A 52,500-nucleotide genomic window follows, 5' to 3' on the forward strand; every position below is an offset into this window, starting at 1 on the left:
AGCAGCAGCAGCAGCAGCAGCAGCAGCAGCAGCAGCAGCAGTAGTAGTAGTAGTAGTAGTAGTAGTAGTAGTAGTAGTAGTAGTAGTAGTAGTAGTAGTAGTAGTAGTAGTAGTAGTAGTAGCAGTGTGTTCCATTAGTAGCAGCAGCAGCAGCAGTACTGACTCAGCACCAAATACTTTTCATGCCATGGTTTACAAGTCAGTGGACATTCTGAGTGTCGGCTTGATAAGAATGTTACAGTACTTCATTTTACAAGTCACAGGACACTCTGACATGGAAGCACTAACAACTGGTGAGGGACAGGGAGAGAGAGAGGCAACAGTGGTGGGCATTAGCTTAATGTCACAGTACTTCACTACACATCAAGCTTTTCATAGAGACAAGTGAATTCAAGAGCGCAGTGCATCTTTGTAGCAGATCACAACTAAAAAATAAAAAACACGAAAATGTTCTGTAATTTGTACACCACAACACTGGCAGCTTGTCACCACAGAATGTTTCACTTTTTTTTTTTTTTTTAAGTAGGAGGGGCACCAGCCAAGGGCAACAAAATTATAATGAAAAAAAAAAAGGCCACTGAGATGCCAGTCCACAAACAGAGTCAAAAGCATTAGTCAAAATTGAAGGATATGTGTCTTGAAGCCTCCCTCTTGAAAGGGTTCAAGTCACAGGAAGATGGAAATACAGAAGTAGGCAGGGAGTTCTAAAGTTTAGCAGGGAAAGGGATGAATGTTTGTGAATACTGGTTAACTCTTGCATTAGAGAGGTGGACAGAATAGGAGTGAGAGAAAGAAGAAAGTCTTGTGCAGCGAGGCTGCGGGAGGAGGGGAGGCATGCAGTTAGCAATATCAGAAGAGCAGTTGGCATGAAAATAGTGGTAGAAGACAGCTAGAGATGCAACATTGCGGTGATGAGAGAGGCTGAAGACAGTCAGTTAGAGAAGAGGAGTTGAGATGAAAATCTTTTGATTCCATCCTGTCTAAACTTAGAATGATTTGACTTTTCATTTTTGAGAATGTGACTCTCCTCCTGGGACACCCTGTAGGATATATTGCTGCTGTTTCCTGTGACCTCACCATCAACTGACATCCTCACTACATGCCCTGCAGTGTGCACCAGGGGCTACTGACTCAAGATCCAGATGTAACAGTCAGGTTTTGTTGACATCACCTTAGCCAACTCATATCAAGACAGTATTTATTTCCGAGCAAAATATCATGTTTTTCTTTTATCATGATTTACACGATGAGATCATTAGAGAAATTAATGAACTGAATTAATGTAAGCCTAACGTAATTTAACCAAACTTAACCAAATCTAACCCAACTTAACCCTCAGATGGAAGCACTAAAGTTATTTAAAAACTATTCCAACATTCTTAGATTAAAATTCGCAAACATCTTTCTTCTTGAGGAGTCAACCAGAGACAGAGCTCACACACCCAGGACAGTACTGAGGCAGCCGGTCTCCCTTACCCAGGTCCTGATTACATTGTTTCTAGGCTGACTGACTAACTGGCTGACTGACTGACTGACTGACTGACTGACTGGCTGACTAACTGACTGACTGGCTGACTGACTGGCTGACTGGCTTATTGACTGGCTGACTGACTAACTGACTGGCTGGGTGAGTGTATTCCCTCTGTGACATCTTTGAACAATCCATCCACACTCTGTATATGTAGCTGTTTTTCATCTGATATTCTCCAGTCAATTTCTTTGGTGGAATATACACTTAAGCAGTCAGTGTGTTGTAGTAGTGCGTTTGCTTGACTGGTGTAACTGTCTGGGATTTCTGGGCTACACCCACTCACACACACACACAACAGTCAACACTAAAGTACGCAGCAATAAATTGTATAAAAAAAAAAAAAAAGGAGCGAAGAAAGATGCGAGGAAGTGCAGTTTTCCAGACAGAGCGATTAACCAATGGAATGCTGTGGCTGGCCAAGCTGTGTGCGCAGGGAACACTGGTGGCTTAAAAGATAAAGACGGAATTAACAAGGAAAAGCAAGAGAAAGAGAATGAGGCAAAGAAAAAGAATGTAGGACAAATTAACGTTAAAAGACTAGCCATTACGAACATGACTTAATAATATGAAAATACAATTAGGTAGGAACACGTGACACTTACGAGTATAGCAGCCACAGAGCGTGCACAGTTTGGTTTGTTTACTTTTCTCCTCCTCCCTCAGCTGATCCAAGTCGCCACTTCGGTTCTTTTTTCACTTCGGCATGAATTTATTATTATTACTTTTTTTTTTTTTTGTAGCTGCTATTGTTATAGTTAGTTATAGTAGTTTTACTTTACTACTACTACTACTACTACTACTACTACTACTACTACTATTACTACTACTACTACTAGACACACACAGGTTAATAATCTCTGCGTATGTGTTTTTTTTTTTTTTCTATGTAGGAAGGACACTGGCCAAGGGCAACAAAAATCCAATAAAAAAATATGCCCACTGAAATGCCAGTCCCATAAAAGGGTCAAAGCAGTGGTCAAAAATTGATGAATAAGTGTCTTGAAACCTCCCTCTTGAAGGAATTCAAGTCATGGGAAGTTGGAAATACAGAAGCAGGCAGGGAGTTCCAGAGTTTACCAGAGAAAGGGATGAATGATTGGGAATACTGGTTAACTCTTGCGTTAGAGAGGTGGACAGAATAGGGGTGAGAGAAAGAAGAAAGTCTTGTGCAGCGAGGCCGCGGGAGGAGGGGAGGCATGCAGTTAGCAAGATCAGAAGAGCAGTTAGCATGAAAATAGCGGTAAAAGACAGCTAGATATGCAACATTGCGGCGGTGAGAGAGAGGCTGAAGACAGTCAGTTAGAGGAGAGGAGTCGATGAGACGAAAAGCTTTTGATTCCACCCTGTCTAGAAGAGCAGTATGAGTGGAAACCCCCCAGACATGTGAAGCATACTCCATACATGGACGGATAAGGCCCTTGTACAGAGTTAGCAGCTGGGGGGGGGGGGGTGAGAAAAACTGGCGGAGACGTCTCAAAACACCTAACTTGATAGAAGCTGTTTTAGCTAGAGATGAGATGTGAAGTTTCCAGTTCAGATTATAAGTAAAGGACAGACCAAGGATGTTCAGTGTAGAAGAGGGGGACAGTTGAGTGTCATTGAAGAAGAGGGAATAGTTGTCTGGAAGGCTGTGTCGAGTTGATAGATGGAGGAATTGATTTTTTGAGGCATTGAACAATACCAAGTTTGCTCTGTCCCAATCAGAAATTTTAGAAAGATCAGAAGTCAAGCGTTCTGTGGCTTCCGTGCGTGATATGTTTACCTCCTGAAGGGTTGGACGTCTATGAAAAGACGTGGAAAAGTGCAGGGTGGTATCATCAGCATAGGAGTGGATAGGACAAGAAGTTTGGTTTAGAAGATCATTAATGAATAATAAGAAGAGAGTGGGTGACAGGACAGAACCCTGAGGAACACCACTGTTAATAGATTTAGGAGAAGAACAGTGACCGTCTACCACAGCAGCAATAGAACGGTCAGAAAGGAAATCAAAGCTTTGTGCCAGACTCTATCAAAAGCTTTTGATATGTCCAAGGCAACAGCAAAAGTTTCACCAAAATCTCTAAAAGAGGATGACCAAGACTCAATAAGGAAAGCCAGATCACCAGTAGAGCGGCCTTGACGGAACCCGTACTGGCGATCAGATAGAAGGTTGTGAAGTGATAGATGTTTAAGAATCTTCCTGTTGAGGATAGATTCTAAAACTTTAGATAGGCAGGAAATTAAAGCAATAGGACGGTAGTTTGAGGGATTAGAACGGTCACCCTTTTTAGGAACAGGTTGAATGTAGGCAAACTTCCAGCAAGAAGGAAAGGTAGATGTTGACAGACAGAGCTGAAAGAGTTTGACTAGGCAAGGTGCAAGCACGGAGGCACAGTTTCGGAGAACAATAGGAGGGACCCTATCAGGTCCTTAAGCCTTCCGAGGGTTTAGGCCAGCGAGGGCATGGAAAACATCATTGCGAAGAATTTTAATATGTGGCATGAAGTAGTCAGAGGGTGGAGGAGAGGGAGGAACAAGCCCAGAATCGTCCAAGGTAGATTTTAGCAAAGGTTTGAGCGAAGAGTTCAGCTTTAGAAATAAATGTGATAGCAGTGGTGCCATCTGGTTGAAATAGAGGAGGGAAAGAAGAAGAAGCAAAGTTATTGGAGATATTTTTGGCTAGATGCCAGAAATCACGAGGGGAGTTAGATCTTGAAAGGTTTTGACACTTTTTATTAATGAAGGAGTTTTTGGCTAGTTGGAGAACAGACTTGGCATGGTTCCGGGCAGAAATATAAAGTGCATGAGATTCTGGTGATGGAAGGCTTAAGTACCTTTTGTGGGCCACCTCTCTATCATGTATAGCACGAGAACAAGCTGTGTTAAACCAAGGTTTAGAAGGTTTAGGACGAGAAAAAGAGTGAGGAATGTACGCCTCCATGCCAGACACTATCACCTCTGTTATGCGCTCAGCACACAAAGACGGGTCTCTGACACGGAAGCAGTAGTCATTCCAAGGAAAATCAGCAAAATACCTCCTCAGGTCCCCCCAACTAGCAGAGGCAAAACGCCAGAGGCACCTTTGCTTAGGGGGATCCTGAGGAGGGATTGGAGCAATAGGACAAGATAAAGATATGAGATTGTGATCGGGGGAGCCCAACGGAGAAGAAAGGGTGACAGCATAAGCAGAAGGATTAGAGGTCAGGAAAAGGTCAAGAATGTTGGGCGTATCTCCAAGACGGTCAGGAATACGAGTAGGATGTTGCACCAGTTGCTCTAAGTCATGGAGGATTGCAAAGTTGTAGGCTAGTTCACCAGGATGGTCAGTGAAGGGAGAGGAAAGCCAAAGCTGGTGGTGAACATTGAAGTCTCCAAGAATGGAGATCTCTGCGAAAGGGAAGAGGCTCAGAATGTGCTCCACTTTGGAAGTTAAGTAGTCAAAGAATTTCTTATAGTCAGAGGAGTTAGGTAAGAGGTATACAGCACAGATAAATTTAGTATGAGAGTGACTCTGTAGTCGTAGCCAGATGGTGGAAAACTCGGAAGATTCAAGAGCGTGGGCACGAGAGCAGGTTGTCACTGCGCACATAAACGCAGCATCCAGCTTTGGATCGAAAATGAGGATAGAGAAAGTAGGAGGGAACAGAAAATGGGCTACTGTCAGTTGCCTCAGACACCAGAGTTTCAGTGAGGAAAAGAAGATGAGGTTTAGAAGAGGAGAGGTGGTGTTCTACAGATTGAAAATTAGATCTTAGACCGCGAATGTTGCAGAAGTTAATGAAGAAAAAGTTGAGGGGGGTGTCAAGACACTTAGGGTCGTCGACAGAAAGGCAGTCCGACCTGGGGACATTTATGGTCCCCTCCCCAGATGGGGACTCGAGGCTGGTGTAGGAGTCGCCATGATGATTTTAAAATTTTTGAGTGAAGGGTGTGTGTGTTATTAGGTGCTTGTAGTTTTGTGTGGAGGAAGAGAGTTGTCTTTAGAGGGCAGGCTGTGACTACCCCCTTGTGTTGTGAGACACAAAGGGAAACGTTCAGTGAGGTCACAGCTGGGTTTAATGAGAAGTTCACAGCACCCCCTGAACAGTGCTTTAGACCTCACTGGGAATGTGTGCGTGTGTGTGTGTGTAGTTATTTGATAAATAAGAAAGTGGACAGGGTGACCGTGAGTCCTTTACTAGCAAATAGTAATAGGGTTCATGATTGTACCTATGTGGCTAATCATCTTGTTGATTATTTCTCCCTTTTTACTGCTGATGATCTTACTGATCCTTATCCTTGATCCTTATCCTCTCAACACTCTTGTTCTATTTTCGCATTTCATCTTATATCAGTTGATATTTCGAAGGCTCTTCGTCAGTTGAAACTAACTTCAAGCTGCGGTACGTATGGTCTTCCTTTGCTTATTTTTATGAAATGTGCATCTGTTTTGAGTTGTCCCTTAATTTTTTTTATTTTCAGTAAGAGCATTTCTTCAGTGAAGGTTCCTTGTGTTGAAGATCACACATGTGCTCCTTTTGTTTAAAAAGTATTTCACTCTATTCCTGGTAATTATAGACCCATCACCTTGATTTCAGTCTGTTCTAAAACCCTTGAAAGAATAACTGTCTCTAGAATTTATGAATATCTAGATGGTCATGTGTTGCTCTCTCATTTCCAATTTGGCTTTGGTTCAGGCCTCTCTGTCTGATCAGTTCTTGATATCTTATGATTTTGTTAGTAAAAACTTGATGTGGGTGCTGCAGGAGATGTCCTTTATTGTGATTATAGTAAGGCCTTTGATATGGATAATCTTAAGCTGCTGCTTACTGGTATAACACGTGACACCCGCCTGTGCCGTTGTGTTACATCGCTCCAGGGCAACTTCTCCTGGGAACAATTTGGATCAGACTGATGTGACACGCCAGGAATAAAATCGCTCCCACCGTCCTGAGAACAATTTGGACGCATGTCAACTACTGTATGAAATTTCATTGACTGTATGGAGTTTTATTGACAAATTAGTTTTGCTCCACCGGGTTATCTGGAATTTGTTAAAATATTAATGAAGCAAGTATACAAGCGTTCGCTCCCTGTGCACGTGCAAAGTCCTGCCACCATGCTTTACATTAATGTATTTTATGCATCATCAATATCGTTATGGGGTTTTATTGACAGAGTACTATAAAACCTCCACTGTCTAAGGAATGTCTCATGATAGGAATGGAATGAGTAAACAAGAGTATAGTGAGTGATAACAGACCACCAAGACTTACTTCATGAGTGAACATAACATCCTGCATCACTGTATGTGTTGCTTATTTGTAAATAAAATTAATGTGATGGTGTTCAGCATCTACTCTTGGGGCAGCCATCATCCCAGTGCCCCGCCCACACCCGCACCACACAAGGCCAGCACGTCTGCCACAATGAAAGCCTCTACAAACCATCTCACACATATACAGTCACGCAAAGGATATTATAATACAGTAAATCAGTATATTAAAAAAAGTGAAGAATGAAGGCTGACTGACTGGCAGGCTGACTAGCTGGCTGACTGAATGACTAACTGACTGGCTGAGTGGTTGGCTGATTGACTGGCTGACTGGCTGGCTGAAAGGAAGACTGACTGGTTGGCTGACTAGCTGGCTATCTGGCTGAATGACTAAAAAACTTGAGACCAGACTTAGTTTATTGAGAAAGTTGACAGAGCAGATTATATGAAACACACACACTTGGTTTTATATATGTAACTTTCAGCTTACACCTAGATGACTTCATACAAATGCGTGCTGGGGTCACACCCGGCTGTCGTCCTGGCTGGTGTGTGTGGTGGAATGCTTGTTGAGGTCACTCTTCCTGCTAAACCTCATCCCACACTGCAGACACCCAAAGTCCTTGATCCCCGTGTGTGTGACCATGTGCACGTCGCGATGGCTCTTCCTTATGAACCTCTTGCCGCAGTAGAAGCACTCGTACCGCTTGACTCCTGTGTGGATGAGGATGTGCTTGTTGAGGTCACTGTTGCGGGCGAACATCTTGGAGCAGTGAGGGCACTTGAAGTTCTTGATGCCAGTGTGGGTGAGGTAGTGCACATCCAGGTGGGCCTTCCTGGCAAAATGCTTCCCACACAGGTGGCACCGGAAGTTCTTCTCGCCCGTGTGCACCTGGGAGTGTTTGCTGAGGTCGTGCTTGCGGGCAAACATCTTGCTGCAGACAGTGCATTCGTACTCCTTGATGCCCGTGTGGCAGAGGTAGTGCACGTCCCGGTGACTCTTTCGGGTGAAGGTCTTGCCACACACCTCGCACGGGAAGCTGCCGGCCTCGCTGGTGTGTGTCAGGCAGTGCTTGTCGTAGTCATACTTCCTGGCGAAGGTCTTGCTGCACTCGCCGCACTGCCAGTCCTTGGGCCTCTCGCAGCAAGCCGGGTCGTGGGACGCCAGCTGCTCCTTGTCCGGGAACTTCCTCTTGCACCTGTGGCACTCAACAGTGTTGGTGCCGGCATGTGTGGCGCTGTGCTTGGTGAGAGACCGCTTGTGGGCAAAGGTCTTGCCGCACTCCAGGCACTGAAACACCTTGCCGCCAGAGTAGTTGGAGATGATCTGGCTGATCTTCTTCTCGCACTCCTCACACTTTGACTTCCTCTCCCTGGTGTGGACAAAGATGCAGGTCTTGACAGACGTGATCAGCGATGTGTTGCCGCCGCCGCCGCCGCCACCCACTGAGCACTCCTCCTTCTCCCCCGCCCCACTCATCGCGCCTCACGGTCTGCACATCAAGGCACGCCGCCGCCACACCCACTCCACGTCCCACTCCCCCTGTGGGGTGCCCCACACCTGCACTGCTGGCCACGGAGCACGGCCAGCAGGACACCTGTAACAGGGGAGCTGTTAGTGTCAGGCTGTGTCAGGGTGTTCCAGTGGCTGTCGGGGGCTGTTAGTACCAGGGTGTGTCAGGGTGTGTCAGGGGCTGTCAGAGGCTGTTAGTATCAGGCTGTGTCAAGGACTGTCAGGGTGTGTTAGGGACTGTCAGAAGCTGTCAGTGTCAGGGTGTGTTAGGGAGTGTATGGGTGTGTCAGAGGCTGTTAGTGTCAGGGTGTGTAAAGGGCTGTCAGAAGCTGTTAGTGTCTGGGTGTGTCAGGGGCTGTCAGGGTGTCAGTGTGTCAAGGGCTGTCAGAGGGTGTTAGTGTCAGGGTGTGTCAGGGGCTGTCAAGGTATATCAGGGGCTGTCAGAATGTGTCAGGATGTGTCAGGGACTGTTAGTGTCAGGGTATGTCATGGGCTGTCAGGGTGTGTCAAGGAATGTTAGTGTCAAGGTGTGTCAGGGGGTGTTAGTATCAGGGTGTGTCTGGGGCTGTCAGTGTCTGTTAGTGTGTGTCAGGGTGTGTCAGGGGCTGTCAGTGTCTGTTAGTGTGTGTCAGGGTGTGTCAGGGGCTGTCAGGGTGTGTCAGGGGCTGTCAGGGGCTGTCAGGGTGTGTCAGGGGCTGCACATCTCTCACAACACGCTGGTCCACATTTCCAAACGTTCCATCCACTTATTTGTCTCAAAATTTTGACTTCAGTTGGTGTTTACTTCGTTAGGCTAGGTCAGGAGGAGGAGGAGGAGGAGGAGGAGGAGGAGGAGGAGGAGGAGGAGGAGGAGGAGGAGGAGGAGGAGGAGGAAGAGGAAGAGAAAGAAAAAGAAAGCGGAGTGGAGATAGAAGAGGAGGAAGAGAGAAGGAGAGGGGGATGATGAGTAAGACAAAGGAGGATGAAGAGGATGTGACAAAAAAATAAATACCATAACACAATGAATATATAATCACCATCTACTTTTAAAAGAGAGAGAGAGAGAGAGAGAGAGAGAGAGAGAGAGAGAGAGAGAGAGAGAGAGAGAGAGAGAGAGAGAGAGAGAGAGAGAGAAATTAATACCTGAACCTATATTTCACGTCTCTAATACTCAATATGATAACTTTTCTTACAATTTCACACCTGTACCTGGGAGTCTGGAGGTACTTAGAAGCACTGCAGGTAAAGCCAATTGTAGATAGAAGAGAAAAATGAAGTTTCCCAGTTCTTTTATGAAGTCAGCTGGCCGAAATCAACACTGGCTGATGGTGATGATGATAGTTTTAGTTTTGATCTTGATTGAACGCATATCTGTCTATGTTTATTGTTAATTTCATTCACTTAGGTAAGCATTTTGTAAGGCCTTACAAGGTCAGCTGGGTGGTCATCTCAGCATGCTGATTGCCTCCTTTGATGTATTTTTTTTTTTTTACGTCAATAAACCATTCGAATTTGAATATGAATTTAAATTTCATTCATTTCCTCTATTTTTCATTTTTTTCTCTTTTCTTCGTCACTCATTTTTTGCTTGTTATGAAAATAACTTTTTCCCTTTCATTTTTTTTTATTTATATTCTTCTCATGCATGTTTTTTTTCATTTTTTTTAAATTTCCTCCTTATTAGTTCTGATTGTCAAATTTTTTCCCTTATCCATTTCGCTCTTTCTTTTCTCCATCATCTTTTTTTCCCTTTATCCATTTTTCGTCATACTTCTCCCCTCATCCATACCTTTCCACATTTATTTTTCTTCGTTCACATTCCTTCCTATAATTTACCTTCTCATCTATTAATTGTTTCTTATTTAATATTGCGTTTATGAGAATAAAGTAGCTCAATGAACATTCCATTTCATAGCCAGGTTTTTAACAGGCTGGGTTATTGGAATTCTTCATACCAGCAGTTGTCTAAACACCAACTAAAAAAAAGATGCAAATAATCATGAATAAGGCTGCCAAATTGATAACGAGCTTGTCACCTATGAAGGAATCACTGGCTACCGACGCAGGCCAGGCTTATGTACAATATTTGTGTGCTAACTTTTTCATTGGAAGTAAAAGAATTGTTTTGATGACTTAAAGGAAAACGAAGAAAAGTATGTAATGAAAAAAAAATAAATAAATAAAAATACAGGGAAATAAACAGGAAAACATGACATACAATAAAAAGAAAATAAGATTTGGTTATTAAAAGAAAATTAAAATAAATTAATTAATGAAACGTTAAAAAGAGTTAATTAGTGAAGTCCTTAAACAAAATGTTAGGTGATTAAACACTTATTTTCTACCCGCCCCCACCCAAAAAAAAAAATATATATATATGTGTATATATATATATATATATATATATATATATATATATATATATATATATATATATATATATATATATATATATATATATATATAACCTTAGTTTGTATTCAAGAGTTAACCAGTGCTCTCAATCACTCATTCTCTTTTCTAGCAAATTCTGAACTTCCTGCCTGCCTGTGTACCTCCTTCCTGTGACTTAAACTCTTTCAGGTGGAAGGTTTCAACACACCTGCCATTTTTTTATAATCGTTTCTGAGTCTTTGGGGAGGCCGGCACCTCAGAGGGACTTTCTCTCTCTCTCTCTCTCTCTCTCTCTCTCTTTTAATTATGTTACCCTTGGGTGATGCTCCTCCTGCATAAAAAGACAGTAAGCTTATAACCCACAGTGCCAATGAATTATGAAATAACTCACTACATATAGAATAAAACACACAAAACATTTATAATTCTTTACTAAAAACACACTTCCGCATCATCTCAGCATTTCCCAGGAACCCATATTTGAGTCTCCCTTTCAATCAAATCTTGGAAGAGAACAGAGCAGATAGATGGTGACTAAAACACACTTGCATGGTCAGGGCAGCAGCAGAGGCTAGGCAAAGTCCTGGGTGGCCTCCAGCACCTCCCCGCTGTAGGTCTCTGGAACAGCAACGTTAAATCAGACCAAAACAGGAAGAGAATGTAAGACTGAGTCCGTTCCCATCACCCATCACTCGGAGACCCAAACCTTACCTATCTTGTTTAAATCTGTACCAAGGCTTAGGGGCGCTGGAAAGGGGGTCAGTGTGTAGTCAGCACTGTCAGCACACGGGATAGAGTATAAAGATATAAACTCCTCAGCACCCAGAATAGAGGTACAGTTTAAGCATTCAGTATACAGGTATGGTCTAAGCACACACTGTAAGGGAAGGAAGCATCACTCACTGCCTTCCTCTATCTTGTTGGAGTCTGTCACGATGCAGTTCTTGATGACACACTTCCTCTCCACGCTGGCCAGAATCAGGCTGTTCTCTATCACGCACCTGCAATGCAATGACTGGATCAAGGCTGGCTGGCTGGCTCTCTCTCTCTCTCTCACACACACACACACACACAGACTCAGGCATCTTTCCAACACCAAATTCTAGTAGTAGTTCTCATTTCCTGCACCCTAAAACATCAACAAGCCCCTACAGGCACTACAGCAGCAGCCAGGTGTACGTCACTCCTGCAAAACCACTGCCAAACACTCTTGAACACTTTCTTGAAGCATCCCCAAACACTCCACTACGCCACCACCCCAAACACTCCACTAAAACACTCCACTACACCACCACCCCAAACACTCCACTAAAACACTCCACTACACCAGCACCCCAAAACACTCCACTACAGAAGCAGCAGGTGTCCTTCACTCCCTCAAAACACAGCTAAACACTCTTGAACACTCCCTTGAAGCACACCCATGCATTCCCTCAAAGCACTCAACAAAACCTCCTACAGCCACTGCAGCAGGAGGAGGCAGGTGTCTGTCACTCACCCCGAGGCCAGAGTGACATGGTCCCCCAGCACAGAGGAAGAAAGGCGCACCAGGGGGTTGATGCGGCAGTGCTTCCCCACCACACTGCTGGCAATGTTGGTCTTCTCACACACCATAGTGCCACCACCCACCACGCTGTCCTCGCTCACCTGTGGCACTCACCAGGTGTTAGTGTGTGTATGTGTGTGTATGCATTCTCTTGTATTGCAGATAAATCATTAAAAGCACAAAAACTATTAAAAACATAAAAACTAATTGAAAAAACACACACACACAGAAAAAAAGGCAGAAAGGAGTGTTAAGATGCGTGTGTGTGTGTGTGTGTGTGTTTACCTAATTGTACTTTTACAGGATCAAGTCAAGCTCATAAAGTCCTGCATTTCAAAGTTAATTTGTCTTATTTACCTCAAAAGCTATGAATGCTCTGTGTGTGTGTGTGTGTGTGTGTGTGTGTGTGTGTGTGTGTGTGTGTGTGTGTGTGTGTGTGTGTGTGTGTGTGTGTGTGTGTGTGTGTGTGTGTGTGTGTGGCCTTACCTGTGCGCGCTCAATGATCACAGCTGTCGGATGCCTCAGCTGCCACTCTGAGTTGGGGTACACCTGGTTGAACAGCTCATTAATCTGTGGAGAGATGGTGAGGACATGAGCAGGACATTGCAATAGGGAAAGTTTGAATACACCAGCACAGTAGTAGTAGTAGTAGTAGTAGTAGTAGTAGTAGTAGTATAGTAGTAGTAGTAGTAGTAGTAGTAGTAGTAGTAGTAGTAGTAGTAGTAGTAGTAAACATGCATGTCTCATTCATTCCCTCATCACTGTCTGCCTCTCCTTCCTTCTCTTCTTCCCTAGACACACTTCAAGACCCACCACATTCCACACACAGGGACAGAGAAACAGTCACCCAGACACACAGACAGACAGACAGACAGACAGAGCAAGCAAGGAAGTCACCACATATCCCCTTCATTCCACACACAGGGGCAGAGAAAGAGATGCCCAAACAGACAAAGATGAGCCAGGTAACAGTCAACACACGCCCACCTTGCGGTTGAGGTGCCAGTAGGTGTGCAGGGTGTTGGCACGCACACACAGGCCGGGGTGGTGGAAGGTGAGGCACACGGGGGGCTGCAGGTGTGCCAGGCTGTGGTGGCGGGAGGGGACCACACTGCTGTTGTACTTCTTCACCAGGTCATCCCACTCCTCTCTCTCTACAGCCCCTGACAACCCTGAAGGAAAGGACAAAAGATTCTCTCTCTCTCTCTCTCTCTCTCTGAAGGAAAGAAAAACAGGCTTGTTATAAAGTTCAGATATCTCTCTCTCTATTCTTAACTTAAACTCACCATAATTGCTTTGTTTTTCACCCTATCATGACTAAAAACTGTGACAAAGCCAAACAAACACTGCCTCACTTGTGGATGTAAACAAAATTCACCTAACTTGTGTAACTGTTGAGATAAATGAAGAAATATCAGTACTTTTAAGAGAGGCTGAGTTTGCCCCAGTGGTGAGCAGAGCTGCCAACATTACCAACAGGACAGAACACCCATGAGAACCTGTCTGACCATCTCTCTGACCACCACCACCACCACCAGCACTCACCAAGCTTGTCATTGCTGCTGTGGTCAGTGAACTGGCAGGATACAATGTGGGGCAGGATCTCCGCCTTGAGGGAGCCCATGTCAGCACAAGGAGACCTGTATTGGTAACACTCACGTCAGATTTTTGTTTATGTGCTGAGAAGACCAAGTTAGATTACAGGGGGGGGAAAATAAAGAAGGAAGGAAAGGAAAAAGGAAAGGGAAAAAGACTAGTTGAGAAGTTAGATTACAAGAGAGAAAGAAAGAAACAAACAAACAAACAAACAAAAATACAAAGAAGGAAAGACAGAAAGGAAGAAAGACAAAAAAGAGAAAGGGGTCTAGTTAAGAAGTTAGTGGATTACAAGGAAGAATGAAAAAGAAGGGAGAGAAAAGATAAGATGAAAAAGGATTAAAAGAAAAAAGGTCTAGTTAGGAAGTTAGAAGACTGCAAGGGAGAAAGAAAGAAAAAAAGAAAAAGAAAGAAAAATGTAGTTGACAAGTCAGATTACAAGAAAAGAAAGAAGAAAAGAAGAAAAAAAAAAGAAAAGTTTACTTGAGAAGTCACAAGAATACAAGAAAGAAACAAAGAAAGAAAAATGAAGAAAGAGAAGAATGTCTAGTTAAATAAATTAGATTACAAGAAAGAAAAGAAGTGAAAAGGAAAGTCTAATTAAGAAGCGAGACCACGAAAAAAAAAAAAAATAAGGAAGCAGACTACAAAACATGAAAAGAAATGAAAAGGAAGTGAAAAAAGAAGAAAGGAACAGTCTATTCATAATCCTACTCATAAAAATTGACCAGATGATTGTAAAAAAAAAAAAAAAAAAAAAAAAATCAATTCTAGCTGCCTGTCCGTCTATCTGCCTGCCTGACTGTCTATCTATCTGTCAAACAAAACACTCCCTCCAAACACTCCCCAATACTTTCCAACACTCCCAAATACTTCCCAAACACTCCCCAACACACCCCACAGCACCCAAGACAATAAACCTCTTAATAACACTACAACATTCAGTCTATGTGCACCTCCTCCACTGCTACAACTATTCACAACCTTTCACCAATACCCAACACAAAACTAAGTCTCCTCTCTCTCTCTCTCTCTCTCTCAATGCTGCCAAAAACTACACATTTGTCACTAAAAACACAATATTTAGTCTATCTACATCCTTCACTACTACTCCCTCTCTCTTTCTCTCTCTCTCTCTCTCAATGCTGCCAAAAACTACACATTTGTCACTAAAAACACAATATTTAGTCTATCTACATCCTTCACTCCTACTCTCTCTCTCTCTCTCTTTCTCTCTCTAAGCCACACGCACGCACTCCTTATTGAGAACATAGTCGAACAGCCAACGTTTCATGACGTAGAGATGAGCGTCCTGGGTGGAGGCAGAGAGGAGCAGGGGGGCAGCACAATTCAGTAAGGAGCTCTGCAGGGTCACACACTCATCATAGTCACCCCCTGCCACCGCATACACCAGCCGGCCTGACCCTGCCTCTGTGCAGATGATGTCGCTGTCTGGAGAGCAAGAGAGAGGGAGAGGTTAGAAGTGTGGGAGGTGATATTGTTTGCAGGGAGAGAGGGAGAGGGGTTGTACAAGAAGGAGAAGTTAGAAAGAGGGTGTTTGCAGGAAGGGAGAGGAGAGGCAACAAGGGGAGTTTGGAAGGTGTGTGTGTGTGTGTGTGTGTTCTTACCTAATTGTTTTTTCCATGTAGATTCCAAAGCGAAGCATATTCCAGTGTTGATCTTATAAATGCTGTGATTATTCTCTTAACCCTTTGCCTGCCACCTGGTCCACCTTTCCCTCATCACCAATCACTCTGAGACACCTTTACTTGTTCCACAGCCACATCCAATCTTTGAACTGGGAAGAAATTGCAATATGTATTCTTTCCCAGCACTAACTTCCTTGCAGATGCTTATAAAGATTTCACGCATTGCTTCTGCTGCTGCTAATTGTTTGGTACAGTAGTGAGAGGGTTAAATCTTCCCCTAACCATTGTGAAGTTTTTCTTTTGCTCAACAGGCATTATACAAGCTAAAAACTACTAAATTTGTTCTTTTAATTCCCTTTTTCTTTCTTTCATGTCCTGTTTAGTAAGCTTTTGTTGCTTCTAGTGTTGTGACGTGTTGAAAGAGTTAATTGTGTGTGTGTGTGTGTGTGTGTGTGTGTGTGTGTGTGTGTGTGTGTGTGTGTGTGTGTGTGTGTGTGTGTGTGTGTGTGTGTGTGTGTGTGTGTGTGTGTGTGTGTGTGTGTGTGTGTGCGCTATACTTACTGAGGTGTGTCTTGCTCTTGGGCCCCGGGGGAGTTGTCTGCAGGGAGGGGGTGGGGGAGGTCAGCATAGTGAGGTCAGCACCCCGGCTCCTGTGCTGATCCAAGACATCCTGCAGCGCCACATCCGTCACCAGGTCACTCGAGATCACCACCACCTCCTCCACACTCCTCTGCTTGGGTCAGGTCAGGTCACATTAGGTCAGGTTGGGTTAAGTTAGGTGAGGTTTGGTGAGGTCAGGTGAGGTCAGGTGAGGTCAGGTTATGAAATTGTCAGGATTGTTGTTATTTGAAAGACTGTGAAAATCTAAGCATTATTTTTCATTATTTTGTCATCATTACTAAGAGAGAGAGAGAGAGAGAGAGAGAGAGAGAGAGAGAGAGAGAGAGAGAGAGAGAGAGAGAGAGAGAGAGAGAGAGAGAGAGAGAGAGCAGTGCAGCACCTTTATCTTCGAGGCAATCTGACGCAGGGAGTCCGCAGTGCCTGGGTCATGTGCCGTGCTGACCACCGCCACATCCAGGTCCACCTTCAGGCCGTACTGCTCCACCATCTTGCCCACACGCTGCTCCTGTCCCTCACTCACCACCACGCTCACCTCTGCCGCCACAACACCCAGTCAACACCACACACTGAGATTTTACACCTGGCACCACAAACATGTATTGACACACACTGACCTATATACCTAACACTAGCACCACCACGCATGGGTCAACACCACACACTGGCACCACACTGGATCAACACCACACTCACCTCTGATACACTGAACTTCAACACCACAAACTGACCTTTTATACCACACAGACACCACAAAGGATTAACATCCCTTTGACACCACACAGAGCTACACCACCACACTAACACCACAAGCAAGCATCAACACCACTCTGACACCACACACAGCTACACCACCAAGTTAGTACCACTTTAGAACCAGTTTCCTTCTATCTGGCTCTTAAATCTAACTTTGCTAAGCTTGAACCTGTTATTTCTTGTCCTGCCCTGATTAATGACCCTGAAAATATAGTTTAAACCCATTATTTCCCATCCTACCCTGATAATATTGTTTGAAGGCATTGATTTTCATCCTCCCTTAACTACTGACCTTGAGAATTAAACTGAACACATTATTTCTCATTCTACCCTTATTACCAACCCTGAGAAATGTCCCTTGGGGGTTTTCAGGGTCCAGGAGGCGCACCTGAGAATCCGGCCTGCTGGAGGAGGTGCAGGGGGTAGCACAGCATGGGCAGCGTCCCCAGGGGCAGCAGGCACTTGGGGGTATGGCTAGTGAGAGAGGTCATCCTCATTCCAGGCCCAGCGGCGAGGACGATGGCTTGTGCTTCCTGCCGCATCTTGTCTGTCTGTCTGGCTGCCTGTCTGTCTGGTCACCTGTTTGTTTGGCTGGCTGTTTGTCTGTTTGGCCGCCCGTCCGCCTGTCTGTCAAGAACCTGTTGGGATTTATACAGGCATGAAAATCTTGCTGGCTCATTTTGTGTGCTGGGAAGTGGAAGAAATGGTTGTATTTTAATGTATCTTATTGAGGAAGACATTATTGCTTGTACTCTACTGTGGGAAATACTGACTGACTGACTGACTGACTGACTGACTGACTGACTGACTGACTGACTGACTTGCTGGCTGGCTGACTGACTGACTGACTAAGTGACTGACTGACTAAGTGACCGGTTTTGTGTGAGAAAGACAACACATTATTCCTTCCAGGTGCCTCACAGTTCACAAGACACACAGGGGTTGCAGGTGCCAGGTGAACAGAAACAATGTACAAGTGACACTAAGGCTAGCAGGAAGGTGGAGTTTGGGGATCTGACCTGTTGAACTGCACCATCTTGTCCTTGAATCTATAACATGCATGGTGTGTGAATAATAAAATGTAAAAATACAGTAAAATTCACTAAAAATGGCAAGCCTTAAGTTCAATCAAAACTAAATGCACAGGAAATGAGACAAAACTGTTATATTTGCTTATACTCTAATAAATAAGTAAATAAATAAAATAAAACAAAATATTTCCTGTAGGGCATCGTGGAACACTTCGACAGATGGAATGCCCGACCCCCGCGATCACTGAGGAGGGGAGAGTTATTATGGACACAATGCAAGTTAATGTGTTCTCAATTAAGCAGAAACTGTAATGGGCCAACTGCTGCAATGACACTACCTAGATGCTAATCATCCATTTTGAAATTCATGTCTGTTTTCAAGGCATCCCTTTCTGCTCATCTTGGCGACCTTCTTTCAGTTTTTATTTATTTATTTATTCATTTATCTATATTTTATTTTATTTATTTTTATTTATTTATTTATTTTTTGGTGCTGCACATCATGCACTATCCAGCTAATTGTGAAAGATTTGTAAGTACATAGCCTCAGCTGAGTGTGGCTTCCGCTGGGCACCTGGGTTGTCAATCCTGGGTACCGGGAAGCCCACCAGGTGAGAGAAAGGACAAAATAAACAGTCATCACATCTTGTCCTTCATGATGAAAAAGTAAATATTGACCTAAATACATGTATCATTTCACCATAATAACAAAACACCCACAGTATACAAGTGCACAGGGTGGAATAGGCAAGCAGTCAACCCACAACTCACCTGGCAGGGCCTTACCTCCCTGAGTCCTGCCAAGACTGGCCTCAAGCTCCAGACAGATACTCCAGTCAGACTAACGGGCACCACTACTATACATGGTTGAGTGCCCCTCCTTGTCCTTCCCGCCCCCTGTGTTCTGCCACCCTGTCTCCCCCGTGGCTCACCCTGCGGCACTGTTACACGCAGCTGCAGGCGACGGATGCTCGTAGTTCTGCGCCCTGGCACAGTGTTGCTGGTGTCACAGAGCCAGCTGCTGCTGTTGTACACGCTGGTCTTGGCCTTGATCTTGAGTCGCTTTCACGTGGTTTCAGTACAAAATAAATAAAAAAAATATATATATATATATTAAATCAAAAGACTGAAATACTGAATAAGGAAGCGGAGATAATTTTTTAGTTAGTAAGTAAGTAGTAGTAAGTAAGTAAGTAAGTAATTAAGTAAAAGAGGAAAACGACTTTCCAAGAGACCAGTGTGAGTTCAAGACTGATCAATAAAATAAAAAAATAAATATATAAAATATAGATAGTTAAATCTAATAAAAAAAAAACACTGAGTAAGGAATCAGTAATCAAAAAATCGTTATTCGGAGGAAGGTGAATCATGCAAGAGGAAAACGGGCAGCAAAGGAAACAAAGTGATGTCAACAAGATCCAGCTGTCAGTGGCGGGAGTTTCCTAAAAGTGGTGGTAAGGATTAGGTAAGAAGTAGCTTGGTAAATAAAATCTTCGTCACGTGAATGAAAGGTAAGACCACAAAACTCACGATCTGTAGAACTAGAATAACGTAAGGTAACATTATGAAGTTATGTGAAGTGTAGATTAGCAGTGTTTAGCTTATGGCACAATAATGTACAATCACGGTCACATGTTGGTTCCTGCTTCGTCACTAACTCGGGTTCCAAAGTTTGAACGGCGGTGCATCGTGAGGAAAGGAGTGCGAGGTGCCGGAAAAGGGGAAAAAGTTAGAAGAGGGAGGGTCTTAAGTCAATAACACTACCCCAACACTCACAGTGGTACTATGTGTTGCAGTCGCCATGTGGAGAGACCTGAGCATCAGCCCCGCCAACCAACCCAGGTATGAGGAGGTGTGCCGCAGACTGAGCCAGCAGAGGAGGGAGAGAATATTTGGATGCGGCCACAGAAAAGCGTGCAGCAGGAAAGGCGACAGATTCACCACAGAAACGCTTGACAAAACACCGACTTCACACGACAAAGAGATACAACCCAGTACAGCCTCCCTACACCACAAGACAGAACAGAAGCCAGCAACAGACCCAAGGGACAGGACAGAAGCCACAGACATTGCAGCATTACAGAAAGAGCTCCTGCGGGCCATTACCAGCTCTGGGGGGCTTGATGAGGGGCTGAGGGCTGTGGGGCATGTGGAGGTGTGCCAGGGCGCTGTGGAGCCAGTGGAGGATGATGTGTTGGTGAGGGCGTGCAGGAGGGTGGAGAAGAGAGATGGGTCTATGGTGGCACTGGTCGGAAAACTGCTGCTGCTGCCCAGGGTATGTGTGTGTGTGTGTGTGTGTGTGTGTGTGTGTGTGAGAGAGAGAGGATGTAAGCAACAAAGGGAAAATAATAAAGAAATGTAAAAATGAGATGGAAAATGGCAATAAAATGTAAAAATGAGAGAAAAAAATGAAAGGATTGAGAGAAAGAAGTGAGTATGTATTAACAAGAGATAAATTATAAGAAAAATAAAAATGAGAGAAAGAATGAAGGGATAAAGGAAAGAAGGAAGAGAGTATGTATAAAGGGATAAAGAAGAGAAGGAAAAGAGTACATGTTAAACAGAAGATAATTATTAAAAAAAGTAAAAAACAAGAGAGAGAGAGAGAGAGAGAGAGAGAGAGAGAGAGAGAGAGACTGTAGAAAGTAACAGCATTTACAAACCCCTTCACTCCTTCACTCCACAGCTGTACCACATGCAGACCAAGCTGTCCACCCCAGTAATGGACAGCCTGACACAGCTGATGGAGGCACACGCAGCAGCAGTGGTGGACAACGCCATCCTGCCCCTGCTGCAGCATCTCCCAGCACTGGAGGAGCACCACAGGGACTTGCTAGCACACCTCCTGCCCTTCTGTTCCCCTAGTATGGCTACCAGTTTGCTGAGGTAATAATAAGTGGCATGTCTCTTTTTGTTATCTCTAGTTTAGTTACCTTGACTACGTTATATAGAAACTAAATAAAACTAAAAGGACCTTCTTCCCTCAATGCAGAACCTTAACCACTGCTTCTTATCCACACACTGAGCTTTAACCACCTCCTCTCCACACATACAGCCTTAACCACCACCTCTCCACACACATACAGCCTATACCTTTCTCTTCTCCACACACAGAACTTTAACCACCTCCTCTCCACATGCACAGAGCGTATACCACCTCTTCTCCTCCACACACAGAGTCTATAATTTTCTCTCCACACACACACACACACACACACAGCCTATAATTTCCTCTCCTGCTGTACACACACACACACACACACACACACACACACACAGAGCCTATAACTTTCTCTATTCCACACACACACAGCCTATAGCTTCCTCTCTTCCACACCCAGAGCCTATGCGGAGCGCCCACACCACAGAGAAACAGACCTACCAACCTTCCACCTCCTTTGTGAGTGTGCCAGTGTGGAGGAGCCAGACACCCACACAGCGGCCTTGACAGTGCTGGGACAGACGGCACCAATGCACAGGGCCAGTGTCAAGTTTGGGCAATGCCTCCTGGTGGTGGTGCGTAGGTTTGGCCCACACCTGAGCGACTTGGAGGGCCTCAGGTGTGCAGTGAAGGAGCATGGGTCGAGTTTGAGGAAAGTGGTGGAGATGCAGATGAAGAAACTGGAGAGAAGGAGGTGATGGTGGTGGTGGTGGTGTGTGTGTGTGTGTGTGTGTGTGTGTGTGTGTGTGTGTGTTGTAGCTGGGGAAGATGAGGAAGTGGTGGTGGTGATGGTGTGTATGTAATAATAATAATAATAATGATAATAAACGGTTTATTATTTAGGCAGTTAACAAACTGAAAATGTACATAGGGGGTGGGGAAAAACTTAACATTAATCCTAAAGGTAAGTCTAATCTAGGAGGGAAATACTATTGATTGATGGCTCGCACCATGGTGGGAATCGCACTGAGTCTGTACCGGTCCGTGCGCGGCGCCTTTAGGGGCATTATCTTGTTGTGGTGTCTGGTGACACGGACCAGGCGAGGTGCGTCAGGCGGCAGCATGTTTCTGAGACGTGGATGATGTGTGTGTGTGTGTGTGTGTGTGGTGGTGAGTGTATTACTGAGGATATATATATATTTCATTGGTGTGAGAGAGAGAGAGAGAGAGAGAGAGAGAGAGAGAGAGAGAGAGAGAGAGAGAGAGAGAGAGAGAGTTATAGTCCCTATCTGGCATATTTCTCAAATTTAATAGCCCCACTTATTGTTTATAAAGCAGATGTAAATTGAGACTGTAATCTATAAACACTCATGCATTAGAAACTTGTACGTATCATTTAATCTCCTCTAAGTCCTCCACAATACAAGGAAAGTCCACAGTTATTCACAAAAGCACAAAAGTAATTAAGAACAGATGAAGAGAGAACAAGAAAATAAGGGAAGGTGCAGGAAGCCATCAGCCAAACACGCAGCAGTCCCTGGATCCTGACTTTTAGTTGCCCAAGGAAAGTAAAGAACACAAACCATTCATAAAACGTAAGACAAAAAGTTATTGACTCTTCACTGCCCCACAAGGAAAGACAACTAACTATTTATAAACTTAACTAAGACTAAGTTACTGACTCTTCACTGCCCCACAAGGAAAGGACAGACCACAACTATTCATGAACAAAAGACAAAAGGTTTCTCTGACTCTTCATTGCCCCACAAGGAAAGACAACAAACTATTCATAAACTTAACTGAGACTAAGTTACTGACTCTTCACTGCCCCACAAGGAAAGGACAGACCACAACTATTCATGAACAAAAGACAAGGTTTCTCTGACTCTTCATTGCCCCACAAGGAAAGACAACAAACTATTCATAAACTTAACTAAGACTAAGTTACTGACTCTTCACTGCCCCACAAGGAAAGGACAGACCACAACTATTCATGAACAAAAGACAAAAGGTTTATCTGACTCTTCACTGCCCCCACAAGGAAACCTCACAAACTCTTCACACACTTAACTGGAAGACAAAAGTGTTATTTCATTCTGAGGTGCCTTGTGGTATACTGGCACACCCATCAGGCAAACATGTTACACCCTGGCCTTGGTGTCACGTATGGTGGTATACTCCCTTAGATGTATATGGAAATAACATGAAATACAGGGTGTACAGAAAACCCTCCACATTTTAAAGGCTAACAAAAGAAAAAAAGATGAAATACAATAAATAAATAAATAAAGGAAGTATGTCTGCCACACTATATGAATAAAAAATAACATCAAAAACAACAGAAATAAGGTATCTTAACACCAGGACAACAAAAAAGACCAGTTACTCACAAATTTTACTCTTTAATCATCATAGCTATACAAGGCTGTACAGAGAGGGGGTAGGGGTGGCACAGGGCTGGTAGGGGAGGTAGTGGTGGTGGCGGTTAAGGCCATGAAGGTTTCTCTCCAGGTGCCAGCTCTCGGCCGTACAGCGCTGACTTGTCTCTGGGGGAACAAAGCAGTGGTAAGCTAGACGTGTGTGTGTGTGTGTGTGAGAGAGAAACCATCCTTGCTTTCATCCTTCTCCCAGTGACTAAACCTCTCCCTCTTTCTACACACACAAGAGAAAGAGACAGAGGAAGACTGATAGATGGAGGAAGAAGTAGAGAGAGAGAGAGAGAGAGAGAGAGAGAGAGAGAGAGAGAGAGAGAGAGAGAGAGAGAGAGAGAGAGAGAGAGAGAGAGAGAGAGAGAGAAGAAAAAAGTGAGAAAAAAATATAGAAGGAAGAATGAAAGAAGTGATGAATTAACTAAAAGAAAAGAAGGAACTAAGGAAGAAAAAAGATTGGGAAGGGAAAAAGGAGGGGAAAAAACTTGGGAAGAAAGAAGAAAGACAACAAAGGAGACAATATGAAGTAGAAAATAAGAAACTAAGGAGAGAGAAAAAAAAAGATAAGGAGAGCATAATATCAGAGAGAGAGAGAGAGAGAGAGAGAGAGAGAGAGAGAGAGAGAGAGAGAGAGCCTTCACCTGAACATGACGAGCCTGTTGGTCTCAGTACGGTCCAGCAGTGAGCCAAGGTAGTACCCAGTGAGAGGCACCAAGATCCCCAGCATCAGCTTGCGGTCGATCTTTACGTGGTTGAAGAACATCCTTGCTCTGATAGGAATGGGCAGCAATGGGTCAGGTCATCATTTATTATTTTTATTTTATTTATTTATTTTTTTTAACGGTAAGAGATTCATTGTTTATTTATTTGCGAGGGAACACATGAGCCATTTAGCTTTTCTCTTATTTACTTCTGCGGTGAATGAGAGGAATGGGTCAAAGATTATTTACTCTTATTACTATTATTATTATTATTACTTGTTTTTGTAATGTCATGGGAGGAATTTATTTGTTTGATTTATTTGTTTGTTTATTTATTTATTTATTTGCAATGGATCATGGTAGGCATTTTACTTACTGTTTTTATTTATTTTGTTTATTTCTACAGTGAATGAGAGGAATGGGTCAGGTTATCTATTATCATTTTATTTAGCCTTTTTCTTCATACTGTAATGATAACTTATTTATTTATTTATTTATTTATTTATTTGTACAGGATCACAAGGCATTTAACTTTTCTGTTTTATTTGTTTTCACTGTGACAATACGATCCGGAAAAGAAACATTCTATTTTATCTGTAAATAAAGTCCTGGGCTGAGGTTATTTAATTATTGTACTTATGGTTGTTCACCGACTCCCCAACAACTACCACCTGATGAGAGGTTTGGAGACGTCTGGAGGGTTTACACAGCCTATACAGACCCTGGCCAGTCCCTTTCCACTAAACAACCCAACAAAACCCTCACAGTAACTCACATTAGGGGAATGATAATATTAACCCTGAAAATCAACACAAGCATAAGTATTTCAAACATTTCTTTCAGCAAGTGAGCCAAAGAGTCTTTTCTTCTCTTTTTGTGTAGGAAGAGCACTGGCCAAGGGCGACTAAACATTTTAACTAAAAAAAAAAAAAAAAAAAGGCAAGTTGCGGCGCCGGCCCCCTAACTGGCCCAGGCCCCGTTAAAACTTACACCAGAGGACGTAAGGGGTAAGACGGACCTTGGAAAGACTACGTGGCCCTACCCAGACCTTATCCAGGTAGAGGGGTCCCGGGGGAAGCGGCAGCAGCCTTCTGTGCCTTCCAGCGTCTGGTGTGTACCAAGTCAGCGGTGATGGCAGCAGCAGTGAACAGCGGAAAGATTATCACTACCTTATTACGCCTTAGAAATTTCATCCAGGAGGCCATAGGGAGGCTGAGGTACTATTTGGGGTACGCGGGGAGAATGTACTGAGAGGTAGAGTGTACCTGACTTCACCAGACTGTACTTACACAACCCCGGAGTAAAATGGCGCCGGCTCAATGGACCACTAGCCTAACAATATTTACATCCCGGCCAAGTATGTCGTCTGCTGCTCATAGTCTTTCTTTCTCATTATTATTATTTTTTTTTCCTTTAGCTACCAATATTTGGTCAAAACAAATATTCTTACGTGATCATTTAGTAACACTGTTATCAATATTTTAAATACGGCATATTACAAGTCTAAATTTATTGATTTGGACAATGAAATGATAGAAAAAAAAATGAATAAATAAGACCACTATATAGTATGACCGAACATACTCAGTAACGTCGTGATGTATGGATATAGCGATTTTCGTGGGTTTTTAGTATCTCTTTCAGGAAGCGAGCGACATGGCAAAGTAATCGAACACCAAAACAATCATCTCTCAGGACTGCTCTGGCGTAACGGAGAGGAATACAGGAAGCCACAGGTTCAAGGAGTATTAAGAATTAAGAATTAAGAATTTTATTTCCATTGTTATAATAGTTATTCTTTAACATAATTTCAGATACATGTGTACTGAATACGAAATATTCTGCATTAAATTTTGTAAGGTTACAATGATGACATAAAAGAGTAGAGTGACATAATCTAAAATGTACTAAACATTAAAAAAAAAATAATAATAAATAAAGTAAAATTTACTATACATAAGGGATGACGTTATAATATAAAGTATTAAAAACTGGATTACAAGTGATTAATTGAAAACGGCAGCATAAAATAATCTAATAAAAATATACTTAAAATGCATTCAAATAATGAAACAAACATGGCACGTGGAGCTTATAAGTGAAATTGTGAAAACGATGCTTTTTTTCAGTTGTGTCTTAAAGGTGATGAGGGATGCAACGTGTCATAAGTCTTTTGGGAGGCACTTGGTGCCCAAATTAGTGCTACACATGGGAACGTGAAGCTGCTCTGCTTTGTGTTGACAGCATGGGTGTGTGTGTCGCTCACTGTAGGCAGCGGGAACAAGCAGTTAGGGAGATTATTGTTTAAGCGATTGTGCATTGTTACCAAGTATGTTTCTCTTTGATCTTAAGCAAGCGAAGTTCCTTTACGTATGGAGTAACACGTTCACTCTTGGAATCTTCACCAAGTGCTACTTTAGCTGCAGAATGTTGTAGTTTTTGTACTCGTTGAATTTGGGTGGTATTGGTTGCGCCCCAGATGGTGATGCCGTAATTAATCATGCTCAGAACTAGTGACTGTATAGCAGAAATCCTATTAAAGAAAATCCTTATTCTATTACTATGCTTTATGATTCCATATACTTTTTACTGATTTCGGAAATATGCCAGTCAAATAGTAAACAGTCATCATTGTATACACCCAGGTTCTTCAGAGATGTACTGGGGGTGATTACATTGCCATCTACCTGCAGGTGGGCGCTGTCAGGAAGCTGAGAGGAGTCCCCGTGTTCCAATAACATGCAATGACTTTTTTTTTTTTTTTTTTTTTTGTATTTAGCATTAGATCATTTTCGTGAAAATAATGATTAGCTACCTTAAGAGTTTCTTCACTTCCGCATATAAGATTATTAAGATCATGTATATTGCCTGCGTGGGTGGCCTGAGTGTCATCCGCATAGTGGATGATTTTGCAATTAGGGAAACAGCGCCAAAGATCATCTACATATACAATAAATAACACTGGACCAAGTACTGATTCTTGAGGCACACCATAGCATAATGACGGACCAAACCTCTGACTTGTCTTTTTAAATTTTTTTATAGGGAATTTCCAAGTTAGTGTTACTTCTGTCTTTCTTCAGGTCCTTCAGGGCATTATTTCTTAGCTGGAGGAGTGTTTTCAGTTCCTCAGTGATCCATGGGGCACAGGGTCTCCTTACTTCTTGTATTACTAATGGTGCGCATAAACTGAGACATTTGCCAGGAGGAGGCAGTAGACACCTGCCGAAACGATAATTACTCCCAGTGAGGTCTAATGCACTGTTCAAGTGGTGCTGTGAACTTATCATTAAACCCAGCTGTGGCCTCACTGAACGTTTCCCTTTGTGTCTCACAACACAAGGGGGCAGTCACAGCCTGCCCTCTAAAGACAACTCTCTTCCTCCACACAAAACTACAATAACACACACACCCTTCACTCAAAAAAAAAAATAAATGAAATCATCATGGCGACTCCTACACCAGCCTTCTGTGCCTTCCAGCGTCTGGTGTGTACCAAGTCAGCGGTGATGGCAGCAGCAGCGAACAGCGGAGTCCCCATCTGGGGAGGGGACCATAAATGTCCCCAGGTCGGACTGCCTTTCTGTCGACGACCCTAAGTGTCTTGACACCCCCCTCAACTTTTTCATCATTAATTTCTGCAACATTCGCGGTCTAAGATCTAATTTTCAATCTGTAGAACACCACCTCTCCTCTTCTAAACCTCATCTTCTTTTCCTCACTGAAACTCAGGTGTCTGAGGCAACTGACAGTAGCCCATTTTCTGTTCCCTCCTACTTTCTCTATCCTCATTTTCGATCCAAAGCTGGATGCTGCGTTTATGTGCGCAATGACTTAACCTGCTCTCGTGCCCACGCTCTTGAATCTTCCGAGTTTTCCACCATCTGGCTACGACTACAGAGTCACTCTCAAACTAAATTTATCTGTGCTGTATACCTCTCACCTAACTCCTCTGATTATAAGAAATTCTTTGACTACTTAACTTCCAAAGTGGAGCACATTCTGACCCTCTTCCCTTTTGCAGAGATCTCCATTCTTAGAGACTTCAGTGTTCACCACCAGCTTTGGCTTTCCTCTCCCTTCACTGACCATCCTGGTGAACTAGCCTACAACTTTGCTATCCTCCACGACCTAGAGCAACTGGTGCAACACCCTACTCGTATTCCTGACCGTCTTGGAGATACGCCCAACATTCTTGACCTTTTCCTGATCTCTAATCCTTCTGCTTATGCTGTCACCCTTTCTTCTCCGTTGGGCTCCTCCGATCACAATCTCATATATGTATCTTGTCCTATCACTCCAATCCCTCCTCAGGATCCCCCTATGCGAAGGTGCCTCTGGCGTTTTGCCTCTGCTAGTTGGGGGGACCTGAGGAGATATTTTGCTGATTTTCCTTGGAATGACTACTGCTTCCGTGTCAGAGACCCGTCTTTGTGTGCTGAACACATAACAGAGGTGATAGTGTCTGGCATAGAGGCGTACACTTCTCACTCTTTTTCTCGTCCTAAACCTTCTAAACCTTGTTTTAACACAGCTTGTTCTCGTGCTATACATGATAGAGAGGTGGCCCACAAAAGGTACTTAAGCCTTCCATCACCAGAATCTCATGCACTTTATATTTCTGCCCGGAACCATGCCAAGTCTGTTCTCCAACTAGCCAAAAACTCCTTCATTAATAAAAAGTGTCAAAACCTTTCAAGATCTAACTCCCCTCGTGACTTCTGGTATCTAGCCAAAAATATCTCCAATAACTTTGCTTCTTCTTCTTTCCCTCCTCTATTTCAACCAGATGGCACCACTGCTATCACATTTATTTCTAAAGCTGAACTCTTCACTTAAACCTTTGCTAAAATCTCTACCTTGGACGATTCTGGGCTTGTTCCTCCCTCTCCTCCACCCTCTGACTATTTCATGCCACCTATTAAGATTCTTCGCAATGATGTTTTCCATGCCCTCGCTGGCCTAAACCCTCGGAAGGCTTAAGGACCTGATAGGGTCCCTCCTATTGTTCTCCGAAACTGTGCCTCCGTGCTTGCACCTTGCCTTGTCAAACTCTTTCAGCTCTGTCTGTCAACATCTACCTTTCCTTCTTGCTGGAAATTTGCCTACATTCAACCTGTTCCTAAAAAGGGTGACCGTTCTAATCCCTCAAACTACCGTCCTATTGCTTTAATTTCCTGCCTATCTAAAGTTTTTGAATCTATCCTCAACAGGAAGATTCTTAAACATCTATCACTTCACAACCTTCTATCTGATCGCCAGTACGGGTTCCGTCAAGGCTGCTCTACTGGTGATCTTCTGGCTTTCCTTACTGAGTCTTGGTCATCCTCTTTTAGAGATTTTGGTGAAACTTTTGCTGTTGCCTTGGACATATTAAAAGCTTTTGATAGAGTCTGGTACAAAGCTTTGATTTCCAAACTACCCTCCTACGGCTTCTATCCTTCTCTCTGTAACTTCATCTCAAGTTTCCTTTCTGACCGTTCTATTGCTGCTGTGGTAGACGGTCACTGTTCTTCTCCTAAATCTATTAACAGTGGTGTTCCTCAGGCTTCTGTCCTGTCACCCACTCTCTTCTTGTTATTTATTAATGATCTTCTAAACCAAACTTCTTGTCTATCCACTCCTACGCTGATGATACCACCCTGCACTTTTCCACGTCTTTTCATAGACGTCCAACCCTTCAGGAGGTAAACATTTCATGCAGGGAAGCCACAGAACGCTTGACTTCTGATCTTTCTAAAATTTCTGATTGGGACAGAGCAAACTTGGTATTGTTCAATGCCTCAAAAACTCAATTCACTCGCGCAAACCACACAGGGATATTCCATGATGGAGAATGATAACAGAACTGGATCTTCATGACTTGTAAGGTTGCTTTTGAAGTATTGTGAAGCTTCATTTTAATGAGTCTCAGCGAAGCAGACGAATATTAACCTGTCACCCAAAAATAGAGGCTCGGAACTAAGTGTATAATTGCTAGTGATCGTGAGAATATCATCTTTTATTCTCTCTCTCTCTCTCTCTCTCTCTCTCTCTCTCTCTCTCTCTCTCTCTCTCTCTCTCTGTTTATTAGAGAGAGAGAGACCACATGTCAATTTCTCTCTCTCTCTCTCTCTGTGAGGCCTGGATGAGATATTCAGGAGTTGGACTGAGACAAACAACACAAATATACAAACAAGTGGTTTATTGAATTCTTTAGACATATACATAGACAACATATGATTTATACACTTTTGGTAATATATACATGTATGATTCTATATTCCTTTCCTTGGTTATGAAATGACATGTGGTTTCTCTCTCTCACTGTAGTTCTTATATTTAAGTTAACATCTTGGGAGGCCGTAGTGCCTGGGGCCGCAGTGACTAGGGTTGACGGTGTAACTAGTAACTAGTAACTAGGGCCGTAGTGACTAGGGCCGAAGTGACTGGGGCCGTAGTGGTTGAGGGCCGTAGTGACTGGCAACCATTCTGGTAACTCAACACAAATGACCAGGCCTGCTGTAGCACTAACTACTAAATATTTCTCAACAATCTGAAATTGTATCTTGTTCCTGTATTTTCTATTTTTTTTTTTTTTTTTTTTAGTACTGTTAATTCGGTTTTAATCCTTTTGCACTTGTATATTACAATAGTAATTAGCCAAGCCTTTGTTGCTGTCCCCTGCTGTTGTCTTGTTTTCCAGCTGGAGGATGCAAGAGAGTCTGGCGGGGGATCCATGACTCGTATCAAGGTAAAGAGGAATATCATTAATCCTGAAAATTACCACGCACATAAATAAACAATTCTTTCTAATGGTGAACCAGTCTTCACTCCATAACTCTACCAGACCCCGTTAAAACTTACACCAGAGAACGTAAGGCGTAAGACTGCGGGGTGACATGGAGATAAACAGCCTACTGTTTTTGAGGCAATGACTATTTATTTCTGGACAATACATAATACGATAACATTAACCCAAAAAATCACTACACATGAATAATACAAACTTACCCCAGAGGAAGTAAGGGTTAAGACGGGCTTGAAAAGACTACGTGGCCCTATCCAGACCTTACCCAGAAAGGGTGGGGCCCCGGAGGGAAGGCAGCAGCCTCCTGTGTCTTCCAGCGTCTGGTGTGTACCAAGTCAACGGTGATGGCAAGAACAGTGAACAGCGGAAAGATTATCACAACTTTATTACACCTTACAAACTTCACCCAGGAGGCCGAGGGGCTGCTGGGAGAGTGCACTGAGAGGCTGAGTGTACTCAACAGTGTTTAAACAAATTAATTGGAAAATGGCGCCGTTTCAATGCACGAGCCTAACAATATTTACCTCGGACTTTGTCATCTGATGCCCGCCTCTTCTTTTTTATTATTTATTTATTTTCCTTTAGTTTTTGTTTGTTTTGTTTCATGTAATTTTTATTTTTATTTAACTATCAACATTTATTTTTTTCGCCTCAATCATTTCCTTATTACCATTATTATTTATTATTATTATTATTTATTTATTTTTTCAAAAGGCGACCTTTTCAGTTTTCACAAGGGCTTAGAATTTTAGCTCCTCGGAGCTCCAGCCAGTTGACTACTGAAGAACAAACCAGTGGAGTTGCCTGGCGTGCTGCCCAAAGAAAAAAGTGTCGTACATTGGCAATGCGTCCTTCACACCACAGCACCACAGTAGCTTTGACCACTCGCTCCTCGAAGCTTATGCTATTTAGAAGTCAATGGCTAGTCTTTCAGGCCTTGTGATATTGTCAATTGAATAAAAGTAATCATATAGGGCCGATTCTTTTCTTTTCTTTTTTTTTCTGATCGAAGGAAAGAGACATTCATTTTTTTAATTGTTGTTACATTTAAAGAACCGGCATATAATAATATGCCGTAGCCTGGTTAAGACATTCCGGGTCAAAATGATGACAAGTAAAACTTGCTGCATGGTACTGTACCTACGGCAGTTATGAAATGAAATGTCAAAGCGTCCCTTTGCTGGCATTTCCACACTATTTCCGCGTTTTGGGTACGTTCATCTCCTAGGTATCCCTATTAATTATTCTGGTCTGTCTAGACAGACTGTAGTATTATAATATAACGAAATGTGGTCTATTGTTAGCGATTATCGAGTAAGGGGAAACTGTGATGCAGATAGCAGGTCTAGCAGCTGTCCGGGTCACAGGTCATTCACAGAGGTGAGAACGAGGTACATTACCTTACCCCGCTGTTCAGGGGTAGTTGTAAGGTTCCCAAGCTCCAAGGAGACCTGCGCAATAGGAATGCGTCGGAAAATGTCTGTTTCCGAGGCGCTTGCGAAGAAATGAAGAAGACGCCTAATTTTTTATTTTTTTTTAATCTTTTAGTAACCAGTCTTATTTTCTACTCATTCTATGTAACCTTTTTCCTGTTTATTTCCCTTTATTTTTTTCATTTTATAATTTTTTCGCTTTCCTTTAAATGACAATCATAAAAAATCTTTTATTTTGATTTGTTCTCTATTTTTTGTTCACTATTCTCTATTTTCTTTTCTTTTAATCAAATATGAACGAGAGAGAGAGAGAGAGAGAGAGAGAGAGAGAGAGAGAGAGAGAGAGAGAGAGAGAGAGAGAGAGAGAGAGAGAGAGAGAGAGAGAGAACTTTTGCTTTTATTAGCCACAACAAAACATGGGGTACGTACAAGCTTTAAAAAATCAGCAACAACAACAATAATAATAATAATAATAATAACAATAATAATAATAATAATAATAATAATAATAATAATAATAATAATAATAATAATAATAACAATAAAAACAATGTTAATTTCACAACTAATTAAGTCATACAAAATATCAACATGAACCAAGAGGAGGGATCCAGAATATAAGTAAATGAAAGAAAAAAAAAAAAATAGCGGGTGAGTGAGTGTTGTGGGCCACCGCAGGGAGGTCACACACGGCGCCAGGTGGTTACACGGACACTACTCTGAAGGGCGCGGAGGCGATGTCTGTCCAATATGTGGTGTAGGTCGCCACTACTGTCCCCCTGGTGTTAAAACATGCCATAGAGGGGGATGGATAAATAAACAAATACGTATCAGAAAAGCTCTCACGTGCTATAAAAAAGAGTGAAAAAAGCTGAACAATAACGAACAATTTTGACAGTAGAGAGCTGTTAAGCCTCTGGTAAAATCTACTTAAAATCAAGGTAAAGGCAAAGCTTTCCCATTAGACACTCTCTCTCTCTCTCTCTCTCTAGAGGTAGGTCACCAATGGAGGAGGGAGGAAGGGAGGGTGAAGTGAGGTCATATGGTAGGGAGAGAAGAGGGAAAGATGGATGGGCTCAGGAGAGAGAGAGAGAGAGAGAGAGAGAGAGAGAGAGAGAGAGGTCTAATGCCTTTGCTTGGAGTTAACAGTTAGTGAGGAGCAGGATGCATCTAGTGCTTTGCGTGTTGATCACTCAGGCTTACACCACCGTCACAGTTTTCCTGATATTAGATACATAAAAAGATGAATAAATAAACGAAAGGATGACAGAATATATCAAGAAGTAAATAAATAAATTGATAAATACTCGTAGATAGACATATAACTAAATCAATAAAACGTAAATAAACCTTTAAAAATAAATATAAAAAAAAACCGTGTAGTTTGAAAATAGTGGAGATGTGGCGAAGAAGTGTTACAAAATGCGGAACTATGACAGAAAACGAGGGAGGAAAGCACTCACTTGAAGAACACCGTGCCGTTGTAACCCTTAGGAGGCAGCCAGGCCAGGGGCACTAGTTGCTTGCTCACCCTGCTGTTGTGAGTCACAGTGTTGTCCTGCCATGGGGAATTAAGTGACTGTAATGCTTCAGACTGCAGTATAAAATGATAAATAAGTATGTAGGGTCATGGGGATTAAGTAAAGGTTATATTATCGTACTCAGAAGCTCCGTATTGTGAGGCACCTCCGCGCTGCACATCCTCCACTTTCAAAATGCTCTAGTTGAAGCTACACGCAGGTTTTCAAGAGTTTTTTTTACTGTTGTAGCGACAGATTAACGAGATTTCTACATTATTAATAGGCGAAACACTTTTGAGAACCAGGCTAATCATCTCTTGAATATATAGTGGAAGTGCCGCGGAAGTGTTTCAGAATAAGGGCCACAGCAGAGTTAGGGCAAGTTTAGCGCCTCTCACCGGATTGCTACAGGTCATGGTGGTGGCGGGGATGTGTGGGGTGACCTGCCAAGACCCTACGGCCTGTCCGCTGCCTGCATCATGCGCCTGCACCATGAACCCGAGGAAAGGCTGCGACCCCACCACGCTCACTGGGAGAAGGGAAGTGAATGCACCGAGATATTTTTTTCATATAAAACTGTAAGAGAATACTTGTAATGTTAACATCAAAGGTAAAAGTCACGGAAATAAGATGCAGTCCAACTTTAAAAGAATAAAAAAAAGCAAACAAACAACTAAAACAAAAACCTTTCACGACACATTTCTTCACATAGAGTTGCATGAAAATTCACTTAATGTTAAAATGTAATTTGATAGCAACGAGGATAAAATGCAGCTCAAATTTGAAAGAACAGAAAAAGAAAAACTTTATGATTAAAACATTTCTTCATAGGACACCGAAATATAAAATTGCTTAAAATACTTGCAATGTTAAGATGAAAGGTAAAGATAATTGAAATAAGATACAGTTCAAATTTAAATCAATAGAAAAGAAATACGATTAAGACATTCCTTCTTAGGGCACCGAAATATAAAACTCCATGAAAATACTTGTGTTGTTAAGATGAAAGGTATAAATAACGAGAAGATATAATTCAAATTTAAACGAAAGATGATAATAATAATAATAATAATAATAATAAAAATAATAATAATAATAATAATAATAATAATAATAATAATAATAAACTTTACGATTGAGACGTTTCTTCATATGGCGCCGAAATATAAGACTACATGAAAATACTTGTAACGTAAAAATAAAAGGTAACAGTAACGAGAATAAGGTACAGTTCAAATTTCCTTCCTTCCTTCCTTCACAACCCACGATGTACAAGGTCACCACCCTCTATTCTGCAGCGTCACGTGACCGTAGCGATGCAGTACGATACTACTACTACTACTACTACTACTACTACCACCACCAAATAGTTTATTTATTTATTTCTTTTTTTAGCTTTGAAGCAGAATATTGTTATTTTAATCGTAGTAGTAGTAGTAGTAGTAGTAGTAGTAAGAAAATAATTGAAACTTTAAGAGGCTATCAGTCCTACACGTGACAATAGTAGTAGTAGTAGTAGTAGTAGTAGTATGTGTGTATGTGTGTGTGTGTGTAAACAGTGCATACATACATACATACATACATACATACCAGGAACAGGGATGCCGGCAGGGGCTTGACTATGGTAGATCCTCAGTTTGTAAGGAGCGGGGCCTTCTGCAGGATCCGTGTAGGGCTCGTGCCAGGGTGCCAGCCAATCACAGGCGGACTGGGGCACGTAGTCAGGGTAGCAGAGGGCGAGGTGCGGCATTAGGGGCACCAGACAGAGCAGCAGGTGAAGGGCGCGCATGGCTGGAGATTGATAGACAGGGGTGGATGGACGGACAAGTGGATGGATGGATGGATGGATGGGTAGAGGTCGGTTGGTTGATATATAGATAGATAGGTAGACAGATATATATATAGATAGATAGATAGATGGATGGATTGGTGGGTAGGTAGATAGATATATAGATAGATAGGTCTGTGGATAGGTTGGTAGAGTAATAGGTATATAGATACGTAAGTAGAAGGTAGTTAGACAGATAGATAGATAAATAGTTGGATGGACAAGCAAATAAACGAATAAATAGATAAATAGATAGACAAACAGACAGACAGACAGACAGACAGACAGACAGACAGGTAAACAGGTACACAGACACTACCTACACAAAAATTATCCAAAACACAATCACCATGAAACACAAAACACTAACTTTGCTAAGAACTAAACTATCTGTCTACACACACACACACACACACACACACACACACACACACACACACCTGTACAAACTAAGCAACTTACCTATGACTTCGGCGGCTGGCAGCGTTATGACCACCACGAGTCGAAGAATCATCTTAATACACACACACACACACACACACACACACACACACACACACACACACACACACGAGCTTAATTTTCCAGTTGGCCTCAGCTTTTGTCCTCTCTCACTTCCCTTCCTCCTTCGTACAATGGCGCGTACATACATACAGTACATACATACACACACAGTGACAATACAAACTTCGGATTATCAAGTTAAATCTTCCTTCCCTTTCACAAACCGCTACGTACAACCACCCTTATGGCCTGCTGAATAAGAGCTAAAGTTTCTTCATACGCTTGCCATTTATTCTGTTTTCTCTTCTCTTCTTTTTTCTTTTTTTTCGAATTTTAAAGGTTACGCTCTACCCTTGCTTCCTGTAGCTCCCTCCTCTATCTGTCCGTATGTCTGTCAGGTGGCCAAGGTTCCGTGGCGGGTAACTAGTCTTGTGTCACTTACGGAAACCTGGCTTGCAGCTGATTATCGTACAATTTACAAGGAATTACTGTACACGTAGTCATTTTTCAGGTATCTATATTTTTGTAATTGGAAGCTTGTATTGGGACGTGTGCGAACGAGGGAAAAAGCGAGGTGACTCGTGGTAACTTAACGTGCCTATATCACCCCCCCACCTCTCACTCTGCCCTTACATCCCAAACCCAGACTCCACCCTGATACCCTGAAAATAACTTTATGAGGGAAAAATGTTACATAAACTAGAGTATATTATGTCGTATTATAACTGACGGAGAAGTCAGTAGCAGAGGTTGCAGAGGCAGCAGAGGGCAGCGTAGCAGAGTGAGACCACACAGAGATGAGAGAGGCCCAGCCTGAGGGTGGCCAGTGGCCACAGGCGAGACGGACGGCATCACGTCAAGTGGAGCTTATAGCTTGTGATGCAGTCTTGAAATCGATGATCTCCTGATGAGGCAGGCGTAGGAACAATGACAGACTGGCTAGGGTTATTATTTTGAGACATGCACACGTTGTTCATATTTTGCGTTGAATGTTGTGTTTCGTGTGTGCTTTTCTTGCTGGATTTGAATTGAACTAATGTGACGCTGACAAATAATTATGTGTTTTCTGGGTGATTTCATGTGTGCTTCTTTACTGAATGGTAATTGAGTACATGGCTGCAGCGCGGATGTATGTTTTCCTGTACCAAAAACAAATAACTTATTGGTGACTGAAATTACACGGGAAATTTTGTATACGGAGATTGCAATAATTCTTGAATATTGATTGAAGATTGATATCCTGCAACTATTATCACTAGGAAGGGAAAGTAAGATTGTGTAACGGTTGTTATTTTGCTGGCGACGTATCAGATATGTTTTCTGTGATAATATTATTCATTAAGTAAAGTAAAAAAGTTACTTGAGTACTTATGTCCAGTAGCGAGAGGAACTGTGCAACATCTCAGTCACGACAGCACCACTCAGACATCTCGCCTTTATTTAGCTTCTCTGGCGATCGAGGAATTTGGTGTGACATTGGCCCCAGTGTCCTCCTTTAAAACCTGGCCTGCTGCAGCCACCTTCACACCACGATGCACCACACGAAAACTTACGAGATAGATTCAAGGAATGGCCATGAATAGCTCGGTCATAATGCCGTGATAAGTAACCTGCCACCTGAAAAGCCCAGTACAATACCAGTGACGCAGAGCTCAGATCGCACCAAATGACGGTCAGGTAGATGGTCATTACCCTTGCTATGACATGTCCGCTAGACTCTCCACCTCTTCTGCCTTTGATGTGATGTTTGGTGGACATTCCACCTCTTCTCCCACTTCCACTCAGTTCCGTCCACAAGATGGGGGGGCCTTGACCTCGACACTCATCAAGGACATCAGGAAGGTCTTCAGTACTAGTGAAAGAGGTAGATAACTAGAGAAGGCGTCCCTATAGAACCAGATGGCACTATCGGCGATGAAGAGTGGAGTGGGCTGAGCGCATGCTTGTCAGACTAATGGGAGTGATGAGGGGCACCTTCGACTGACCTGGGAAAGAACGCCTTCTCGTGTGACAGAGTTGAAGGCATTGGAGAGGTCCACTTTGACGAGCTGCTTATCACTGCCTCGGTTGGTACTGCATGAATACTTGTACGCGGCCTCGCAACCCAGGAGAGCACCCACGCCTAGCTGGGTGAAAGGGGTGCGGTCAAGTGTTTGGCGACGAGTCTTCCAGCGAGGAGGTGACAGGAATTTCCTATGGCGATTGGTTGGAGGCCAATGTTACTGTACGTAAAGCGTATGTACCTCACGTCATTATTCCTTGGTAATTATGAGTGAAATGTTCAATAGTTTTTTTTATTTGCATGAAGTGTAATATTTGTAAGTATCAGTATTCAATGCTATATGAAGCACCAAAACCGATGCTCACTTGTTAGTAGAGTCTGCGGACGTCACTCATGGCCAAGTCGCACTCAAAGACGGTAAATACTTTAATTTTGTAGTAAAAACTGATTGTCATAGTGCCAAGTTGACTGCATGTATTGTTAATGAATACTGTAATATGTTAAAAGTGTTTAATATCAGTGTATAATGTTATTTTGTGAGAAATTGAGACCGAGAACTTGTTCGCAGTTCTTACGGTCATGCCTACCTCATCAATAAACGCCAGAGAGAGAGAACTGCCTTTCCTCGACCCTACGATGATGGGTGTGATCAGGAAAACAGATCACCTGAGAGCTAATGAAGACCTGCCGGTGCGGCTACACCCATCCTACTTCTTTCTGATGTTAAGACTGGCATTAGGCGGTTAAAGACGAGAGCAGGCGCAGGCCGGCTTTTGCGGTTTGGTTGGTGGTGAGTTGCTGCAGGTGGAGAGGTCTGATACCGTCCACACCTGCCGACGAGCCGCGAGGCATGGATTGAGTGGCGGCGAGCACTTCGGCTTCCGAGAACTTGAGGGGAGATGAGTTATTCTGGTCTCTAAGGAGAGGCTGCAGGTCTTCGTTGGGAGGAGCCGTGGGGTGTTTGGCCTTGAGTATTTCAATTGCCTCTGTCAGGTTGGGCGAAGGTGTCGGGATTGGTCATGAGGCGGAGGGCGCCTTTGATGTCTCCGTCAGCGCATTTCGAAATGATACGAGTGGCGAGGACGTCGTTATGGATATCTTAGCGGTTGTTCTCTGCTGAGTACGAGCGTGTGGTGCTGGTGGAAGCAGAGGAAGAGTTGTGGGTCGTGTTGCCAAGGTTGGTGAAAGCACAGGAGAGCAGCCTCCACCAGGCGGTCGTGGAGTTTTATTCGGTGGAACTGAGGATGAGGTCAGCTTGTTCAGAGGCAACCTGATGTCGTTTTCGACGAAGGATGTGCTTCAACACGCGTGTGCGTCGCTTGAGGTCGGCCAGTGATGCTGCCAGGTCGGTGGGAGTGGGGTCTTGGTTGGAAAGGGGGTCGCCTACGGGACCGGCCAGGAGAGTGGGACGCAAGCAGTCTCCACAGTGCCATATGGGGGTTGTGTTCGCTTGAGTGCGCGTGAGGCCTATTGAAGTGTGGTGAGCCAGGCGTTGGCACTCTGCACAGGCTAGGGTATGTTTCCTTTCGTTCACAGAGTTGCGGACGAGGCCTGGCGGGATTGCTGGATGGTCTGGCTGGTCGTTGGGGTGCTGCAAGGGGACGAGCTCGGCTTGTGCACGAAGTCACATGCTGATGGCCTGGCATTTTCTTAGTCGGCATGGGGGCACGTGCCGCGTGTGCTCTGGTTGATGGTGCAGTTACCCTCCCGCTCGCAGGGGCCAGGGTCTGTCACATGTTTGTAGCCGAAGAACTCGCGGCAAGAAGCGCAGGTGCGGGCTCCGAAGTTGACGCTGGTGCGGACTCTTCCTTACCAGTATACTGTGCTCGCGAGGAGAGGCAGAAGGTGGCGGAGAGGTCATGTCGGCGTTAAGTAGAGGAGGCAAACGAGTGTGTGTGTGTGTGTGTGTGTGTGTGTGTGTGTCATCCACCTACGGTCGTCTACTGGTCACCCAGCCACCCGTTACTCTACGAAAAGAGCCCAGAGCTCATAGTGACCGATCTTTGGGTAGGACTGAGACCACTGACACACCACACACCGGGACAGCGAGGCCACAACCCCTCGGGTTACATCCTGTATCTACTTGCTGCTAGGTGAACACGGGCTACACGTTAAAGAGGCTCGCCCATTTGCCTCGCTGCACGCCCGAGAGAGAGAGAGAGAGAGAGAACTAAGGAGAAGAAAGAAGAGGAGGCCTTGCTTCACTTGAACAAAACGCCTGTTTATAATGACTTGCTTTTTCTTTCTTCCATAATATATGTTGCTGCCTGCTTTGTATCTCTGTGATGTAAACGGTTAACATCCCTTAAATTCTCTCTCTCTCTCTCTCTCTCTCTCTCTCTCTCTCTCTCTCTCTCTCTCTCCAGTAATGGTCAGCCGGTTGCATGCATTACATACCAAAAACTATTACAAAACCCAATATTTCTCTACCTTAAGTCTTTCCTTGTCTAAAAATTACAGTTAGACATAAATAAACTCCTAAAGATTCATTATATTGAATGGCGTTGGAATGGAATCTCAAAAAAGAGAGAAAAAATAGTAGGAAAATTAGATGAGGTAGCAACTAAGGAGAAAGAGAGAGGAAGAAAGCAACGGCTCGCGGGGGAAAACGGTTGTCGGGCTCAGTTTGAACACCGGTGCCATTGTGTCTGGTTGCGGTAAGTGTTAGTATTTTATTGGGATTTCGCTGCGAGACGATATCCAGTTTGTGTTCGTGACAGCCTTTGTAAGTACATGTCTAGTAAGGTTAGGTTGTGTCGGCTATATTAGTGTCCCAAGGGATTATGGTACTTGAGGTTCGGTTAGCAGGCAACACAAGCACATGGACACACACGGGTAGGAAAGAGGAAAGCTATGGCGGAGCGGGATGACCTAGGCTGGTAGGAAACAGGGATGAGCAGGCTGATCTATTAATTTTGCTGGACACACACACACACACACACACACACACACACACACACACACATAATGTAGAGGAAGGATATGGGGCGGAGAGAAGTGATCCCGGCGCATTACTCCGAAAAGTAGTGGAGATTCTGTCACGTGGTTAGCTCCGCCCCATGCTTTAAAGACTGGTTCCCACATATTTATCAGTATCATTAAGGTGTGTTGTGGCTTTCACTGCTTATCGTTTACTCAAGTCGCTGTGGTAATTTAATTGTAGCAGTAATAGTAGTAGTTGTAATAGTACTTAGTTTTAAAATGTAAAGATGAACTCGTTTTATATTCAGAGACAGAAACGCTAATTACCTCTAACGCCTCAGTACCTCCATCACCAGTAAAAATAAATTGTTAAAGCAAAGAACTTCATCAAAAACTAACCTAACCCAAAGTTAAAATGAAAAGATGAACTCAAATTGTATTCAGAAAGAAATAGCTTACCTTCGTCACAACTTAACCTAACATAAAATAAAAATAATATAGACTCAAATTAGACTCACAGATAGAAATGCAAACAGCCATATCATTTTTTTTTTTACCTTTCTTTAGAGAGTGGCACCTCAGTGGGCCTTTCTTTACTAAATCTCTTTGTCTTGCCCAGTGCACCTCTAACATGGATTAATATGTACGTATGCTGCTTAGATGTCGTGTTGTCTTAGATGGATATTTCAAAATTCTTCATAGCTTTATGTAGATTTTTTTTTTTTTTATGAAGGACGGTCATTGGCTAAGGGCAACAGAATTATAATAAAAAAAAGCCCACTGAGGTGCCGGTCTCAAATAGTCAGAAGCAGGCATCAAATATTAAAGGATGAGCGTCTTGAAATTAGCATTGTTTATTTATTTATTTTTTTTATTTTTTTTTTCCAGCCACCCTTCACTACCACCACCACCACCACCACCACCACCACCACCACCAGAAGCAGCGCCAGTTCCCCCACCAGGCAACTTGCAACAATGGTAAGAGCAGAATTGAACCATTAATCTCCAGCAGCCTTGTGGGTAATCATCTGTCTGGTTCACCTCGCACTGGTTCCCCGTGTCCCTTCTAGATGAGACAGTTGAATAATACAAGCATTAATCTCACTAATCCCACATCCACAGCAAAGGCCGACAGCACACACTGGCTTGCTGCTGCCCCTTCACAGCCAGATAGTTGAACCCTCTGAACCTGCTGACTGTCTTATCTTTTCCATGCTTTTACAACTTTTACAGGTGCTGTCTTAAAATCACAGAGCTGTGTGTTGTGTCTAGCAAGATTTTCGGCTTAAAAGTATCCAGTTTTGTACAATGTCAAGCTGGAATAGGCTGATTTAACATAGTTTAAAAACCCACCCAATTTTAAGGGTAAATAATGCAAGTGTCGTCCCACAGGTCAAGCCGTGGAAGTGTTACGTCTGCTTCACCATCTTCAGTACGGATGAGAACCACCGGCCAAGGATTTTACCCTGCGGCCACTCGTTTTGTTCCTCCTGCATCACCAGCCTACTGCAGCAAGGCACCGTGGGATGCATTTCCTGCCTCATATGTCACGCCCAGCATGCCGCCCCTAATGCTGCACACTTCCCCATCAATTACGATGCAGAGAGTCTGATGATTCAGCTGATGAGCTCTACAGAGCAGCAGAAGGGCTTGGAGACGGCAGAGGACCAGGAGGAGGAAGAGGAGGCTGATTTGGCATTTAAGTCAGAGTGCAAGTTTTTGATGGAGGAGCTGCACGCCTTAGTGTCAGAGATGCACACTTTGATGAAGCAGGTGAGTACTGACCGCAGGTGTGTGGTGTTTGGAGTGCTACTCACCTGCAACACCAAACATTTGTCATAGAGCAATTAAGTTTTTTGCAATGCCAACAGGTTTATTAATTTATGAGTAGTTTTCCACCTTGCAGAATGAGTCACAGGGACTGCAGGCAATGCACATGTCTCTGAAGATCAAACTGTCTGAGATGATGGTGGAGAACATGGAGGCCAAGGCCAAGATGATAGAGGCCCATGGCAAGTACCAAGAGCTGCTGGATGAGGGGCGGGGCAGTGAATCTCGCTTGCTGGCCATGATGGAACAGTTGAAGAGCATTGTGTCGGAGACGGAAAAGAGAGACCTCATGAACCGCATACGATCCCACATGCAGGAGATGGAGAGGTGGATTGAGAGGAGCCAGGAGATGATTGCAAGCAATAAGACGGATGCCTCTTCTGATATGGTAGGTGTTTGTTCCTCTTCCTCTCTCTTTTCCTCTTCTCGTGAACTGTCAGATTCGGATGGAGAGGCGGAGGAAGAGGTGCCAGGAGATGACTGCAAGTGATACGACAGCTGCTTTGGTAGGTGCTTGTTCCTCTTTATTCTCTCTCCTTCAGTAGTTTCTCCAGAGTGAAGTGTTGACGCCCTGTATGAGTCTCCTCCAGGTGTTTCTGTCCCCCTGCACCTTCCTCAGTGCCTCCCATCCTTTGCAGTTCTACCACAATTGCATCGCTGTCTCACTCTGTCTTCTTGATCTTCTTCCCTCAAACTTGTTTTTTTTCAGTTGCAGGTCAGTCTGCCCCAAGTTGATGCACCCCCAACTCCTGGGGCACATTGACTTGGGACTGCATTGATGTGCCTATAATAAGTTGTTGTACCCTAACACACTCTCTCTCTCTCTCTCTCTCTCTCTCTCTCTCTCTCTTCTCTCTCTCTCTCTCTTCTCTCTCTCTCTCTCTCTCTCTCTCTCTCTCTCTCTCTCTCTCTCTCTCTCTCTCTCTCTCTCTCTCTCTCTCTCTCTCTCTCTCTCTCAAGCCACGTATGTAGTTTTGCCATGAACGACTGGTGAGCAGAGAAGGTGGTAAGTACAGCAGTAAACTCTCTGCCACTCCTGCTGGGCTATATAATTACTCATTAGCAACACGCGTCACCTCCTACACGGTGGAGGCTTTCGTTTTATAGTTACTAATATCAGTGTTAATGCTAATTATGCACACTCATATTACTGGCCATAGAAACACAATGGCAAAGGAGGGAAATAGACAACAGCAGGTGAGGTCATGCAACTTTAGGGGATGGGAATATATGTGTGTGTGTGTGTGTGTGTGTGTGGTGAAGAATGTATGGATGTATAATGAAGACAAAAAGATATGCAGCTGGGGCACACTGACTCATTATAGGACACACGGGGGTGCATCACAAGTTGATCTGCCCCAAAAAATTCAGGGGTGATCAACTTGGGGCACAATGGCACACAGGGGATTGACTGCAAACTGTTTTATCCACTCTCTTAATCATTTCCTGGTCTTCTTTTCTTACTATATGATCAAACCTCTCTCTCTCTCTCTCTCTCTCTCTCTCTCTCTCTCTCTCTCTCTCTCTCTCTCTCTCTCTCTCTCTCTCTCTCTCTCTCTCTCTCTCTCTCTCTCTCTCTCTCTCTCTCTCTCTCTCTCTCTCTCTCTCTCTCTCTCTCTCTCTCTCTCTCTCTCTCTCTCTCTCTCTCTCTCTCTCTCTCTCTCTCTCTCTCTCTCTCTCTCTCTCTCTCTCTCTCTCTCTCTCTCTCTCTCTCTCTCTCTCTCTCTCTCTCTCTCTCTCTCTCTCTCTCTCTCCTCCCCCTATCTACTTCTGCTCTCCTCATTTTATCCTTACACTTCTCAGAATAACCAGCACTGCATCTTGGTGCCTGCAGGTTCAGATAGCCACACATGATGGAATCAAACACATAATAGGAGCATTTTTTTGGTGGCAAGGGTGGTGCTGGCAGTGGTGATGGTGCAGGTGGTCAAGAGCCCTCCAGTAAGGTGGCAGCAGCTGTCAGCGGCACAACCTGGGGGAGTTTGTAAAAGGTGGAGACTACAACAACAGTGATGGCACCAGCAGAACCCCCTCCCTCCCTCCTGGCAGGCCTTCCAGAGGGCTACAGGCAGACCGGGGCTGTCATCACCATCAGGGATCATCACCTACAAGGGCATCATTCTCCAAGTGCTTGGTAGAAATTGTAAAATCATGCCTTTTAAACCCTTTCTTTCCTGTGGATGCTTGTGAAGACCTCAAACATTGTAGTGGTGTTAATTCTTGCATGTCACAATGAAACGGTTGATACTTTTTCAATGCTGTCAAAATTGTTTGGTTTTTGTTCAATTTTCTGTTTCTTTCATCCATTTCTCACACCAGATTTAGTTTTCCCAATGGTATCTCAAATCAAATATATAATCTTTTAATTTTTAATAGGTATTTTTGTATGTAAAGTGATACCATTGTATACTTCATACTTAAGATTAGTGGTGTGTAGAATGTCGGTCCGTGTTGTATTTACAACTTGCACGGTTGTTTATGAAGATTTATTCAAGTAGTGGCCACGAGGTAGTGTATTATTCACTGTTAAAATTTCTACATTTCAGTAAAATTAAATACAATAATAATCTGGTCATTCACCTTCAGCAACTCACTGAGAACTTTTCATCAACTTGCTTTGCAGTGTTACCTGAGTTTGTTGTCAGAGCAATTCAGTGCTTAACATTCAGATCATTAAATTACTCACAAAAAACACAAAGTCAAACAAATTACAAATTACTTACATTATTTTTTTCATCTTCATGAGTCAATAATTATTGAGACTATTACACAACTGTTAAGCTCCACTTATGAGCACTAGGACAAGTTTGTCCATGTCTCCTCAGGCTCCTCTCAGGTCTGGCACCTCTGCAGCCTCTCTGCTTCTGCCCTCTGCTCTCTACTTGCAGTCTGCTGTCTTGCTTCTACCTCAATTACATAAGATTATATACTCTAATTACATTTTTCCCTCAGAAGCCATATCTATGGTAAGGTTGAAAATCCCATACATTTCACTTCATACACATACATTAATACATTTCATACACATGACTTGTCCATAGCTGTGGCAGTGTGGGTCTTTGCCCAATCAAGGTATCAGGGTGGAGTTTGGGTATATGGCACAGTGAGAAGTTGGAGACAGTTACTGGTAAGTTCCCACAGTACGTCTCTTCACCTTTGCACACATTGTTCCCTTAGCTGTGCTTGTCTTTTTCCTTGACCCTACATCTGGTCTGGGTCTTCTCAACCACAGTGTCACGTTTATAACTTCTAATTGGGGCCAGTTCTGTGGGCCTTCCCAATTTTTTCAGGTCAAAATACCCTGAGAACAGCTGCATTGGCACTTGGTTTTTGTTTTTCTCTATTTTTTCACGTTTTTCTATTCCCCCTCATTCATTCGTCTTTTCTTGTCTCTTCTATCTTCAACTTCGTAAGGTTACCACATGTGTCCTTGGTAATGTTGAGGGTGCAGGGCCTGGCTGGTCACACTGACATGACAGTGATCTGAGGAACTTTTTGAGGAAGACTGGATTTTGTGAGTTGCTTCTTTCCAACTTTGTATTCAATGTTGAGAAAGAGGATGCATAAGAATGAGGCTGAAAGCGAGTACCAGAATGCACTGGTAACGTATGTGGGTCAGCAACACGTGGCGAAGCGAAAGATAATGAATGCTTAAGTTAGGTGTGAGAAGTGTGATTCACTCCATAAGAAAGGTGCTGAAGGTGGCTGAGAATAGTATAGATTCCAGAGGGGTGAGGGGATGCTGGACAGTGAGAATGTAGAGAGCCTGAGGGTGAATGGGGCAGTGGTGACAGATAAGGAAGAAATGACAGAGGCAATAAAAGTTTTGTGAAGAGATTGGTGGTGTAGGCGAGGCACTTGATGTAAAAGAAGGATGTGTGACGCTGGAAAGAAAGGCAGAAGAACGGAAAGGCAGTAAGGCCAGATGAGATACCTAGTGAGGTGTATAAAAGGAGTTAAGCAAGGATGTATATTGTCACCAATCCTTTTTAGCTCGTATACGGGAGAGTTAGCAGCCAGAGTGAGTGCAGAAGTAAGTGGAATGACAAGATATATCTACTTTTTTTATGCAAATGATGTAATTATTTAAATTCCTTTAAGAGGGAGGTTTCAAGATACCAATTTTTGACTGCCGCTTTGGATCCTATTCGGGGACCGGCATCTCACTGGACTTTTATATATATATATATATATATATATATATATATATATATATATATATATATATATATATATATATATATATATATATATATATATATATATATATATATATATATATATATATATATATATATATATATATATATATATATATATATATATATATATATATATATATATAGAGAGGCAGAAGTGACAGGGAGGTGAGAGTGACAGTGCCTGGAAGTGAACAGCTGTTTGCTTCTCCACGCGTCACTCTTGATCTTGATCTTGGCTTAATCTTGATGTTAGAGGTGGCTCAGGATAAATCCTGAACCAGGCCTTTGGATCAGCGACTCTAATAGAAGAAAAAAAAAAAAAAAACGAATAGTATCATTTATACTAACTGCCCTGCATTTAGCATGCAACATTCTCTCCAGAAACTCGCATCACAGACTCAATGTCTCAATCATCCTTGCATTTGCCGATTCACTCATAATCTTTTTTTATTTTTACGTAGGAGGGACACCGGCCAAGGTCGACAAATATATATATATATATATATATATATATATATATATATATATATATATATATATATATATATATATATATATATATATATATATATATATATATATATATATATATATATATATATATATATATATATATATATATATATATATATATATATATATATATATATATATATATATATATATATATATATATATATATATATATATATATATATATATATATATATATATATATATATATATATATATATATATATATATATATATATATATATATATATATATATATATATATATATATATATATATATATATATATATATATATATATATATATATATATATATATATATATATATATATATATATATATATATATATATATATATATATATATATATATATATATATATATATATATATATATATATATATATATATATATATATATATATATATATATATATATATATATATATATATATATATATATATATATATATATATATATATATATATATATATATATATATATATATATATATATATATATATATATATATATATATATATATATATATATATATATATATATATATATATATATATATATATATATATATATATATATATATATATATATATATATATATATATATATATATATATATATATATATATATATATATATATATATATATATTGGATTTTGTCGACCTTGGCCGGTGTCCCTCCTACGTAAAAATAAAAAAGATTATGAGTGAATCGGCAAATGCAAGGATGATTGAGACATTGAGTCTGTGATGCGAGTTTCTGGAGAGAATGTTCGTGCTAAATGCAGGGCCAGTTAGTATAAATGATACTATTCGTTTTTTTTTTTTCTTCTATTAGAGTCGCTGATCCAAAGGCCTGGTTCAGGATTTATCCTGAGCCACCTCTAACATCAAGATTAAGCCAAGATCAAGATCAAGAGTGACGCGTGGAGAAGCAAACAGCTGTTCACTTCCAGGCACTGTCACTCTCACCTCCCTGTCACTTCTGTCTCTCTCTCTCTCACTACCAACCATGTCGGTGGAAGCGCTGCAGAGGAGAGTGGCGGAGCTGGAGGAGGAGCTGAGGCGAGCGAGGAAAGCAGGAGGAGGTCCGGAGAGGGAGAAAATAGCGCAGATGTCTGGCGAAGTGGTGGATACTAACCCGTACAGGTGTGTCACGTATGGGGATGGGGGGGGGCGTGGGGGTAGATACAGTTTGGTACGTTTTTTAGTGTTGTTTTTGTGTGTCGGATATTATTAGTTTTATTTATTTATTTATTTATTTTTTGTGTTATTGGTGTGACAAGTGTATCATTCACCTACGGTCGTCTGCAGCTGGTCACCCAGCCAGCCGTTAGGTCAGTATGAGCTGAAGAGCTCATACTGACCGATCTTTGGGCAGGACTGAGACCACTCACACACCACACACCGAGACAGCGAGGCCACAACCCCTAGGGTTACATCCCGTACCTCCTAGCTGTTAGGTGAACAGGGGCTACACATTAAGAGGCTTCCCCATCTGCCTCGCCGCGCCCGGGACTGGAATCCGTCCCCTTCGCGGTTGTGAGCCGTGCGTGGTAACCACTACGCTATGCGGTGTGTGATGTGTGATTCACCTACGGTCATCTGCTGGTCACCCTGCCAGCCGTTACCCTGTGGAAAGATCTCAGAGCTCATAGTGACAGATCTTTGGGTAGTGTGTGTGTGTGTGTGTGTGTGTGTGTGTGTGTGTGTGTGTGTGTGTGTGTGTGTGTGTGTGTGTGCTCTTGTCTAATTGTATTGTTGGTAAATCTTAAGAATACCATCACCTTGTATTTAATTTTTGCCTTCCCTCCCCGGCCCCAGCATGCTTGGGTATGGGTGGGTCAGGGTTTTTGGATTAGAAAAAAAAAAAAAAAGTAAAATTTGGCCTTCAAGGAAAGTCTCCAGGTAAAGTAATTCTTTTTGAGAAGATTTTTGAGCTGGGGAAGCAAATGTGACTAAAATATGGCCCCTCAAACCTAACCTAACCCTGGGGGCGCTATATCCCTGGCGACTCTCCCCTTACCTAACCTAATGGGGGATGTGCCACTTCAACCCTGACAACCTGCTTGTTATAATTACACTTAAGTCTTTTTCCTATTCAGACGCTTGAATTGTGTTGTTACCATATCTATGTGTGGGCCCTGCTAGGCCTCCTTCAGCTGTGTGTGTGTGTGTGTGTGTGTGTGTGTGTGTGTGTGTGTGTGTGTGTGTGTGTGTTTCCTTACCTACTTGTTGGTTTATATTATTATGACATGTTTTCCTGTATTTTTATAAACTTTTTTATATTTATTTATAATTATTTTATTTATTGTTTTTTTACTATCACAGGTGTGTTTTAATTGAATTACTTCCTTTTTGTTGAGTCAGTATTTAAGCATGAACACACACACACACACACACACACACACACACACACACACACACACACACACACACACACACACACACACACACACACACACACACACACACACACACACACACACACACACCCCTGAAGGTGCCGCGCACGGACCGGTACAGACTCAGTGCGATTCCCACCATGGTGCGAGCCATCAATCAATAGTATTTCCCTCCTAGATTAGACTTACCTTTAGGATTAATGTTAAGTTTTTCCCCATCCCCTATGTACATTTTCAGTTTGTCAACTGCCTAAATAATAAACCGTTTATTATTATTATTATTATTATTACACACACACACACAATAAAAAAAGCAAAGAACAAAAAAATAAAACAGTAAAGCCACGATTTAACCACAAAAAAAAAAACACACAAAACAAAAACAAAACAAAAAACGAAGAAAATAAAAAGTCTACGCCTCACAAGTAAATACAAATGAAATAAAACTATCCACATTCTCTCCACCACGACTGCTCCACCCACAGCCGCTTGATGGCCTTGAAGCGGATGGGGATTGTGGAGGACTACGAGAAGATCCGAACCTACACTGTGGCTGTGGTGGGAGTGGGTGGAGTGGGGAGTGTGACGGCGGAGATGCTGACTCGCTGTGGCATTGGCAAGGTGAGGAGGTGGAGGAGTAGGTGGAGTAGTGGTGGTGGTGGTGATGGTAGAAAACATATGCAGCATTAATTACAGTAATATTAATAGTGGTGGTGGTGGTAGTAGTAGTAGTAGTAGTAGTAGTAGTAGTAGTAGTAGTAGTAGTAGTAGTAGTTGTAGTAAAAAAGTGACCTTAAATGTAATAATGAAACTCTCTCTCTCTCTCTCTCTCTCTCTCTCTCTCTCTCTCTCTCTCTCTCTCTCTCTCTCTCTCTCTCTCTCTCTCTCTCTCTCTCTCTCTCTCTCTCTCTCTCTCTCTCTCTCTCTCTCTCTCTCTCTCTCTCTCTCTCTCTCTCTCTCTCTCTCTCTCTCTCTCTCTCTCTCTCTCTCTCTCTCTCCAAACAGCTGCTCCTTTTCGACTACGACAAGGTGGAATTGGCCAACATGAACCGCCTCTTCTTCCAACCACACCAGGCGGGGCAGAGCAAGGTGGAGGCAGCAGCAGCAACCCTCCGCTCCATCAACCCAGATGTGGAATTTGAAACACACAATTACAACATCACAACGCTGGATAATTTTGACCACTTCCTCGGCCGTGTCAGGTGTGTGGTGTTGCAGGTGTGGGTGTGGGTGTGTTAGGTTAGGTTAGAGTAGTTTTGTGTGTGTGTGTGTGTGTGTGTGTGTGTGTGTGTGTGTGTGTGTGTGTGTGTGTGTGTGTGTGTTTGTTGGTTAGGTTAGGGTAGCAGCATCACCTCATCCACATTTTTCCACATCCTGTCAAACAAGACACCCCAAAGTAAACAAACGCAACCACATACATTCCTCCACATTACAAAGCATCAATCCACACATCCACATATCCACACTGACCACAACACACACACACACACACACACACACATGACCACCTATCCACCTAACCACATGCACAACCACATACTTAACAAAAACTACCACCAATAGTACATTCCACCTCTATAGCCACCTGCTCCACTTCTTGCAGGGGTGGTGGACTGGAGGGTGGAGCGGTGGACTTGGTGCTGAGCTGTGTGGATAACTATGAAGCGCGTATGGCAGTGAACCGAGCCTGCAATGAGCTGGGGCAGACCTGGTTCGAGTCGGGTGTGTCTGAGAATGCCGTTTCAGGTCACATACAGTTCCTCATTCCCGGGGAGACTGCCTGCTTCGATGTGAGTGTGACATGACCTTGACCTCCCTTGAACATTACTTGATCTGATTTTGACCTTTGGCTGACCTGATTTTGACCTTCATTGACCTGATTTTGACCTTGGCTGACCTGATTTTGAACTTCATTAACCTGATTTTGACCTTGGCTGACCTAATTTTGATGAGTGTGACCTAGCCTTGACCTCACCTTGATTCATGCCCTGATCTTGAACATTACTTGACCTGACCTGATCTTGACCTTGACTAACCCAATTTTGATGTTGACCTGGCCTGACCTCACCTTGATTCTTGCCCTGATCTTGAACATTACTTGACTTGACCTGACCCTAACCTTGATTCTGTCTGTAAACATGACCCTTAATTGATTTGAGCATGGCCTTAACTACCATTTGTCCACACCCACCATTAGTAGTTACCATTAATGATGAAAAACTGTTCCCAACTACTCGTTTTAGCAAATCCTCGAACAGCTTCTTGTTAAAACTGTGCACTTTGTTTGTCATTAGATGTGTTGACAGCTTCTCCTCAGGGGCTGTCACGCTGGACAAAATTCCTGTGGCACCTCAGTCAGACCCAGGATTACCGCGGGTGTGCTTCTCGTTATTAGCAGTTTCTAGGACATCCACGGTCTTCCAGTGCTGTGTTAGAGTTCACTGGGCTGGTAGATAAAGTGATGTTGAAGCCTTTCATAAAAACATCCTTAATTGACAAACCACATTTCTTCAACAAGTGAAAACAAACTACTGACAGTATGCTGATTAATTGTAGCAGGAGAAACTTGAGGTACTACAAGTTTAAAGATACTGTAGCTACAAGTGCCTGAAGGAGAGTGGAGAGAATATGTCTGTCAGTGTAGCCAACCCAGTGTGGCAACTTACCCACT

At 42.8% G+C, this 52,500-nt stretch overlaps 7 protein-coding genes and 1 long non-coding RNA gene across 16 annotated transcripts in view; 3 read left to right on the top strand and 5 right to left on the bottom strand.

The window, feature by feature from the left end:
* LOC135094128 (uncharacterized) overlaps positions 1-2,191 on the bottom strand; it is a 13,651-nt gene extending 11,460 nt beyond the window's left edge. Inside the window, exon 1 of one of the 2 annotated variants that reach the window (XM_063993934.1) lies at positions 2,134-2,187. The gene's annotated coding sequence lies outside the window, so the exon portion shown is untranslated. Of the gene's footprint in view, positions 1-2,133 lie in introns of both variants that reach the window. The other variant, XM_063993933.1, reaches the window with a different exon arrangement.
* Positions 2,192-7,167: 4,976 nt separating this feature from the next.
* LOC135093844 (oocyte zinc finger protein XlCOF19-like) lies at positions 7,168-9,622 on the bottom strand. 3 transcript variants are annotated; one of them, XM_063993410.1, is made up of 2 exons: positions 9,466-9,622; positions 7,168-8,362 (listed from the first exon to the last, which is right to left on the bottom strand). In XM_063993410.1, the coding sequence occupies exon 2, from the start codon at positions 8,242-8,244 to the stop codon at positions 7,288-7,290; it is 957 nt and encodes a 318-aa protein (XP_063849480.1). In that variant the 5' UTR covers positions 8,245-8,362; positions 9,466-9,622; the 3' UTR covers positions 7,168-7,287. The 3 variants fall into 3 exon arrangements, with proteins under 3 accessions (XP_063849480.1, XP_063849481.1, XP_063849482.1); XM_063993411.1 differs by having other exon boundaries at positions 9,450-9,605; XM_063993412.1 differs by having other exon boundaries at positions 9,460-9,603.
* A 1,442-nt stretch (positions 9,623-11,064) lies between these two features.
* On the bottom strand, positions 11,065-18,935 carry LOC135094131 (translation initiation factor eIF2B subunit gamma-like). Of its 3 annotated transcripts, none has more exons than XM_063993935.1 (11): positions 18,779-18,935; positions 17,204-17,453; positions 16,442-16,596; positions 16,003-16,171; positions 15,049-15,244; positions 13,742-13,836; positions 13,184-13,368; positions 12,683-12,766; positions 12,149-12,297; positions 11,554-11,651; positions 11,065-11,268 (listed from the first exon to the last, which is right to left on the bottom strand). In XM_063993935.1, the coding sequence occupies exons 2-11, from the start codon at positions 17,355-17,357 to the stop codon at positions 11,222-11,224; spliced, it is 1,332 nt and encodes a 443-aa protein (XP_063850005.1). In that variant the 5' UTR covers positions 17,358-17,453; positions 18,779-18,935; the 3' UTR covers positions 11,065-11,221. The 3 variants fall into 3 exon arrangements, with proteins under 3 accessions (XP_063850005.1, XP_063850006.1, XP_063850007.1); XM_063993936.1 differs by lacking the exon at positions 18,779-18,935 and adding an exon at positions 18,633-18,772; XM_063993937.1 differs by lacking the exon at positions 18,779-18,935 and adding an exon at positions 18,618-18,758.
* Positions 18,936-19,184: 249 nt separating this feature from the next.
* LOC135094133 (uncharacterized) lies at positions 19,185-21,937 on the top strand. 3 transcript variants are annotated; one of them, XM_063993941.1, is made up of 4 exons: positions 19,185-19,311; positions 19,643-20,121; positions 20,533-20,732; positions 21,188-21,936. In XM_063993941.1, the coding sequence occupies exons 2-4, from the start codon at positions 19,648-19,650 to the stop codon at positions 21,483-21,485; spliced, it is 972 nt and encodes a 323-aa protein (XP_063850011.1). In that variant the 5' UTR covers positions 19,185-19,311; positions 19,643-19,647; the 3' UTR covers positions 21,486-21,936. The 3 variants fall into 3 exon arrangements, with proteins under 3 accessions (XP_063850011.1, XP_063850008.1, XP_063850009.1); XM_063993938.1 differs by having other exon boundaries at positions 19,237-19,300; positions 21,188-21,937; XM_063993939.1 differs by having other exon boundaries at positions 19,256-19,357.
* A 1,172-nt stretch (positions 21,938-23,109) lies between these two features.
* LOC135094134 (uncharacterized) lies at positions 23,110-25,278 on the bottom strand. 2 transcript variants are annotated; one of them, XR_010263609.1, is made up of 3 exons: positions 25,147-25,278; positions 23,798-23,926; positions 23,110-23,273 (listed from the first exon to the last, which is right to left on the bottom strand). It is a non-coding gene; the product is annotated as an uncharacterized LOC135094134 (long non-coding RNA). The 2 variants fall into 2 exon arrangements; XR_010263610.1 differs by having other exon boundaries at positions 24,848-25,161.
* A 7,283-nt stretch (positions 25,279-32,561) lies between these two features.
* On the bottom strand, positions 32,562-36,010 carry LOC135094135 (putative defense protein Hdd11-like). The gene is made up of 5 exons (XM_063993942.1): positions 35,891-36,010; positions 35,191-35,391; positions 33,999-34,129; positions 33,544-33,638; positions 32,562-32,859 (listed from the first exon to the last, which is right to left on the bottom strand). Exons 1-5 carry the CDS (start codon positions 35,940-35,942, stop codon positions 32,784-32,786), a joined length of 555 nt encoding a protein of 184 aa, XP_063850012.1. The 5' UTR covers positions 35,943-36,010; the 3' UTR covers positions 32,562-32,783.
* Positions 36,011-40,603: 4,593 nt separating this feature from the next.
* On the top strand, positions 40,604-45,253 carry LOC135094136 (tripartite motif-containing protein 5-like). The gene is made up of 5 exons (XM_063993943.1): positions 40,604-40,659; positions 41,745-41,834; positions 42,249-42,629; positions 42,748-43,074; positions 44,582-45,253. The coding sequence occupies exons 2-5, from the start codon at positions 41,832-41,834 to the stop codon at positions 44,672-44,674; spliced, it is 804 nt and encodes a 267-aa protein (XP_063850013.1). The 5' UTR covers positions 40,604-40,659; positions 41,745-41,831; the 3' UTR covers positions 44,675-45,253.
* A 3,082-nt stretch (positions 45,254-48,335) lies between these two features.
* The window catches only part of LOC135094137 (ubiquitin-like modifier-activating enzyme 5), a 5,978-nt gene continuing 1,813 nt past the window's right edge, over positions 48,336-52,500 (top strand). The window contains exons 1-4 of the mRNA XM_063993944.1: positions 48,336-48,573; positions 50,315-50,450; positions 50,835-51,031; positions 51,433-51,619. Of these exons, the coding sequence (XP_063850014.1) occupies positions 48,437-48,573; positions 50,315-50,450; positions 50,835-51,031; positions 51,433-51,619 (657 nt within the window). The 5' untranslated portion in view covers positions 48,336-48,436. The remainder of the gene's footprint in view (positions 48,574-50,314; positions 50,451-50,834; positions 51,032-51,432; positions 51,620-52,500) is intronic.

The sequence above is a fragment of the Scylla paramamosain genome, chromosome 44 (genome assembly GCF_035594125.1).
Source record: "Scylla paramamosain isolate STU-SP2022 chromosome 44, ASM3559412v1, whole genome shotgun sequence".
NCBI classification, from domain to species: Eukaryota; Metazoa; Arthropoda; class Malacostraca; order Decapoda; family Portunidae; genus Scylla; species Scylla paramamosain.

Excerpts from the sequence above, each read along its gene's own strand:
- LOC135093844 (XM_063993410.1), bottom strand. The coding sequence starts at position 8,244 with ATGAGTGGGGCGGGGGAGAAGGAGGAGTGCTCAGTGGGTGGCGGCGGC.
- LOC135094131 (XM_063993935.1), bottom strand. The coding sequence starts at position 17,357 with ATGCGGCAGGAAGCACAAGCCATCGTCCTCGCCGCTGGGCCTGGAATG. Across the intron at positions 16,172-16,441 it reads AGATTGCCTCGAAGATAAAG|AGGAGTGTGGAGGAGGTGGT; the intron begins GTGCTGCACTGC and ends TGACCCAAGCAG. Across the intron at positions 13,837-15,048 it reads GACTATGTTCTCAATAAGGA|GTCTCCTTGTGCTGACATGG; the intron begins GTGCGTGCGTGT and ends TTACCAATACAG.
- LOC135094133 (XM_063993938.1), top strand. The coding sequence starts at position 19,252 with ATGTCAACAAGATCCAGCTGTCAGTGGCGGGAGTTTCCTAAAAGTGGT. Across the intron at positions 20,122-20,532 it reads AACTGCTGCTGCTGCCCAGG|CTGTACCACATGCAGACCAA; the intron begins GTATGTGTGTGT and ends TTCACTCCACAG. Across the intron at positions 20,733-21,187 it reads ATGGCTACCAGTTTGCTGAG|AGCCTATGCGGAGCGCCCAC; the intron begins GTAATAATAAGT and ends TTCCACACCCAG.
- LOC135094135 (XM_063993942.1), bottom strand. The coding sequence starts at position 35,942 with ATGATTCTTCGACTCGTGGTGGTCATAACGCTGCCAGCCGCCGAAGTC. Across the intron at positions 34,130-35,190 it reads TGCCGGCATCCCTGTTCCTG|TGAGCGTGGTGGGGTCGCAG; the intron begins GTATGTATGTAT and ends CCCTTCTCCCAG. Across the intron at positions 33,639-33,998 it reads CCATGACCTGTAGCAATCCG|GACAACACTGTGACTCACAA; the intron begins GTGAGAGGCGCT and ends TCCCCATGGCAG.
- LOC135094136 (XM_063993943.1), top strand. Across the intron at positions 42,630-42,747 it reads TGCACACTTTGATGAAGCAG|TTTTCCACCTTGCAGAATGA; the intron begins GTGAGTACTGAC and ends ATTTATGAGTAG. Across the intron at positions 43,075-44,581 it reads CGGATGCCTCTTCTGATATG|GGTGGTGCTGGCAGTGGTGA; the intron begins GTAGGTGTTTGT and ends TTTGGTGGCAAG.